Genomic DNA, 72,089 nt, shown 5'->3' with positions numbered 1-72,089 from the left:
AGCCGGCGAGGACAGTTTCCTTTTCAGGTACTTGTCCAGGTCCGATTCTCCTTTAGCATGCTTAGGAGTAGTGTTGAGCGAACTTCTGTTTTAAGTTCGGCATCTAAAGTTTGGCTTCCGGTTAGCGGAGAATCCCGACATGGATTCCGAATACCGTTGTGGTCCGTGGTAGCAGAATCAATAATGGCCGATTATTGATTCCGCTACCACGGACCACAACGGAATTCGGAATCCATATCGGGATTCTCCGCTAACCGGAAGCCGAACTTTAGATGCCGAACTTAAAACAGAAGTTCGCTCAACACTACTTAGGAGTCATCTGGGTCTCCTTGGACTTCTCTTTGGTAGGTTTTCCTATGATATAGCGAGGTGGGAACCCGTATAATAGCTGTATACAAGTGCTTCTGTGAGGAGCTCACGGGTCAAGCGGCCATTTCCTGGTGCGGCTTAACAGGACAACGCTACAGTACACAATGCCCGCAGGACACGGGACTTCTTCCAGGAAAATAACATCACTCTTTTGGCCCATCCTGCTTGTTCCCCTGATCTAAATCCAATTGAGAACCTTTGGGGATGGATGGCAAGGGAAGTTTACAAAAATGGACAACAGTTCCAGACAGTAGAAGGCATTTGTAATATACCAACAAAGGCTGAGACCAGCCACTATATGCACTGCATGGCCACAAAACATGAAACTCTTACAAAGGCAAAACACACCAGCAGTAATGTTCATACAAATCTTTATTAAACAAATATGCATACAAACAAGCTAAATAATTATTTGAATGATTGAAACCCAGTAGGGAAATGCAGAGAAGTGTGGATGAAACCCCCCAGGCCAGTACATATATCAATACATCATTGTTGCATAAAGTTGCTGCTGCCTGTGTGGTACACCGGAAACTATATTAAAAGAAGATGGAACAATCAGTGTGCTCAGATATTAGTCTCATCAATAAATGCACAAATATACCACAGGTCTGAAAATACAAACCCTGGGTGGCTAGAAAAGACCAAAAAGCATAATACTGTACAGGATACCACTTGCCCACGGTATCAACACACAAGCAGCAACACTAGCATACTGAATACATAACAGATAACCAACCTGGTTGGAGGGACAGCCCGATGTCCGTTTCCCTCACTAGCTTTTTCACAGGGCACATTGAACCTGCCATATGACCCACCCTTTATACCCAGACTATCTACGTCAACCAATCAGGTACAACAATCCACTCCCTCCCATCCTGCACCTGAGAAGCGCTATCATCTATCCTATTGCACACCTACAGCGGACGTCATACGTGATGTCACTGCCGCGCATGCACATACGAACAGACCACCTGATACAGGAACTCCCCATCCCCGCGCCACACCAGCTCTGCACAGCGAACCGGATGTGACAACAAGACCGGAAGCGAGGATTACGCGCCCCCAATAACCACGTGATCCGGACACAGCGTCTTCGGCCGCCCAGCAACGGTACCCACCTGACCAAAAAGTGGGTGGAGACAGTCACGTATATCTGTATAGCTCCTATACTCTCTTAAATACACACAAATGAACAAATGGACATTTGTGTGTATTTGTTAATAAATACACCATGGTTATACCAATGATCATAATTAATGTGACAAAGAAAAATAGTAAATACTGATAGTGATAAATAATAATCATAATAATAGTAATAGTAAACCGTGCAATAAAGAAAAGTGCAAGTGAAAGTTCGCAGTGCGACAGTGCAAGTGCAACAACAAATAATGACCTCATGCAACAAAATTACTACACAATAAATTATTGTCATGTTTGGACATTGCATTTGTGGACACAAACAAGTTGTATGCAACAACGTACTGTATATTTAAGATGTGCAATAATGGGACTGGGTTACTATTACTGTAGTGGCATGGGTTATGCAATTATGCAATGGATGTTTATTGCCCATATTTTATATATTAGGTATTTTGGTCTATATTGCATAGATTTTACATTTTATGTATAGGATTGTGTAGTAACTTTGTTGCATGAGGTCATTATTTGTTGTTGCACTTGCACTGTCGCACTGCGCACTTTCACTTTCACTTGCACTTTTCTTTATTGCACGGTTTATTATTACTATTATTATGATTATTATTTATCACTATCAGTATTTACTATTTTTCTTTGTCACATTAATTATGATCATTGGTATAACCATGGTGTATTTATTAACAAGGTTATGAGGAGTGAGCACTTCTCCCGTAATATGTTTGGGTAGGTTATACTACTCTCCTAGTAAGGGGGTCAGACTGTTCATGTCCATTTGTCCATTTGTGTGTATTTAAGAGAGTATAGGAGCTATACAGATATACGTGACTGTCTTCACCCACTTTTTGGTCAGGTGGATATCGTTGCTGGGCGGCCGCAGACGCTGTGTCCGGATCACGTGGTTATCGGGGGTGCGTCATCCTCGCTTCCGGTCTTGTTGTCACATCCGGTTTGCTGTGCAGGGCTGGTGTGGCGCGGGCTGGGGGCGGGGATGGGGAGTTCCTGTATAAGGTGGTCTGTTCGTATGCGCATGCGCGGTGGTGACATCACGCATGACGTCCGCTGTAGGTGTGCAATAGGATAGATGATAGCGCTTCTCAGGTGCAGGATGGGAGGGAGTGGATTGTTGTACCTGATTAGTTGACGTAGATAGGCTGGGTATAAAGCGTGGGTCATATGGCAGGTTCAAGTGCCCTGTGAAAAAGCTAGTGAGCGAAACGGACGTCGGGCCGTCCCTCCAGCCAGGTTGGTTATCTGTTATGTATTCAGTATGCTAGTGTTGCTGCTTGTGTGTTGATACCGTGGGCAAGTGGTATCCTGTACAGTATTATGATTTTTGGTCTTTTCTAGCCACCCAGGGTTTGTATTTTCAGACCTGTGGTGTATTTGTGCATTTATTGATGAGACTAATATCTGAGCACACTGATTGTTCCATCTTCTTTTGATATAGTTTCCGGTGTACCACACAGGCAGCAGCAACTTTATGCAACAATGATGTATTGATATATGTACTGGCCTGGGGGGGTCTCATCCACACTTCTCTGCATTTCCCTACTGGGTTTTAATCATTCAAATAATTATTTATCTTGTTTGTATGCATATTTGTTTAATAAAGATTTGTATGAACATTACCGCTGGTGTGTTTTGCCTTTGTAGGAGTTTCATAGATGGCCTTTGTGTGGCCGTCTTCACCACTTGGAGAAATGTTCCCACTCACCTCATGGAAACGCTTGCATCAAGCATGCCGAAACAAATTTTGGAAGTGATAAACAATAACGGTGAAGCTTCTCATTACTGAGTTCATCTTTGGAAGTTGGATTTCTGTTTTGGGTGGGATTAGGTTTTTTTTGGAGGTGTGGTCCTAAACTTTTGATCAGCTGAAAAACAGCCTGTTTCAGTTTATTTGTTGTTTTCACTAAATTGAATGCTCAAAAAATGTTTTGTCTCACTCCCATTTCTTCTTGTTGCATGTTAAAGCTCTACTATATGATTTTTTGCCATTTTTCAAGTGGTCTTAAACTTTTGATCAGGACTGTATGTTCTGCATTAAACCTATCTGCTGCACCCAGCTTTTCCAGAGTCTAATATTGTCCACACCCCTCATCTTTCCTTCTCATTCCCTGGTATTTCTGTATAGAACTATTAATGTCTCTTTCCTTGCTGTATTTATTGAGTATTTGCTTACATTGACTTTTTTACCCCTGTATCTGGTCCTCCCTTGATTAGGCCAAATGTAGCCCCCTCCCCTCTTGGTCACACCTGATTGAACACTGAGTGGTATAAATCTAAGTTCCTAGGTATTCCAGACCATAATCTTTCAAAATGCAACATCTTTCAAGTGCAACTCTTTAAGTGCACATACAGAATTATACCAGAATGTAACCAGAAGGGGACCAAAGGTAATTACAGAAATAGTTAATGCAAACAATGTTTCAATATTTCATCTTACTCTTCCTACTTTTCCTAAACCTCCTGAAATACCCCCACATCCATTCACCCAGCAAGGAACTATTCATCTCTTCCTCCATCTTACCTTCTCATCTGACTGCTTGCACAAACCTGTTTGGCAATGTAAAATACTTTCTTACCAAACACACACAGATACCTCATGCCCTCTCTTATTCTCATCTATTAACACTTTCTCTGCTTCTCCTTATTGCTGGTGATATATCTCCAAATCCAGCCCCCCTCAGCAAACCCCCACTATCTTCTCTATGTCCCACTACAAATCTCCTTCTACAAATTTCTGCAACCCCTTAAACCTAATAACCGTGCCTCTGACCCCTGCTCCTTTGGTTGCTCTTGCAGGAGCATTATGGCATGCAGGCTATATCTGTAACAAACTGTCCTACATTCACGACAAACATGGTGGAGGAGTTGGTCTTCTCCTATCAGACACCTGCTCCTACAGCCCAACTCCACTGCCACCCTCCATTACGCTCACTTCATTTTAACACTTTAAAACTCCCTTCTCCGTCCCCCAGGGCGCCCACCCCCTCCTCTCATCTCAGCTGAGGACTTTGCCACGTATGGTACGTCAAACAAAAGATAGTCAACATCAGATAAAGCTTCAGTACACAGTCCCCAAAAACCCTCTACACAACTGCTCAGTCCTCTTCTCCCAAAACCCGCTTCTCCACATTACAAAAGAAAAACTCTCCACTTTACTCTCCAGATCACATCTCACCATCTGTGCACTTGACCCAATCCCATCCCACCTCATCCCACCTCACCAGTAACCTCACCAGAGTGTTTATCCCAGCCCAAACTCATCTTTTCAACCTATCACTAACCTCTGGAGTCTTCCCCCCTGGTTTTAAACATGCTACATTTACATCCATCCTCAAAAAGCCTTCACTTGACCCGTATTTTTTGTCCAGTTATCGCCCAATATAATTTCTTCTGTATGCCTCAAAGCTACTTGATCAAAGTCACCAATGACCTACTAACAGCCAAAACCAAGAAACATTATTCTGTCCTCCTTCTCCTTGACCTGTCCTCTGCCTTTGACACGGTCGGCCATTCCCTTCTGTTGCAAACTCTCTCATCTTCTGGCATCACTGACCTGGCCCTCTTCTGGATCACAGACCGGACGTTTAGCGTCTCCCACTCTCACACCACCTCCTCGTCTCAGTCCCTCTCCGTTGGTGTCCCCCAAGGCTCTGTCCAAGGATCCCTGCTCTTCTCTATTTACACTTTAGACCTGGGACAGCTCATAAAGTCCCATGGCTTTCAGTATCACTTTTATGCTGACGACTCACAAATCTACCTTTCTGGTCCAGACATCACTACCTTATTATCCAGAATCCCACGATGCCCATCTTCCATATTATCCTTCTTCTCCTCTTGCTTTCTAAAACTTAACATGGATAAAACAGGATTCATCATCTTTCCCCCATCTTGCTCAACCCCACCAACAGACCTATCTATCACGATTAATGGCTGCACACTCTCCCCGGTCAACCAAGTCCGCTGCCTTTGAGTGACCTTGGATTCTGCCCTCTCCTTCAAACCGCATAGCCAAGCCCTTTGTACATGCCCTCATCATTTCTCACCTAGACTACTGCAACATTCTCCTCTGTGGCCTTCCATCCAGCACTCTCACACCCCTCCAATCTATCCTCAACTCTGCTGCCCGACTAATCCCCCTCTCACCCTGTTACTCCTATGCCTCTCCCTTCTGCCAATCCCTTCACTGGCTCCCCATTGCCCAGCGAATTCAGTTCAAAATACTAACAAATACATACAAGGCCGTCCACAACCTGTCCCCTCCCTACACCTCTGAGCTACTTTCCTGATACATCCCCAAATGCAATCTCCGATCCTCACAAGACCTCCTTCTCTCCTCTCCTCTTATCACCTCTTCCCACAATCACCTCCAAGATTTCTCCCGTGCATCCCCCACACTCTGGAAATCGCTACCCAACATATCAGACTCTCACCTACAGTGGAATCCTTCAAAAGAAACCTAAAAACCCACCTCTTCAGACAAGCCTACAACGAGTGACCCTGCTGCCGTGACCAGCTTTACCCTCACCTACTGTGTCCTTCTCCCATACCATGTAGATTGTAAGCCCTCTCTCCTTCTATACCAATTTATAACTCGTCTTGTTAATTCTTAGTGCAATTGTCTGTGTTATGTATGTATACCCCTTATCATATGTATAGCGCTATAATAATAATAAATAATAATAACATCATAGTGACATATTTCAATATCTATTATATCTTTATTATAATATATAATATATATTATAATTTATTAATATTATATATTTTTTGGACATTCCCCCAATGAATTCCTTTATTTTTTTAAAATGTCTTTATTAAAGTAAACCAGATTTTTTTGCAATCTATTTTCTGTTAAAGTTTTCAGGAGCAGGAGCCTGTTAATACCTTTCAGAGATTTGCTTTACAGTAACTACGTGCACCACTGGAAATTGTAATCTGGAGATGTTTATTGACTTCTGTGGGAGAGTATTGTGGGCTTCCTCTGTACTGAGGTCATTTGGCAAGGAAGAAAGTAGATACACTGTTGACATTGCTTATAATGGTGGATCCTGTGTTATAGATAGATAGATAGATAAATATTCAAGCATGCAATATACCCAGAATTGAGTATGAGCACCATGCGCAGAAATGCACGCACTTACGCGCCTTGACATGTTATCAATGAGGTTATTAATGGTTGTCTGAGGAATGTTCTGCTGCGCTGAATGCACTTGGGACTCAAATCATCAAGATCTGCTGCTGGCAGCTCCCTTTGAAGTTGACCAATTATATCCCATATGTGCTTGAGGCAAGTACAGAGATGCTGCAGATCATGGTAGCACATTTAAAGGGAGCCTGTTACCTACTTTGATTGTTTCAACATAAAAATAGTACCTGTATTGTGTCTTTCACATGTCCACAAATGGAAAAAAAAACACTTCATAAAGATATGCAAATTACGGCCTTTTAAGTGCCCAAGGGCAGCATTATGGCTGCAAGTGCCCAGGCCCCTCTCTCATGTGCCAAGATAACTTCTCCCCTTAGATTCCATTGGCTCGCAGTCGCATGAGATCCAAACCAGAGGAGGAGGATGAATAAAGAGAGGAGAGTGGTCCAAAGGATCCAAAGGGAGCAGTTATCTGGGTGTCGGACCACCACCAATCTGATATTGATGACCTATCCTGAGGATATGTCATAAATATTAAAAGCCCAGGGCACCCCTTTAAGGTCCCTTTACATGGGACGATGTACAATCTGCTAATCGCTAGTGGAGGAGACTAGTGCATTTACAAGCACTGATCTACTCCTGCTCTTCCAGAGTACAGGGAGGTTGAGATTGCTAATGTCATCGTTCTTCCCTATACAAACTCATTGTTTACCGGCAGCAGATCGTGTTTACACATCACAATCTGCTGCCACCGGGAAACAAGGATTTTTGGGTTGCAATAACGATCCAATTACCCGATGAACAAACGTTTTGCTTGTCCATTGAGTAATCGGCAGTACATTTACATCGCCAGATCATCTCTTACAAGTGTTGGATGCTCGTTAGAGATGATCTTTTCAATTCTAGGCCCGTGTAAAGACTATTATCTGAGGTAATAAATCAGTGGAACTGCGGATAAGGTATCCAAGCTGTGCCAACATACTCTACACTGCCCGGACTGCTGTGCCATACTGACATAATGGAAAGGACTCCTGTAGACATGCATAGTATTTTGGACAATGTATTTCAGTGCAGCTTTAAATGTTGACAGCAGAGGAACTGGGAGCAGTGCGAATTTTTAAAATAGTGATCTGAACTCCTTATCTGCAGTACTTCTCCCGTATTGCTTCAGATAAAAGTCCAAGTTTCCGATGACAAGTTCCCTTTGACAAAAAAGCTTGATGTAAACAACAGGTCATTTTTTTCTGTGACACATCTGCTCTTGGCTTTAAGGGTACGGCCACACGTTCAGATTTCCTGATGCAGTTTTGGAATCCGAAATCAGGAATAGACCATAAAATAAGAGACAGTATAAAGGACAGATACAACTTCTATTTTTCGAATTTACTCCTGGTTTTGGCTTCCAAAACTGCATCAGGAAACCTGATTGTGTAGCCATAACCTAACCGAAAAACATATAAAAAACGGCACCAGTGCGGAGAAGGTTTCAATTAACCCAATTTTCAATTCAACTAATAGGTTGATTAAAGAGGCAATAACTTTTATTTTTACATATTGTAGGTGGAATAACTCTTTTACTTTGATAAATGAAATGATCCTTTAAAAATATAATTTTCAATTGTTATATTAAAGAACTATTCCCATCCTGAACCTTAATTGAAAATCCATACATGTCCCTCCTGTAGCTAAAGAAATGGTCAGCAAGTCTCTACAGTCTTTCTATGGGAGTTCCGAAAATGGCTAAGCAGGCTTAATCTAGAGCAATTAATTGCAACAAATAATGTATCCAAAAAATAAATAAATTTAATTAATTAATTAATGAAAAATAAAATTAATCAGGAGAGAGGTAAGTTACATAGAACCATGATGTACTGTACATAGACAGGTTATCCCTCCTGACAGCATAGCTTAGATTTCATAGTTATGGATCAGTGCACCCTGGAAATATTTTACGTAAAATAAATAGTGCTTTGTATTTATTCATTTATTTGGGAACCACAGTCAAATCTCTTTGGCAGAAGAGCATGTGGACATAAGCATCTGACTGGAATTGCCAACTTTTTGTTACACAGTTGCCATGGTAAATTTAGGAGAGAAACGGACTAATAAATTCAATAACGTTTGCAGCAAGACAAACAATTAGTTACCTACTCAATTGGGTGTGTCTACAGATGAGCAAAGGTTTCAAAAATGTTATTTGATCAGTTCGCTAAATTTTACTATACCAGCCTGGCACACATATGTTGAGCAGAAGGGAGGCCAGTCCTTGAGCCTGTCCATGTCTCGTACAGTTCATGCCAGTGCTTATGTGTGGAGCTATAACTATGGTCAAAGACAATATGCCCATTTAAGCCCACTGATTAAATGAGGTTCTGGCCCAGGCACGCCAACAGCTTGGCCAGGTGATGGTAATGCCGCCTCAGCGCTGTAATAGTGGGATTTCCATGTCCTTCTCTGCTTCCCCATCCTCCACCTTGTCCTCAGCCTCCACTGTAGGCACAGTTCAGAGTGGTCCTCCAACATACCACCTATGCCAAGCATGGTAATGTGGCATCAGAGCATGTGTTAAGTGCTGCGGGTTGCATAGTTATCCCAAAGAGAACTCACCATTCAACACAAAATGTTGAGAGACTGATTTTTCTAAAGATGAATCAGGCCTGCATCAACCAGGATTTCCAGACACCTGTGCCTAATGCAACAGACTAGAAGATCCTAGCAGTAATAATCTGACTGTAGTGTGCTTCCACACCAAAACATTGTAATAAATGGTCCATTACTTCTGCCCTCGTGCTGCTGCTACTATTCTTATGCTCCCACCTGCCTGATGCCACAGACCTGCTGCCTCTACTGTCATCTGCTCCTACTGTGATCTTCCACCATCTTGTGCTGTTACTGCCACTGCTGTTTACCCTCCCCACTCTGTTCTGGGCAACTATAGTGACTCTTTATGCTGTTGCCACCCTCCCTACTCTGTTCCGGGGCCACCATTGTGACTCATCATGCTGTTGCCATCCTCACCTCTCTGTTCAGGGGCCACTATTTTGACTCTTCATGCTGTTGCCATCCTCACCAGTCTGTAACAAAGATACTAGTGCCCCTGTTTGACCATGTTGACATCACAGTTTATTTTTCCGTTCTGATCTGTCACAAGAACAGAAAAATAACAAAAAATAATTCCATAAGGCCTCTTCCACATTGTCAGTATTTTGCATCGGGATTTGATCAGGATTTGGAAGCCAAAAGCAGGAGTGGGTGCAAAGCACAGAAGATATTTTCATAAACCCAAGAAAAATACGGTCCATGGTATAATTCAACAAATTAATCAACTAAATGGCCATTGGCCACAATGACCCTGTTTTTGACAAATCATTGGTCTTACCATTGGTCAAAAACAGGGTCATTGTGGCCTTTGGCCATTTAGTTGATTAAAACACAGAAGAAATGCAAATATTTCCATCACATGTTATCTCTCTTTCGAACCCACTCCTATTTTTGCCTTACCAATACTTATGAAATACTGATGGAAAGAAATGACCAAATACTGAACATGTAATAGAATCCATTAAAGTCCTGCATGCAGGACTTCTTTTCCATCTGGAAAAAAAACGATTTCAGACCCAAATGGCCAAAACACATGCAAATTGAGCATGAGGCCTCCATTACGAGGTCAGTATTTTGCATCAAGATTTGATCATGATTTGAAAGCCAAAAGCAAAAGTGAGTCCAAAACACAGGACATATATACAAATATTTCCATTACATTGTATCTCATTTTTTGACCTATTCCTGTTTTTACCTTACAAATACTGATCAAATTAGGTATTAGGTATCATGAATAGATCTACACCTCTTCTTTGGTTTTGACCTGTACCTGCTTTGTGCTGACAATAACTGATTAGAATAACTGACCAAATAACTGAAATGTGTGAACTGAGCCTAATAGTGACACACAGTCATTCTACAGCTAAGGCTACTTTCGCATACGTTTTTTTATGCTGCCTAGTTTTGAGATCCAGCAGAGGATGTCAAAACCACAACAAAATGCTTCAGTTTAATACAACTGGTTGCATCCATTTAGAACAGACCCGGTTGTACTATATCAAAAATGAATAAACCGGATCAGGCACTAAAACCACTGTAAGTCAATGGGCGCCGGATACATTATTATTATTTTTTTGTGGTTTTGGTGTCATATCCAGCATGTTCAGTTTCCTATGCCGGACATAAAACCGCTGCTTGCACAGAACGCAACAAACCAGAATGAAAGGTATTTTGATGCACTTTGTTCCAGTTTGTTCCTTTTTTTACCCAATTGACATTGAATGGGGACAAAACGAAAGTGTTTTTTTTCCGGTTTTGATATCCTCTGCCTTTGTCTCTAAAGTGGAAAGAAAATCACATATTTGAAAGTAGCCTAACAGAAGGGATTCAAAAGCATATGTTTTATGTTGCCTCACTGTGGATTAATAGAACCTTTTTTTTCCACTACTTTGTTGGCGCTGCCTCCATGTCTTTATTTTGTTCCACTAAAGAGTAATTTAGACACAGCTCCTGCAGGGGTGCAAATATTTTTTTTTTCTTTACTGAAGGCTGCTGTATGTTTCTCTTTTGGTTTAACAGAAGAGATTATCCAGGAATGTTGGCGGCCTGCACGATGATCCTCACGTCTGTATATGTGACCTGCCTGTCATTCTGACACACAGTAACTGTTTCCCTACAAGGAAGGATTAGCTATGCATGTTGGTGCAATGCACACTGATGTACAGTCGTGGCCAAAAGTTTTGAGAATGACACAAATATTAGTTTTCACAAAGTTTGCTGTTAAACTGCTTTTAGATCTTTGTTTCAGTTGTTTCTGTGATGTAGGGAGATATAATTACACGCACTTCATACGTTTCAAAGGCTTTTATCGACAATTACATGACATTTATGCAAAGAGTCAGTATTTGCAGTGTTGGCCCTTCTTTTTCAGGACCTCTGCAATTCGACTGGACATGCTCTCAATCAACTTCTGGGCCAATTCCTGACTGATAGCAACCCATTCTTTCATAATCACTTCTGGGAGTTTGTCAGAATTAGTGGGTTTTTGTTTGTCCACCCGCCTCTTGAGGATTGACCACAAGTTTTCAATGGAATTAAGATCTGGGGAGTTTCCAGGCCATGGACCCAAAATGTCAAAGTTTTGGTCCCCGAGCCACTTAGTTATCACTTTTGCCTTATGGCACGGTGCTCCATCGTGCTGGAAAATGCATTGTTCTTCACTAAACTGTTGTTGGATTGTTGGAAGAAGTTGCTGTTGGAGGGTGTTTTGGTACCATTTTTTATTCATGGCTGTGTTTTGGGGCAAAATTGTGAGTGAGCCCACTCCCTTGGATGAGAAGCAACCCCACACATGAATAATGCTTTACTGTTGGCATGACACAGGACTGATGGTAGTGCTCACCTTTTCTTCTCCGGACAAGCCTTTTTCCTGATGCCCCAAACAATCGGAAAGAGGCTTCATCGGAGAATATGACTTTGCCCCAGTCCTCAGCAGTCCATTCACCATATTTTCTGCAGAAGATCAATCTGTCCCTGATGTTTTTTTCGGAGAGAAGTGGCTTCTTTGCTGCCCTTCTTGACACCAGGCCATCTTCCAAAAGTCTTCACCTCACTGTGCGTGCAGATGCACTCACACCTGCCTGCTGCCATTCCTGAGCAAGCTCTGCACTGGGGGCACTCCGATCCTGCAGCTGAACCCTCTTTAGGTGACGATCCTGGTGCTTGCTGGACTTTCTTGGATGACCTGAAGCCTTCTTAACAAGAATTGAACCTCTTTCCTTGAAGTTCTTGATGATCCTATAAATTGTTGATTGAGGTGCAATCTTAGTAGCCACAATATCCTTGCCTGTGAAGCCATTTTTATGCAACGCAATGATGGCTGCACGCGTTTCTTTGCAGGTCACCATGGTTAACAATGGAAGAACAATGATTTCAAGCATCACCCTCCTTTTAACAGGTCAAGTCTGCCATTTTAACCCAATCAGCCTGACATAATGATCTCCAGCCTTGTGCTCGTCAACATTCTCACCTGAGTTAACAAGACAATTACTGAAATGATCTCAGCAGGTCCTTTAATGACAGCAATGAAATGAAGTGTAAAGGTTATTTTTTGAGATTAAGTTCATTTTCATGGCAAAGAAGGACTATGCAATTCATCTGATCACTCTTCATAACATTCTGGAGTATATGAAAATTGCTATTATAAAAACTTAAGCAGCAACTTTTCCAATTTCTAATATTTATGTAATTCTCAAAACTTTTGGCCACCACTGTACACTTAGATGCACCTTTCCAAAAGTTTAACTGCAGGCCATGATAGACCTGATTTAAAGCACTTTGTGATAAATAAATTTTTAACAAACCAAATTTCTTGGTGAAATTCGACAAAGCGTCCAAAAAAACTTTTGAAAACTTCACTCAACTCTAGCTGAGGGAAGTAAGACTACCAGGCTTTCCCTATGAGTGGGTAGGGGAAGCAGGACTCACAGGCTTTCTTTGTAAATCCTGATAGCACATAAACATCTTTTGTGCAAGTAAATAATAAATTACTGCCAAACATTAGGATTTTTTGCTAGGATACTATGTCACATTAGTTTCAAGAAGAATTTCATGGTGCAAAGAACGTGACTTTTAAAAATACCTTTATTTATAATCAAACAGGTATAGGTAAATATATACCAACAATTGTGTACTACAGTTACCAGAATTTCTTTACAAGGGAGTCGTGATCCCCAAAAAAAAACATTCATGGTGACAGGATAGAACAATAGGTTCCGGTGAAGGGACCAAGGTCTATTAGACAGGGCAGAGCAAAAATCACTTACCCTAGTTGCCCTACAGACTGCTTAGCCCAGGACGACCCCCTGATGGTGGCGGCTCCCTGTCCCCAAACATAATGCTATCCGGTCCCTAATAAGCCCTAATAAATCATTAATATTCCATTCTTCTTAGAAACGTGCCATGCTTCTTGGTTACAACATCATGAGTTGATATATTATTTTAAGCCAAACTATTAATTTTTTATTTTTTTTTGCAATATCAAAGTACTGTGAGAATCCCCCCCCCCCCAAACTTGAAAGGATGACCCAAGGTAGGTACACACCTTAAAAGGGAGAAAAACTGATTGATGGAATCAAAATAATAGAAAATGTTATAGTTAATTAGCAAGGAAGCAATTTTTTTGTTAAACGAAACAGAAACATAATGTAGGGTGTTTTAATTTTAAAATTCTGATTGAGCTTTGTTGATAAAATAACCATGACTGAATGCAACCAATGCTACCTACAGGAATTATTTCATGTAGACAACTCATTTTCTCAATGAGGAACCCCTGATAATCAGCTGGTCTACGTAAGTCTGGCAAAGTGATATGTGATCAGATGTGATCAAGGAGATCTGCATGCAACTAAAAGGTTTTCCTGCAGTAGGCACTTTGGTAGAAATATGACACAACATGTTGACGACTAAATTGACCAGGCAGCCATTTCGGGCACTCTTGAGTCCTCCAGATTTTTCTGTGGCCGCGGAAAGGACATACAAATTTGCTGTGTGCTGTCTGCATATTTCGAAGCCCAATACAAATATGGTTGTGTGCATGGGGCCCAAAGTGGGCACAGCTTGGTTGCAAAAAGGAAAATCCATTATGTTGTTCTGTAAAGTCTGAGGAAATTAATAGCTTACTAAGAATCAATGTGACAATTTGCTGCTTGACTGAACTAATACCAACTTTTTGGATCATGAAGCATCTACAGCATTAATCTGCATAAAGATTAAAATGCAAGGGGCACCACAAGAGCTGGGGCAAATTTTTTAGGATACTTTCTTCATCTTCTTTTCTGATTATACAACTGAAATGAAGTAAAACAAGATAAAGATTTAGGTTGCATATAGAAGTACAAGTAAATGCAGGTAGACGAAGCCACAGATCGGTGAACACTTTATTCCTGTACCACTCACTCGCTGTAATAGTCGCCGTCTTTCTCTACTATGTTACATTACAAGCACACTTAACCTAATGAATGATAACTTTTAAGCTACACTGTTGGTCAATTTACAGCTTCCCTTTTTGGCTCTGAGAGGTGGGGATTAGGGAAGATGGCAAGGATTAGTGCTCTTTGAAAATTAATGCAGAAGTAGCAGAAAGGAAGGGCTTCTGCTGCAGCCAGTTGCCTTACAGCCAGGAAGATATTAGGGATAAGGAAGGCTCTACTGACAGAATCATTTTAAAATAATCTTGTAACATTTAAAGGCACGGTTCCATCAACATTTTTTCATAATATATTAACAATCTATGGGGGTCATTTATTAAATGCAAATACATTTTTATTAGGTGTATTTCTGGCACAGGCCCATCTCATTTACCCTTTTATGAGTCTGTTTTAGGTGTAGAAAATGGTCTAAATGGATCTGCCGAAGATATGTAGAGGCCGGCGCCTCTTCATAACTACTGCGGATCCACCACCAACCAGTACAGGGCTTTATTAAGAAAGGCATCTAAAACGATGGTTTTTAATAAATGTGCCCCTATGTGTTTTCATTTTTTTTTTACAAAGAACTGTTGGACTGTTTGGATGTATATATAACATTCTACTGCCTGTCCTGGCTCTTTAATATCCTCATTTATTTTGACTTTTGCATAGTAAACAGTAGGGATAAGCGAACCCATAGAAGTTTGGGTTTGCCATGTTCAGCCAAACTTCAGTTAGGACCCCGAACTTGACCCCAGACCCCATTGAAGTCAATGGTGACCTAAACTTCAGACACTTCTGTCTTAAGACAGAATGCAAAACAATATGGCCATCTAGGGGTTAAAACTCACCTCATCCACTTAATCGCACTGCAGCAGCTTCTTTTATTTTCACTCAACAGGACCTGCCAAAACACCTGCCATATGCGTGATTACATCACCACGGGGGAGAGCGCGTTGAGGTCATCGCGCACATCCCAGGTCTTTTGGCATGTCCTGTTCGGTGAAGATGATAGAAGAAGCTGCTGCAGTGCGCTCAAGTGGATGAGGTGAGTTGTTGTTTTTTTCACCCCTAAATGGCCATATTGTAATGGCCATAACCATGAAATAACGGAAAATAATACAATCACTTATACCCAAACCCTGACTTCATTGAAAAAGTCTGGATTTGGGTCCGGATACCCAAACTCGCAAAGTTCGGTTCGAACCCGAACTGCAAAGGTCGCTAATCCCTAGTAAGCAGCCTTCATAAACACCTTCTATCCAGTTTTCCATAGTATAGTACTGCTGAAATGAAGAGAAAAAGCCAAACGATCGCAAAACACATTTTCTATTTATATTAAAAGGAACCTGTGAGGGCAGCATAAATTAGTGATAAAAATGAGGATTTCATCGGTGTGTCAATCATGAGTTAAAAGTAAGTGGTTTCTGAGAACCAGCATCATAATTATTGCAGCCCAGACCTTGGAAATAGTCAAATCTACCTGAGAAGAGTCCTGGTTATTCATAATCCCCTGCTCTCCCTGTCCAACTGCTGATGGTTGGCAGTTCTCTCCTAGAGACATATGGAGACAACTAGGTAGAAGACTGTCAGACATCAGCAGGTGGGCGGGAGAGTGGGAATTCGTGAATAACCAGGACTCTTCTCAAGTGGATGTGACTCTTTTCCAGGCCCAGTCTGCAATTATTGTGATGTTGGTTCTTGACAACCACTTACTTTTAACTTATAAATGACAGACCGCTGAAATCAACTCACCTGTCTCTACTTTATTCTGCCGTTAGTATGGGCAGCATAAAGTTAATAATAGGTTCCCTTTCAGCTGAGAAAAACCTTTTCTAAAAAAAATGTAAAACCAAGCACCTACCACATAATTTTTTTTCACAATCTCCTGTGCATTTTGAGCACCATGGACCTGATTCGTATGGTGTATAAAGAGTGTATGGATCATTACCTCTAAAAAAGAAATGCAAAAACAAAAAGTTATAATTTACATTTGCTCCATCAAAGTTAATTAAATGTTAAAGTTAAAAAATAAATAATCAAAAGCCAGCTTTAACAAATAAAGATTAGCAATGAGCGATCCTGTATGTTGGGGGTATAGAAAATATCTCCTGAGTGGTGTAAAATAGAGAATCTGTCAATTTCCCTGTGTGGTGTAGTATAGAGGATCTGTCAGCAATCCTGTGTAGTATAGAGGATCTGTCGGCTCTCCTGTGTGGTGTAGTATAGAGGATCTGTCAGCTCTCCTGTGTGGTGTAGTATAGAGGATCTGTCAGCTCTCCTGTGTGGTGTAGTATAGAGGATCTGTCAGCAATCCTGTGTAGTATAGAGGATCTGTTGGCTCTCCTGTGTGGTGTAGTATAGAGGATCTGTCAGCTCTCCTGTGTGGTGTAGTATAGAGGATCTGTCGGCTCTCCTGTGTGGTGTAGTATAGAAGATCTGTCAGCTCTCCTGTGTGGTGTAGTATAGAGGTTCTGTCAGCTCTCCGATGTGGTGTAGTATAGAGGATCTGTCAGCTCTCCTGTGTGGTGTAGTATAGAGGATCTGTCAGCTCTCCTGTGTGGTGGAGTATAGAGGATCTGCCAGCTCTCCTGTGTGGTGTAGTATAGAGGATCTGTCAGCTCTCCTGTGTGGTGTAGTATAGAGGATCTGTCAGCTCTCCTGTGTGGTGTAGTAGAGAGGATCTGTCAGCAATCCTGTGTAGTATAGAGGATCTGTCGGCTCTCCTGTGTGGTGTAGTATAGAGGATCTGTCGGTTCTCCTGTGTGGTGTAGTATAGAGGATCTGTCAGCTCTCCTGTGTGGTGTAGTATAGAGGATCTGTCAGCTCTCCTGTGTGGTGTAGTATAGAGGATCTGTCGGCTCTCCTGTGTGGTGTAGTATAGAGGATCTGTCAGCTCTCCTGTGCGGTGTAGTATAGAGGATCTGTCAGCTCTGCTGTGTGGTGTAGTATAGAGGATCTGTCAGCTCTGCTGTGTGGTGTAGTATAGAGGATCTGTCACCTCTCCTGTGTGGTGTAGTATAGGATCTGTCAGCTCTCCTGTGCAGTGTAGTATACAGGTTCTGTCAGCTCTCCTGTGTGGTGTAGTATAGACGATATGTCGGCTCTCCTGTGTAGTGTAGTATAGAGGATCTGTTGGCTCTTCTGTGTGGTGTAGTATAGAGGATCTGTCAGCTCTCCTGTGTGGTGTAGTATAGAGGATCTGTCAGCTCTTCTGTGTGGTGTAGTATAGAGGTTCTGTCAGCTCTCCTGTGTGGTGTAGTATAGAGGATATGTCGGCTCTCCTGTGTGGTGTAGAATAGAGGATCTGTCAGCTCTCCTGTGTGGTGTAGTATAGAGGATCTCTCAGCTCTCCTGTGTGGTGTAGTATAGAGGATCTGTCAGCTCTCCTGTGTGGTGTAGTATAGAGGATCTGTTGGATCTCCTGTGTGGTGTAGGATAGAGGATCTGTCAGCTGTCCTGTGCGGTGTAGTATAGAGGATCTGTCAGCTCTGCTGTGTGGTGTAGTATAGAGGATCTGTCAGCTCTGCTGTGTGGTGTAGTATAGAGGATCTGTCAGCTCTCCTGTGTGGTGTAGTGTAAGATCTGTCAGCTCTCCTGTGCAGTGTAGTATACAGGTTCTGTCAGCTTTCCTGTGTGGTGTAATATAGAGGATATGTTGGCTCTCCTGTGTGGTGTAGTATAGAGGATCTGTCGGCTCTTCTGTGTGGTGTAGTATAGAGGATCTGTCAGCTCTCCTGTGTGGTGTAGTATAGAGGATCTGTCAGCTCTCCTGTGTGGTGTAGTATAGAGGATCTGTCAGCTCTCCTGTGTGGTGTAGTATAGGATCTGTCAGCTCTCCTGTGTGGTGTAGTATAGAGGATCTGTCAGCTCTCCTGTGTGGTGTAGTATAGAGTATGTGTTGGCTCTACTGTGTGGTGTAGTATAGAGGATCTGTCAGCTCTCCTGTGTGGTGTAGTAGAGAGGATCTGTCAGCAATCCTGTGTAGTATAGAGGATCTGTCGGCTCTCCTGTGTGGTGTAGTATAGAGGATCTGTCAGCTCTCCTGTGTGGTGTAGTATAGAGGATCTGTCAGCTCTCCTGTGTGGTGTAGCATAGAGGATCTGTCGGCTCTCCTGTGTGGTGTAGTATAGAGGATCTGTCAGCTCTCCTGTGTGGTGTAGTATAGAGGATCTGTTGGATCCCCTGTGTTGTGTAGGATAGAGGATCTGTCAGCTGTCCTGTGCGGTGTAGTATAGAGGATCTGTCAGCTCTGCTGTGTGATGTAGTATAGAGGATCTGTCAGCTCTGCTGTGTGGTGTAGTATAGAGGATCTGTCAGCTCTCCTGTGTGGTGTAGTGTAATATCTGTCAGCTCTCCTGTGCAGTGTAGTATACAGGTTCTGTCAGCTCTCCTGTGTGGTGTAATATAGAGGATATGTTGGCTCTCCTGTGTGGTGTAGTATAGAGGATCTGTCGGCTCTTCTGTGTGGTGTAGTATAGAGGATCTGTCAGCTCTCCTGTGTGGTGTAGTATAGAGGATCTGTCAGCTCTCCTGTGTGGTGTAGTATACAGGTTCTGTCAGCTCTCCTGTGTGGTGTAATATAGAGGATATGTTTGCTCTCCTGTGTGGTGTAGTATAGAGGATCTGTCGGCTCTTCTGTGTGGTGTAGTATAGAGGATCTGTCAGCTCTCCTGTGTGGTGTAGTATAGAGGATCTGTCAGCTCTCCTGTGTGGTGTAGTATAGAGGATCTGTCAGCTCTCCTGTGTGGTGTAGTATAGGATCTGTCAGCTCTCCTGTGTGGTGTAGTATAGAGGATCTGTCAGCTCTCCTGTGTGGTGTAGTATAGAGTATGCGTTGGCTCTACTGTGTGGTGTAGTATAGAGGATCTGTCAGCTCTCCTGTGTGGTGTAGTAGAGAGGATCTGTCAGCAATCCTGTGTAGTATAGAGGATCTGTCAGCTCTCCTGTGTGGTGTAGTATAGAGGATCTGTCAGCTCTCCTGTGTGGTGTAGTATAGAGGATCTGTCGGCTCTCCTGTGTGGTGTAGTATAGAGGATCTGTCAGCTCTCCTGTGTGGTGTAGTATAGAGGATCTGTCGGCTCTCCTGTGTGGTGTAGTATAGAGGATCTGTCAGCTCTGCTGTGTGGTGTAGTATAGAGGATCTGTCAGCTCTCCTGTGTGGTGTAGTATAGAGAATCTGTCAGCTCTCCTGTGCAGTGTAGTATAGAGGATCTGTCAGCTCTCCTGTGTGGTGTAGTATAGAGGATCTGTCAGCTCTGCTGTGTAGTGTAGTATAGAGGATCTGTCAGCTCTCCTGTGCAGTGTTGTATACAGGATCTGTCAGCTCTCCTGTATGGTGTAGTATAGAGGATATGTCGGCTCTCCTGTGTGGTGTAGTATAGAGGATCTGTCGGCTCTTCTGTGTGGTGTAGTATAGAGGATCTGTCAGCTCTCCTGTGTGGTGTAGTATAGAGGATCTGTCAGCTCTCCTGTGTGGTGTAGTATAGAGGTTCTGTCAGCTCTCCTGTGTGGTGTAGTATAGAGTATATGTTGGCTCTCCTGTGTGGTGTAGTATGGAGGATATGTCAGCTCTCCTGTGTGGTGTAGTATAGAGGATCTGTCAGCTCTCCTGTGTGGTATAGTATAGAGGATCTGTCAGCTCTCCTGTGTGGTGTAGTATAGAGGATCTGTTGGATCTCCTGTGTGGTGTAGTATAGAGGATCTGTCAGCTGTCGTGCGTGGTGTAGTATAGAGGATCTGTCAGCTCTCCTGTGTGGTGTAGTATAGAGGATCTGTCAGCTCTTCTGTGTGGTGTAGTATAGGATCTGTCAGCTCTCCTGTGTGGTGTAGTATAGAGGATCTGTCAGCTCTCCTGTGTGGTGTAGTATAGAGGATCTGTCAGCTCTCCTGTGTGGTGTAGTATAGAGGATATGTCGGCTCTCCTGTGTGGTGTAGTATAGAGGATCTGTCAGCTCTCCTGTGTGGTGTAGTACAGAGGATCTGTCAGCTCTCCTGTGTGGTTTAGTATAGAGGATCTGTCAGCTCTCCTGTGTGGTGTAGTATAGAGGATGTGTTGGCTCTACTGTGTGGTGTAGTATAGAGGATCTGTCAGCTCTCCTGTGTGGTGTAGTATAGAGGATCTGTCAGCTCTCCTGTGTGGTGTAGTATAGAGGATATGTCGGCTCTCCTGTGTGGTGTAGTATAGAGGATCTGTTGGCTCTCCTGTGTGGTGTAGTATAGAGTATCTGTCAGCTCTCCTGTGTGGTGTAGTATAGAGGATCTGTCGGCTCTCCTGTGTGGTGTAGTATAGAGGATCTGTCGGCTCTCTAGTGTGGTGTAGTATAGAGGATATGTCAGCTCTCCTGTGTGGTGTAGTATAGAGGATCTGTCGGCTCTCCTAGTGTGGTGTAGTATAGAGGATCTGTCAGCTCTCCTGTGTGGTGTAGTATAGAGGATCTGTCGGCTCTCCTGTGTGGTGTAGTATAGAGGATCTGTCAGCTCTCCTGTGTGGTGTAGTATAGAGGATCTGTCGGCTCTCCTGTGTGGTGTAGTATAGAGGATCTGTCAGCTCTCCTGTGTGGTGTAGTATAGAGGATGCTGTCGGCTCTACTGTGTGGTGTAGTATAGAGGATCTGTCAGCTCTCCTGTGTGGTGTAGTATAGAGGATCTGTCAGCTCTCCTGTGTGGTGTAGTATAGAGGATCTGTCAGCTCTCCTGTGTGGTGTAGTATAGAGGATCTGTCAGCTCTCCTGTGTGGTGTAGTATAGAGGAATCTGTCAGCTCTCCTGTGTGGTGTAGTATAGAGGATCTGTCAGCTCTGCCTGTGTGGTGTAGTATAGAGGATCTGTCAGCTCTCCTGTGTGGTGTAGTATAGAGGATCTGTCAGCTCTCCTGTGTGGTGTAGTACAGAGGATCTGTCAGCTCTCCTGTGTGGTTTAGTATAGAGGATCTGTCAGCTCTCCTGTGTGGTGTAGTATAGAGGATCTGTCAGCTCTCCTGTGTGGTGTAGCATAGAGGATCTGTCGGCTCTCCTGTGTGGTGTAGTATAGAGGATCTGTCAGCTCTCCTGTGTGGTGTAGTATAGAGGATCTGTTGGATCCCCTGTGTTGTGTAGGATAGAGGATCTGTCAGCTGTCCTGTGCGGTGTAGTATAGAGGATCTGTCAGCTCTGCTGTGTGGTGTAGTATAGAGGATCTGTCAGCTCTGCTGTGTGGTGTAGTATAGAGGATCTGTCAGCTCTCCTGTGTGGTGTATTGTAAGATCTGTCAGCTCTCCTGTGCAGTGTAGTATACAGGTTCTGTCAGCTCTCCTGTGTGGTGTAATATAGAGGATATGTTGGCTCTCCTGTGTGGTGTAGTATAGAGGATCTGTCGGCTCTTCTGTGTGGTGTAGTATAGAGGATCTGTCAGCTCTCCTGTGTGGTGTAGTATAGAGGATCTGTCAGCTCTCCTGTGTGGTGTAGTATAGAGGATCTGTCAGCTCTGCTGTGTAGTGTAGTATAGAGGATCTGTCAGCTCTTCTGTGTGGTGTAGTATAGGATCTGTCAGCTCTCCTGTGTGGTGTAGTATAGAGGATATGTCGGCTCTCCTGTGTTGTGTAGTATAGAGGATCTGTCGGCTCTTCTGTGTGGTGTAGTATAGAGGATCTGTCAGCTCTCCTGTGTGGTGTAGTATAGAGGATCTGTCAGCTCTTTTGTGTGGTGTAGTATAGAGGTTCTGTCAGCTCTCCTGTGTGGTGTAGTATAGAGTATATGTTGGCTCTCCTGTGTGGTGTAGTATGGAGGATATGTCAGCTCTCCTGTGTGGTGTAGTATAGAGGATATGTCAGCTCTCCTGTGTGGTGTAGTATAGAGGATCTGTCAGCTCTCCTGTGTGGTGTAGTATAGAGGATCTGTTGGATCTCCTGTGTGGTGTAGTATAGAGGATCTGTCATTTGTCCTGCGTGGTGTAGTATAGAGGATCTGTCAGCTCTCCTGTGTGGTGTAGTATAGAGGATCTCTCAGCTCTCCTGTGTGGTGTAGTATAGAGGATTTGTCAGCTCTCCTGTGCGGTGTAGTATAGAGGATCTGTCAGCTCTCCTGTGTGGTGTAGTATAGGATATGTCAGCTCTCCTGTGTGGTGTAGTATAGAGGATCTGTCAGCTCTCCTGTGTGGTGTAGTATAGAGGATCTGTCAGCTCTCCTGTGTGGTGTAGTATAGAGGATATGTCGGCTCTCCTGTGTGGTGTAGTATAGAGGATCTGTTGGCTCTCCTGTGTGGTGTAGTATAGAGGATCTGTCAGCTCTCCTGTGTGGTGTAGTATAGAGGATCTGTCGGCTCTCCTGTGTGGTGTAGTAAAGAGGATCTGTCGGCTCTCCTGTGTGGTGTAGTATAGAGGATATGTCAGCTCTCCTGTGTGGTGTAGTATAGAGGATCTGTCGGCTCTCCTGTGTGGTGTAGTATAGAGGATCTGTCATCTCTCCTGTGTTGTGTAGTATAGAGGATCTGTCAGCTCTCCAGTGTGGTGTAGTATAGAGGATCTGTCAGCTCTCCTGTGTGGTGTAGTATAGAGGATATGTCAGCTCTCCTGTGTGGTGTAGTATAGAGGATCTGTCGGCTCTCCTGTGTGGTGTAGTATAGAGGATCTGTCAGCTCTCCTGTGTGGTGTAGTATAGAGGATGTGTTGGCTCTACTGAGTGGTGTAGTATAGAGGATCTGTCAGCTCTCCTGTGTGGTGTAGTATAGAGGATCTGTCAGCTCTCCTGTGTGGTGTAGTATAGAGGATCTGTCATCTCTCCTGTGTTGTGTAGTATAGAGGATCTGTCAGCAATCCTGTGTAGTATAGAGGATCTGTTGGCTCTTCTGTGTGGTGTAGTATAGAGGATCTGTCGGCTCTCCTGTGTGGTGTAGTATAGAGGATCTGTCATCTCTCCTGTGTTGTGTAGTATAGAGGATCTGTCAGCTCTCCAGTGTGGTGTAGTATAGAGGATCTGTCAGCTCCCCTGTGTGGTGTAGTATAGAGGATATGTCAGCTCTCCTGTGTGGTGTAGTATAGAGGATCTGTCGGCTCTCCTGTGTGGTGTAGTATAGAGGATCTGTCAGCTCTCCTGTGTGGTGTAGTATAGAGGATGTGTTGGCTCTACTGAGTGGTGTAGTATAGAGGATCTGTCAGCTCTCCTGTGTGGTGTAGTATAGAGGATCTGTCAGCTCTCCTGTGTGGTGTAGTATAGAGGATGTGTTGGCTCTACTGTGTGGTGTAGTATAGAGGATCTGTCAGTTTTCCTGTGTGGTGTAGTATAGAGGATCTGTCAGCTCTCCTGTGTGGTGTAGTATAGAGGATCTGTCAGCTCTGCTGTGTGGTGTAGTATAGAGGATCTGTCAGCTCTCCTGTGTGGTGTAGTACAGAGGATCTGTCAGCTCTCCTGTGTGGTATAGTATAGAGGATCTGTCAGCTCTCCTGTGTGGTGTAGTATAGAGGATCTGTCAGCTCTCCTGTGTGGTGTAGCATAGAGGATCTGTCGGCTCTCCTGTGTGGTGTAGTATAGAGGATGTGTCGGCTCTCCTGTGTGGTGTAGTATAGAGGATCTGTCAGCTCTCCTGTGTGGTGTAGTATAGAGCAGTTGTAGGCAAACTGCGGCTCTCCAGCTGTTGCAAAACTACAACTCCCACCATGCCCTGCTGTAGGCTGAAAGCTGTAGGTAGCCTTTCCATGCTGGGAGTTGTAGTTCTGCAACAGCTGGAGAGCCGTAGTTTGCCTATCACTGGTATAGAGGATCCGTCAGCTCTCCTGTGTGGTGTAGTATAGAGGATCCGTCAGCTCTCCTGTGTGGTGTAGTATAGAGGATCTGTCAGCCTTTATGTGTTGTATATTATGCAGGATTTCTTAGCTCTCTTGCTTAGTTCTGCAAATAAGACTGTTTCCCCCAAAAGACCTTTTAACAGTTATGGATTTATTGTATCTACTTACCATCTTTATGTAGTTACAGTTACATGACTGCTGAATTGCAGAGTATTTTCTTTGTCAAAGTTATGTACAAAAAGTACAGTTAATTCTATTTGTATTGATGATGTGGAATGGATCCAGGTCATTGCCACAGTGTAGAACTGCATCGGAGTTGAGCTGACATTTAAAATGAGATAGCACATTGAATCTGCAACCCCAGGTCATACGTGTGTGCTTTTCTACAGTACTGGAGTTGCCTATGAATCCGCGGTCATACACGGTCAAATACAGACCATATGTATACGGTATGTATAGCAAAATAGATCTATCTCTAGATACATGGCGGTTTTCTAACTGCTTTCCTGAAGAGTGTAAGTATTTTTTATTTATTTTTTTATAATATTTTATCTCCATATAATCTTATTGTATGAGCTCCAACAAGATCTATCATGACAATCAGTCTGGTTTAAAAAAAGTATTTTCAGATACTTTGAAAGACTACTACTACATCTCAATAAATTTGAATATCATCAAAAAGTTATTTTATTTCAGCAATTCAATTCAAGTGAAATTCATATATTATTTACATTAATTATCCAAACTTTCATATAGTTTGGATTCAGAATAAGCCATATTTGTAAGAGAGACCCTGGTATGCCAAGTTTGTGTGTGCATTATTGTAGGCCAGGCTATGCCCCTCTGTGTTACTGGAAAAGATATTCAAATTAGCTTTCCTAAACCAATCTGATCCCATCAGATATTATACAAGATAATTTGCATATATTTTAGACAGAAATCAAGAGGAGCATTGTATATTCTACAATAGTCATTATGTATATCAACTGCTCTCCATATTTGAAAGAGTACCCACCCAGAGGTTCCCTCTAAGGCCTTTCAACTAGAAACATTGTTTTCGTCTGCTTTTTTCTGGCAAAGGGTTATTGCCCTTATATAAGCGTGTTTAAAAGACAGGCACGCATCTTTGTCAATACATTATGTGAAAATAATGAAATGCTCATATTGCTGCTGTGTTTTCTTTACTGTTTATCTACTTGCTGTGCAGCAGCAAGTAGGTATGATTATAGCTCCGGCTGTCTCACTTCATTGGAACTTTCCCTTCTTATTCACCTGAGAATACACCATCATTATGGCAAAACTGCAACTTCAGATATACCAGAGAGATCCCCAAAATAACATTCAACTAAAAAAGAGACAAAGAAATACAACATCCCACAAAACATATAGTTCTCTTTTTAGAAGAACAAGAGAACCAGAATGTCTCAAGATAAACTTATCTTACCTGGTTGACTGGCTGGGGTTCTCTTTGGGGGTGCTCTTTATCATTAGGGAGATCAAAAAATATGCATGAGTATTATATGCCAGGCGGCACTACTTTTGGTTTCTAGGAAGTGTCTATGCAAATTGAATATTTTAATTCTTCTAACATTGGATAGGATATCCCCTCTTTCGTTAGGCAAGCTTTTTTGCATACCTCTGGCTTTCTGTGAAAGATATTCAAATTTGCTTTTCTTCCAAAACAGAAACATTTCTCTCTCTCTCTCCATAGCCCTTTATGCAGGTCATGCTTCCCTTTGCTGACAAGCTTTAAGCAGATGCTGATTTCAGTTTCCAGCAGGACTTTTCACCTGCCCACAATTACCAGTACCTGGTTTAATAACCACAGTATCATTGTGCTTGCTTTACCACAAAACTCGCCTGACCTAAGCCCTCATAAAGAATCTATGGGGTATTGTAAAGAGGGAGATGAGAAACACCAAACCAATCCATAATCATCAACATTAAAAGAAATGAACAATTGAAATAGATCACTGAACTACTGAAGTAAATTAACATTTCAATGATATTCTAATTTATTAAGATGTACTAGTGTAAACCCTGAAGGTCCCTGTATATCTGTCAAGGGCGGATTGGCCATAGACCCTACAGGGAAATTTCCCGGTGGGCCAATGCCCAAGGAGGCCACCCAAGCCCTCCTCTATGTTGCTGATTGTGTATATTAATACTGTGAAAATCAAGTACTCATATACCCAGTCAGTGACCACACATGCCCTTCTTAATTTTACTGATATGGCGCGCACCTCACCTCGTAAGACCTCTGCTCCATAGACAACTGGAGGAGGAGGACAGATCAGAAAATGTTATCTATAGATGGTCACCACAGAAGGGCCGCTTTTGGGGCAGTATATTGTGCTACACTGTGTTATTTGGTTCAGCTGGGATGGTATTTTGCACTATAGTATTGTTGACCTCGCCTACTTGCGTTTCCCCGCCTTCTGTTAATTTAGACCTGCTACAACATCTTAGTTGGTTTTTTTTTGCGGGGCACTTTAAGTTCTCAGTCCGCCCCTGATATCTGTGCATCACACAGAAAACCTATTGATTTCAGTCAACATCATGCAATGTTCAATTTCACCTGTGGTGTCACTGTAGGAAAACTGAACAGTTTCCTTCAGATTAAAGCTGAGTTGCAGCAAAGATGGACTGTCATCCCACACCTCTTCTCCCTTTCCAAAGATTTTATGGGTAACATGTGCTTTTATCCTTTAGTGAGCTGATAGTTCTTCTCTGTCTCAGATAATGTTAATTTAGGAGGGAAAGTAAAAGAGCTGATAACTGGAGAAAAGAGACAGTGTCTCAAATAAGCTATATTACAAAGTTTCCCCATTTAGGAGAGCAACATTCCTTATTGATCAAATATTATTAACTATTTCTGTGTATCTGTATGGTTCTAACTTTATATAGTTTTTTTTCCCTTTGTTTGGCTACTTTTGCATTACTATTGAAAAACACTCATTTGTAGGGATGAGCGTACCCGAACTGTATAGTTCGGGTTCGTACCGAATTTTGGGGTGTCCGTGACACGGACCTGAACCCGAACATTTTCGTAAAAGTCCGGGTTCGGTGTTCGTCGCTTTCTTGGCGCTTTTTGAAAGGCTGCAAAGCAGCCAATCAACAAGCGTCATACTACTTGCCCCAAGAGGCCACCACAGCCATGCCTACTATTGGCATGGCTGTGATTGGCCAGTGCAGCATGTGACCCAGCCTCTATTTAAGCTGGAGTCACGTAGCGCCGCACGTCACTCTGCTCTGAACAGTGTAGGGAGAGGTTGCAGCTGCGACTGTTAGGGCGAGATTAGGCAGTGATTAACTCCTCCAAAACACTTAAGTCAGTGATCCATCTACAGCTGTGGATCATTGAACTGCTGCTATTCAATTGCTCACTGTTTTTAGGCTGCCCAGAGCGTTTTTCATTCATTTTTTTCTGGGGTGATCCCAGCCATTTTGTGTCTTGTGGTGCGCCAGCACAAGCTGCCACCAAGTACATTTAACCATCAATAGTGTGGTTATTTTTTTGGCTATATCCTACATCAGGGGCAAGCTGTCATCAAGTGCATTTAACCATCAATAGTGTGGTTATTTTTTGGCTATATCCTACATCAGGGGCAAGCTGTCACCAAGTGCATTTAACCATCAATAGTGTGGTTATTTTTTGGCTATATCCTACATCAGGGGCAAGCTGTCACCAAGTGCATTTAACCATCAATAGTGTGGTTACTTTTTGGCTATATCCTACATCAGGGGCAAGCTGTCACCAAGTGCATTTAACCATCAATAGTGTGTTTATTTTTTGGCTATATCCTACATCAGGGGCTTGGCTGTGCTTGCTATTTTATTGAGGGGTGAAATACAATTGCCAAAATAGCAGTACCCTAAATCTGGTGTTTCAGCTGTGGCCAGCCTATTGTAATACTGTCTTCGGTCTGGCAAAGGATATATTTTTGTTCAGGGTTGAAATACAATTCCCAACTTAGCAATTTCCTAAATTAGTGGTTTCTGCTGTATCAGGGCTACTTTAAATCTATTCATTAAAAGGGTATATTAGATTCAAGGTGCTGATAGGGTCATTCTCAATAAATTCACACAAACGCTACTGTGCAATTCCAAGTCTAATTCTGTCTGTAAACGTATACCTGTCACCCAGCGCCTAAATAATAGGCCTCAAATTTATATTCATCTAAATCTGTGGTTATTGCTGAGGTTGGTCAAGTTATTTTGGGTCCGTCAAAGCACAGTTTTTGTTCTGGGTTGAAATACAATTCCCAACTTAGCAATTCTCTAAATTAGTGGTTTCTGCTGTATGAGGCCTACTTTAAATCTATCCCTAAAAGGGTATATTAGATTCAAGGTGCTGATAGGGCCATTCTCAATAACTTCACACACACGCTACTGTGCAATTCCAAGTCTAATTCTGTCTGTAAACGTATACCTGTCACCCAGCGCCTAAATAATAGGCCTCAAATTTATATTCATCTAAATCTGTGGTTATTGCTGAGGTTGGTCAAGTTATTTTGGGTCCGTCAAAGCACAGTTTTTGTTCTGGGTTGAAATACAATTCCCAACTTAGCAATTCTCTAAATTAGAGGTTTCTGCTGTATGAGGCCTAGTTTAAATCTATCCCTAAAAGGGTATATTAGATTCAAGGTGCTGATAGGGCCATTCTCAATAACTTCACACACACGCTACTGTGCAATTCCAAGTCTAATTCTGTGTGTAAACGTATACCTGTCACCCAGCGCCTAAATAATAGGCCTCAAATTTATATTCATCTAAATCTGTGGTTATTGCCGAGGCTAGTCAAGTTATTTTGGGTCCGTCAAAGCACAGTTTTTGTTCTGGGTTGAAATACAATTCACAACTTAGCAATTCTCTAAATTAGTGGTTTCTGCTGTATCAGGCCTACTTTAAATCTATCCCTAAAAAGGTATATTAGATTCAAGGTGCTGATAGGGTCATTCTCAATAACTTCACACACACGCTACTGTGCAATTCCAAGTCTAATTAGGCTGTAAACGTATATACCTGTCGCCCAGTGCCTAAATAATAGGCCTCAAATTTATATTCAGCTAAATATGTTGTTACTGCTGTGCCTTTATTAGTGTAATACGGTACCTAAATAGATAGCCAGATGGTGTTAGGTGTCTGTAAAAAAAGGCCTGAATTAGAATTCAATACATTGTGCCAAATAATATTTTTCTTATTGCTGTGAACGGTAACAATGAGGAAAACATCTAGTAAGGGACGCGGACGCGGACATGGTCGTGGTGGTGTTAGTGGACTCTCTGGTGCTGGGAGAGGACGTGGCCGTTCTGCCACAGCCACACGTCCTAGTAATTTACAGCGATATTTGGTGGGGCCCAATGCCGTTCTAAGGATGGTAAGGCCTGAGCAGGTACAGGCATTAGTCAATTGGGTGGCCGACAGTGGATCCAGCACGTTCACATTATCTCCCACCCAGTCTTCTGCAGAAAGCGCACAGATGGCGCCTGAAAACCAAGCCCATCAGTCTGTCACATCACCCCCATGCATACCAGGAAAATTGTCTGAGCCTCAAGTTATGCAGCAGTCTCTTATGCTGTTTGAAGACTCTGCTTGCAGGGTTTCCCAAGGGCATCCACCTAGCCCTTCCCCAGCTGCACTGACGCACAACCACTTATGTTTCCTGATGATGAGGACATGGGAATACCACCTCAGCACGTCTCTGATGATGACGAAACACAGGTGCCAACTGCTGCGTCTTTATGCAGTGTGCAGACTGAACAGGAGGTCAGGGATCAAGACTGAGTGGAAGACGATGCATCGGACGATGAGGTCCTAGACCCCACATGGAATGAAGGTCGTGCCACTGACTTTCACAGTTCGGAGGAAGAGGCAGTGGTGAGACCGAGCCAACAGCGTAGCAAAAGAGGGAGCAGTGGGCAAAAGCAGAACACCCGCCGCCAAGAGACTCCGCCTGCTACTGACCGCCGCCATCTGGGACCGAGCACCCCAAAGGCAGCTTCAAGGAGTTCCCTGGCATGGCACTGCTTCAAACAATGTGCTGACGACAAGACCCGAGTGGTTTGCACGCTGTGCCATCAGAGCCTGAAGCGAGGCATTAACGTTCTGAACCTGAGCACAACCTGCATGACCAGGCACCTGCATGCAAAGCATGAACTGCAGTGGAGTAAACACCTTAAAACCAAGGAAGTCACTCAGGCTCCCCCTGCTACCTCTTCTGCTGCTGCCGCCTCGGCCTATTCTGCTGCTGCCGCCTCGGCCTCTTCCTCCGCCTCTGGAGGAACGTTGCACCTGCCGCCCAGCAAACAGGGGATGTACCACCAACACCACCACCTCCGTCACCAAGCATCTCAACCATGTCACAAGTCAGCGTTCAGCTCTCCATGTCACAAACATTTGAGACAAAGCGTAAATTCCCACCAAGCCACCCTCGATCAATGGCCCTGAATGCCAGCATTTCTAAACTACTGGCCTATGAAATGCTGTCATTTAGGTTGGTGGACACAGACAGCTTCAAACAGCTCATGTCGCTTGCTGTTCCACAGTATGTTGTTCCAAGCTGGCACTACTTCTCCAAAAGAGCCGTGCCTTCCCTGCACAAACAAGTATCCGATAAAATCAAGTGTGCACTGCGCAACGCCATCTGTGGCAAGGTCCACCTAACCACAGATACGTGGACCAGTAAGCACGGACAGGGACGCTATATCTCCCTAACTGCACACTGGGTAAATGTAGTGGCGGCTGGGCCCCAGGCGGAGAGCTGTTTGGCGCACGTCCTTCCGCCGCCAAGGATCACAGGGCAACATTCTTTGCCTCCTGTTGCCTCCTTTTCCTACTCGGCTTCCTCCTCCTCTTCTTCCACCTGCTCATCCAGTCAGCCACACACCTTCAACACCAACTTCAGCACAGCCCGGGGTAAACGTCAGCAGGCCATTCTGAAACTCATATGTTTGGGGGACAGGCCCCACACCGCACAGGATTTGTGGCGGGGTATAGAACAACAGACCGACGAGTGGTTGCTGCCGGTGAGCCTCAAGCCCGACCTGGTGGTGTGCGATAATGGGCAAAATCTCATTGCAGCTCTGGGACTAGCCGGTTTGACGCACATCCCTTGCCTGGCGCATGTGCTGAATTTGGTGGTGCAGAAGTTCATTCACAACTACCCCGACATGTCAGAGCTGCTGCATAAAGTGCTGGCCGTCTGTTCGCGCTTCCGGCGTTCACATCCTGCTGCTGCTCGCCTGTCTGCGCTACAGCGTAACTTCGGCCTTCCCACTCACCGCCTGATATGCGATGTGCCCACCAGGTGGAACTCCACCTTGCACATGCTGGACAGACTGTGCGAGCAGCAGCAGGCCATAGTGGAGTTTCAGCTGCAGCACGCACGGGTCAGTCACACTGCGGAACAGCACCACTTCACCACCAATGACTGGGCCTCCATGCGAGACCTATGTGCCCTGTTGCGCTGTTTCGAGTACTCCACCTACATGGCCAGTGGCGATGACGCCGTTATCAGCGTTACAATACCACTTCTATGTCTCCTTGAGAAAACACTTAGGGCGATGATGGAAGAGGAGGTGGCCCAGGATGAGGAGGAAGAGGGGTCATTTTTAGCACTTTCAGGCCAGTCTCTTCGAAGTGTCTCAGAGGGAGGTTTTTTGCAACAGCAGAGGCCAGGTACAAATGTGGCCAGCCAGGGCCCACTACTGGAAGACGAGGAGGACGAGGATGAGGAGGAGGTGGAGGAGGATGAGGATTAAGCATGGTCACAGCGGGGTGGCACCCAACGCAGATCGGGCCCATCACTGGTGCGTGGCTGGGGGGAAAGGCAGGACGATGACGATACGCCTCCCACAGAGGACAGCTTGTCCTTACCTCTGGGCAGCCTGGCACACATGAGCGACTACATGCTGCAGTGCCTGCACAACGACAGCAGAGTTGCCCACATTTTAACGTGTGCGGACTACTGGGTTGCCACCCTGCTGGATCCACGGTACAAAGACAATGTGCCCACCTTACTTCCTGCACTGAAGTGTGATAGGAATATGCGCAAGTACAAGTGCACGTTGGCTACTGAGAGCATTCCCAAATGTCACAGGGGAACAAGTGGAAGCCCAAGGCGAAGGCAGAGGAGGAGCAAGAGGTCGCCAAGGCAGCTGTGTCACGGCCAGCTCCTCTGAGGGCAGGGTTAGCATGGCAGAGATGTGGAAAAGTTTTGTCAACACGCCACAGCTAACTGCACCACCACCTGATACGCAACGTGTTAGCAGGAGGCAACATTTCACTAACATGGTGGAACAGTACGTGTGCACACCCCTCCACGTACTGACTGATGGTTCGGCCCCATTCAACTTCTGGGTCTCTAAATTGTCCACGTGGCCAGAGCTAGCCTTTTATGCCTTGGAGGTGCTGGCCTGCCCGGTGGCCAGCGTTTTGTCTGAACGTGTATTCAGCACGGCAGGGGGCGTCATTACAGACAAACGCAGCCGCCTTTCTACAGCCAATGTGGACAAGCTGACGTTCATAAAAATGAACCAGGCATGAATTCCACAGGACCTGTCCATCCCTTGTGCAGATTAGACATTAACTACCTCCCCTTAACCATATATTATTGTACTCATAGAATGTGTCGGCAGATAAGAACCATTTGGCCCATCTAGTCTGCCCAATATATCTGAATCCTATGAATAGTCCCTGGCCCTATCTTATATGAAGGATAGCCTTATGCCTATCCCATGCATGCTTAAACTCCTTCACTGTATTTGCAGCTACCACTTCTGCAGGAAGGCTATTCCATGCATACACTACTCTCTCAGTAAAGTAATACTTCCTTATATTACTTTTAAACCTTTGCCCCTCTAATTTAAAACTGTGTCCTCTTGTGGTAGTTTTTCTTCTTTTAAATATGCTCTCCTCCTTTACCGAGTTGATTCCCTTTATGTATTTAAAAGTTTCTATCATATCCCCTCTCTCCAGGGCACTTCCTCATTTAATCCTATTTTTATTTTCATTTTACCATTATATTGCGGGGCAACCCAAAGTTGAATGAACCTCTCCTCTGTCTGGGTGCCGGGGCCTAAATATATGACAATGGACTGTTCCAATGTTGGGTGACGTGAAGCCTGATTCTCTGCTATGACACGAAGACTGATTCTCTGCTGACATGAAGCCAGATTCTCTGTTACGGGACCTCTCTCCTCTGCCTGGGTGCCTGGGCCTAAATATCTGACAATGGACTGTTCCAATGTTGGGTGACGTAAAGCATGATTCTCTTCTATGACATGAAGACTGATTCTCTGCTGACATAAAGCCAGATTCTCTGTTACGGGACCTCTCTCCTCTGCCCGGGTGCCTGGGCCTAAATATCTGACAATGGACTGTTCCAGTGTTGGGTGACGTGAAGCATGATTCTCTACTATGACATGAAGACTGATTCTCTGCTGACATGAAGCCATATTCTCTGTTATGGGACCTCTCTCCTCTGCCTGGGTGTCGGGGCCTAAATATCTGACAATGGACTGTTCCAGTGTTGGGTGACGTAAAGCATGATTCTCTGCTATGACATGAAGACTGATTCTCTGCTGACATGAAGCTAGATTCTCTGTTATGGGACCACTCTCCTCTGCCCGGGTGCCGGGGCCTAAATATATGACAATGGACTGTTCCAGTGGTGGGTGAAGTGAAGCCAGATTCTCTGTTATGAGACCTCTCTCTTCTGCCTGGGTGCCGGGGCCTAAATATATGACAATGGACTGTTCCAGTGGTGGGTGATGTGAAGCCAGATTCTCTGCTATGGGACCTCTCTCCAATTGATATTGGTTAATTTTTATTTATTCTATTTTTATTTGTATTCATTTCCCTATCCACATTTGTTTGCAGGGGATTTACCTACATGTTGCTGCCTTTTGCAGCCCTCTATTCCTTTCCAAGGGTGTTTTACAGCCTTTTTAGTGCCGAAAAGTTTGGGTCCCCATTGACTTCAATGGGGTTCGGGTTCGGGACGAAGTTCTCGAACCCGAACATCCAGGTGTTCGCTCAACTCTACTCATTTGCTTTTGTGTCATCCACAATTTTTAACTACCCATTGATGGGGCGGTAAGAGGATTTTTTTTTTCTCAGTATAGATCTGTAGTTTTTACTAGCATTACTAGAGATACATACATTTTGATCATTTGATATGCCGAAATTTTTACAGGACTTACGCTGGGCAGTAGTGGCAAACAACTAGGAACATGCCTAAGTTTTCACAATAAGCAGCTGCACATCCTACTTGGTACGAGTTCGCCCAAATCACCTTAACAAAGACAAATGGAACATAAGCAGAAGGTGAAAGTAGCATCTTATGGGTTTCTTTATGGTATACATAATCTGTCTCAGAAAATACATCACTATCAGAAGAATTAACTATGATACATAGAATCTATTTATGGTACAGTATAATATACAGTATAGAACAAATCCACAATATTTTAGAAATGGGCATCAAAACTGAAGGACAATTTCAGGTGACTACCTCTTGAAGCTCATCAAGAGACTGCCAAGAGTGTGCAAAGCAGTAATCAAAGCAAAAGGTGGCTACTTTGAAGAACCTAGAATATGACATATTTTCAGTTGTTTCACACTTTTTTGTTATGTATATAATTCCACATGTGTTAATTCATAGTTCTGATGCCTTCAGTGTGAATCTACAATTTTCATAGTCATGAAAATAAAGAAAACTCTTTGAATCAGAAGGTGTGTCCAAACTTTTGGTCTGTACTGTATGTGTGAAATTGTTGTGAAATGTGTATATTTGTGTAATGTGAATCTGTGCTACAGTGAACAGTTTAGAGGTAATTTTTACATTCAGGTCCATAAATATTGGGACATCAACACAATTGTGACATTTCTGGCTCTATACACCACCACAATGGATTTGAAATGAAACGAACAAGATGTGCTTTAACTGCAGACTATCAGCTTTAATTTGAGGGTATTTAGAAATTACAACAGTTTGGATATGTGCCTCCCACTTGTTAAGGGACCAAAAGTAATGAGACAATTGGCTTCTCGGCTGTTCCATGGCCAGGTGTGTGTTATTCCCTCTTTATCCCAATTACAATGAGCAGATAAAAGGTCCAGAGTTCATTTCCAGTCTGCTGTCTGCTATTTGCATTTTGAATCTGTTGCTGTCAACTCTCAAGATGAGATCCAAAGAGCTGTCACTATCAGTGAAGCAAGCCATCATTAGGCTGAAAAAACAAAACAAACCCATCAGAGAGATAGCAAAAACATTAGGCATGGCCAAAACAACTGTTTGGAACATTCTTAAAAATAAGGAACGCACCGGTGAGCTGAGTAACACCAAAAGACCTGGAAGACCACGGAAAACAACTGCGGTGGATGACCGAAGAATTCTTTCTCTGGTGAAGAAAAAACCCTTCACAAAAGTTGGCCAGATCAAGAAAACACTCCAGGAGGTCGGTGCATGCGTGTCAAAGTCAACAATCAAGAGAAGACTTGACCAGAGTGAATACAGATTGTTCACCACAAGATGTAAATCATTGATGAGCCTCAAAAACAGGAAGGCCAGATTAGAGTTTGCCAAACGACATCTAAAAAAGCCTTCACAGTTCTGGAACATCATCCTATGGACAGATGAGACCAAGATCAACTTGTAGCAGAGTGATGGGAAGAGAAGATTATGGAGAAGGAAAGGAACTGCTCATGATCCAAAGCATACCACCTCATCAGTGAGGCATGGTGGTGGTATTGTCATGGTGTGGGCATGTATGGCTGCCAATGGAACTAGTTCTCTTGCATTTATTGATGTGACTGCTGACAAAAGCAGCAGGATGAATTCTGAAGTGTTTCGGACAATATTGTCTGCTCATATTCAGCCAAATGCTTCAGAACTCATTGGACGGCACTTCACAGTGCAGATGGACAATGACCCAAAGCATACTGCAAAAGCAACCAAAGAGTTTTTTAAGGGAAAGAAGTGGAATGTTATGCAATGGCCAAGTCAATCACCTGACCTGAATCCGATTGAGCATGCATTTCACTTGCTGAAGACAAAACTGAAGGGAAAAGGCCTCAAGAACAAGCAGGAACTGAAGACAGTTGCAGTAGAGGCCTGGCAGAGCATCACCAGGGATGAAACCCAGCGTCTGGTGATGTTTATGCATTCCAGACTTCAGGCAGTAATTGACTGCAAAGGATTTGCAACCAAGTATTAAAAAGTGAAAGTTTGATTTACGATTATTATTCTGTCCCATTACTTTTGGTCCCTTAACAGTGGGAGGCACATATGCAAACAGTTGTAATTCCTACACTGTTTACCTGATTTGGATGTAAATAACCTCAAATTAAAGCTGACTGTCTGCAGTTAAAGCACATCTTGTTTGTTTCATTTCAAATCCATTGTGGTGGTGTATAGAGCCAGAAATGTTAGAATTGTGTCGATGTCAAAATATTTATGGACCTGACTGTATATGTGTGTATCAGTGTGCAATTATTGTACATACTATTTATATAAATGGTATGCTAATTCTATTTATATGCATGGCATAACAGTGTTATAAACATTTATTATATAGTGGTAATGCTTATTTGTACTATATACTACACAAATATGGGGAGGAAGTATAAATAATTTAGTTAAAGGCTATATAGACACCTTCAAGTGAAAATTATTCTTATGATTGCATTTTACTTATTTTAAAATAAGAATCTTTTGTCCATTGGTCTTTATTAAAAAATAAAAAAACAAAAAAAAATTTGTTTTGTGATACATTAGTTTATTTTCAGACTGTCCCTCCTGAGTTCCATCAGCTGAGGGATTATGTGAAGCCTATGTGAAGCCTCATCTCTAATGCCCTGACCTCATGAACACTCATTATGGCTAAACTTAAACTAAAGTTTCACATGAGCAGTCAGCTGACAGAACTCAAAGAGGGACTGATTTTATACCCCATCTATCACAAGAACTTCCCCAAAAAAATTATTAAGACCAATTGAAAAATTATTTTTAACCCAAAATTAGTGAAATGCAATCTAAAAAAAAATGCTCTAAAGTGTCCATTCATAACCTTTAACAAAGTTGTCCCAGTTGGCTTTACAGGACAGGAAAATGCTGGACCGTCCTTCATCTGGACCGTCCGTCATCTTGGTGTTGAAGAAGGAAAAAGAGGTAAGCGATATGGGGGCATATAGGCCCATATCGCTTCTAAATACAGATTACAAAATTTTTGCAAAAATTCTTGCCAATTGCCTCAGGATGGTCATTGCCTCTCTGGTCCACCCTAACTAGAAGGGATTCATCCCAGGGAGGCAAATACAGATGAGCCTCTACATGGTTTACTTGAATCTCTTGGTTGGAGAAGGTGTAGACCGCTCCATCCTGTCTTTAGATGCCACAAAGGCGTTTGACAGGATCGAGTGGTCTTTTTTGTGGTCCACCATGTCTCACTTCGGATTGGGGAAGGTATTTATAGAAATTACCCAAATGCTCTGTGAGCAGCCCACTGCTCGTATAAATATTAATGATATTAACTGAACCCCGGTTATGATGCGGCGAGGGATGAGACAGTCTCCCCTCCTCTTTGCCCTATTTATTGAACCGCTAGCCTCCAAGATCCGATCAGACTACCACATAGACTGCTTTGGGGTTGCAGGAGTGAGCGATAAAATAAGCCTCTATGCTGATGATGTTATTTTGTTTTTGGATCAGGGATGGAAAATCCTCCCTTACGTGATGAAAGCTATAGAGGAATTCGGCAAGTTATCAGGTTACCTGATTAACTGGGCTAAGTCATCACTCCTCCCGCTGAACTGCAGGGCCATAGATGAGGGTAGTGGTGTCCGGGTTCTTTCCCCTAATGAAACATTGGACTATTTAGGGGTTAAGATTGGTATCCCTATAAATAGGTTTTACGACCTTAACTTGGCCCCGGTCCTGGACAAAGTTAAATCCAAAATTTGCGCTTGGCAGAAGCTGATATTAGCACAGACTGATCGAATAGCACTGGTTAAAATGATTATCTTGCCTATTGTGATGTACCCGATGTGTGCTTCCCCTATTTGGATTGATGATATCTTTTTCCATAGACTGGAGACTCTTATCGACAATTTAATATGGGGAAGGAAGAGGGTTCATATAAAACAAAGATATCTATGGTTGTCGGAATCAGAGGGTGGACTATCACTCCCTTTTTTTAAGGATACTTTTTATGTGCACAAATTCAACAATGCTGTAATTTTAAAGAGAGCCCACTAGCACAATATTTGTCACATGTTATTGATAAACCAATAGATAATATTTTCACTTGTTTGGAATCTGGTTATTTGGGTTTGAGGAAGTCCCTATTGATTCCTTGGACCCTACAGAGGGTTTGGAATAAGCTCAAGATAATACTCAAAGTTTCCAATAGAAACATAGAAACATAGAATGTGTCGGCAGATAAGAACCATTTGGCCCATCTAGTCTGCCCAATATATCTGAATCCTATGAATAGTCCCTGGCCCTATCTTATATGAAGGATAGCCTTATGCCTATCCCATGCATGCTTAAACTCCTTCACTGTATTTTCAGCTACCACTTCTGCAGGAAGGCTATTCCATGCATCCACTACTCTCTCAGTAAAGTAATACTTCCTGATATTACTTTTAAACCTTTGCCCCTCTAATTTAAAACTGTGTCCTCTTGTGGTAGTTTTTCTTCTTTTAAATATGCTCTCCTCCGTTACCGAGTTGATTCCCTTTATGTATTTAAAAGTTTCTATCATATCCCCTCTGTCTCTTCTTTCTTCCAAGCTATACATATTAAGGTCTTTTAACCTTTCCTGGTAAGTTTTATCCTGCAATCCATGTACTAGTTTAGTAGCTCTTCTCTGAACTCTCTCTAGAGTATCTATATCCTTCTGGAGATATGGCCTCCAGTACTGCGCACAATACTCCAAGTGAGGTCTCACCAGTGATCTGTAAAGCGGCATAAGCACTTCACTCTTTCTACTGCTTATACCTCTCCCTATACATCCAAGCATTCTGCTGCCATTTCGTGCTGCTCTATTACATTGTCTTCCCACCTTTAAGTCTTCTGAAATAATTACTCTTAAATCCCTTTCCTCAGATACTGAGGTCAGGACTGTGTCAAATATTCTATATTCTGCCCTTTGGTTTTTACACCCCAGGTGCATTATCTTGCACTTATCCACATTAAATTTCAGTTGCCAGAGTTCTGACCATTCTTCTAGTTTTCCTAAATCCTTTTCCATTTGGCGTTTCCCTCCAGGAACATCAACCCTGTTACATATCTTTGTGTCATCAGCAAAAAGACAAACCTTACCATCGATGCCTTTTGCAATATCACTTATGAAGATATTAAACAAAATTGGTCCCAGTACAGGTCCCTGTGGAACCCCACTGGTAACATGACCTTGTTTTGAATGTTCTCCATTGACTACAACCCTCTGTTGTCTGTCACTCAGCCACTGCCTTATCCACTCAACAATATGGGAGTCCATGCTCAATGACTGCAGTTTATTGATAAGTCTTCTATGTGGGACAGTGTCAAAAGCCTTACTAAAATCTAGATATGCGATGTCTACTGCACCTCCACCGTCTATTATTTTAGTCACCCAGTCAAAAAAATCTATAAGATTTGTTTGACATGATCTCCCTGAAGTAAACCCATGTTGTTTTTCATCTTGCAATCCATGGGATTTTGGATGTTCCACAATCCTATCCTTTAATAGGGTTTCCATTAATTTGCCTACTATTGATGTCAGACTCACTGGTCTATAGTTGCTCGATTCCTCCCTACTACCTTTCTTGTGAATGGGCACGACATTTGCCAATTTCCAATCTTCTGGGACGACTCCTGTTACTAATGATTGGTTAAATAAATCTGTTAACGGTTTTGCCAGCTCACCACTAAGCTCTTTTAATAATTTTGGGTGTATCTCATCAGGCCCCTGTGACTTATTTGTCTTCACTTTAGACAGCAAACTTAGAACATCTTCCTCTGTAAAGACACATGCATCAAACGATTTATTAGTCATCCTTTCTAGTGGAGGTCCTTCTCCTTCTTTTTCTTTTGTAAAAACTGAACTGAAGTATTCATTAAGGCAGTCGGCTAGCCCTTTATTCTCTTCTACATACCTTCCATCCTTAGTTTTTAATTTAGTTATTCCTTGTTTTAATTTCAATACTTTTGCCTTTACCCCTCTGTGGGAGAATAGGAATCTGGTGGAATTCTTTAAAATCACAAATTTCACTTACTGGCTCTGTAAAGAAGTTGTTAACGTGTGTCACCTATTTTCTTTGGGGCACTTCAAATTATTTTCGGAATATCATTTCACGGAGAGTTCACCATTAGATTTGTTAATGTATTTAAGTTTAAAACACGCATACGAGGCCACTATTAACAAAACTTATATTTTGCCACGGGAGAACTTATTTTTTGATTATTGTTTTGCTTTAGAAGAGAGGGTTAAGATAGCCAGATTGTATTCTAAACTTCAAACGACATTGGCAACTGTATTTAAGAGCCCGGGCAAATGGGAGCAGGAGTTGCACTGCCCACCATTGCACTGGGATAGTATCTATATAAATGGTAGGAAGGCCACAATATCTAATGCCCATAGATTAACTCAATTTAAGATCTTACATCGATTGTATTATACCCCTAAATTCCCGCAAAATAAAGGCCGCGACTGCAGCTGTCCGAAATGTGGATCTCCGACCGTGGATTTTGTTCATCTACTTTGGGACTGTAGCAAATTAAAAAGGTTTTGGGACCAGGTCTTTGTAACCTTAAAAAAGGAGTCCTCTTCTTATTATTATCCTGGGGCTTTGACGGTAATGCTGGGATACTTTGCTTCGGATACTTTAATTTTGGCTCAGGAAAGACAGATCTGGATGAGGGGTTTGATGGTGGCTAAAGTTATCTTAATTAAAAACTGGGGGGCTGCCTCCCCCCCTTCACTAAATGAATGGATACAGTATTCTCGACAAATTAAAATATATGAGGATATGGAAAAGAAACGGAGAGCAGCACGTGAGACCAGTTAGATACAATGACGACAGCCAATAGGGGGTGAAGGGAGGAGGATATAGATTGTTTTGTTTAGTAATTTGGAGCATATTTTGATATGTATAGTTATGCAGGATATTATTTTCTTTTTTTCTTTTTCGTTATGTCATTGATTATTTGTTATAATGTATATCCTGTATTAGCTGCCTTTTTTACTTGAATGTACTCTTTTTATTGTGAATTCAAAAAAGGAAAATAAAAGTTAAAAAAAAAAAAAAAAAAAAAAGTTGCCCAAAAGAATCATTTAAACCGTCCTGGACACATAGTGCAGCACACTCCTCATCACAACTTATCAGCGCTATATCCGGAAACGGTGCTGTTTGAGGGATCCTGTCTCTATTCATGGGATGCGCAAGTATCATTGGCTGTTTATCATGATAGCAGGAGTCTGATTTTCATACCTGTGTGTGTTATGAAAGAGGGGGCCAGATGACCTATTGGCCATAGTGATGAGTGACTTTTTTTTATTGGTATATCTGTGCTTATTGCATAATAGGGGGTCAGATGATGTACTGGCCAGTACAAATGGTGAGTGGTTTCTTGCAGTATTGGCTCACTATATTTGTGTTACCACTGCTTGAGGGTAGCACTATTGACAGTGACTTTTTCATGGTCCCCTGATGAGCCCTTAAATTATACAGGGCGAAACACATTGGGACCACAGGACTATAATATTGGAACATTGAGTGAGACTAATATGCAATGAGTTGCTAATTATTGGCGACTGAGTACATTTTGCTTTATTATGAGTGGAAACAGTATCCAACATTTTATTAGTGACTAATTTGTATATCTATGACTGTGGTTTTTGTTTTTGGTATTTAAGTTAGGTCATCCAATAAACTTGCTCTATGCCACACCACCACGGTGCCCCCCCCCCCCCTCTTGTTAGGGTCATCCAGGGGCATTCAGGAGGTTCCTGAATACGGGATCGCCCTTGTCGGGGCGGCCATTCTGTTTGCAGGAAGGGCCTACAGCATAGGGGCAGGATTAGGGTAAGTCTCCATTTAGGGACTCTGTCTATATCTACATATTAGCCCTAATCTTCACAGCCCATTTGTTATTTTGTCTATGTTTATTACCTTCTTTACATTGATGGGGGGGGTTACCTTTTAATGCATATTTATTAAAGGCTATGTTTTATTTAGGTGGTAGTCTGTGAATTGCCCAAGTATACGTACTGCCTGCAGTAACTGTACCCTCTGACGAGTTATAGTCTTAGCTGTGATTTCCCAAAGAATCAATGATAAGTCCCCCAATTGGCTTAGAGGAGTTATACTCACCTCTTTTTCCAGTGCCTGGAATGTCTGCAATGCTGATCTTGTCCGCCTGCCACTGATTATTTAATAATTGCAGGTACGTATGTGACAAGTGAAAGCCAATTACTGTCCTTGGTGGTCCACAGCCGAGGACACTGATTGGCTGCAGCATCACATGCCATATACTTGCATGTGTACTGTGTATGCCCTCTGGGTGGTATTGGTAAGCTAGATAGACAATGTTTGTCGCATTTTTGTATGGTTACTACAGTAGAAGCTCTTACTGCCTAAACTTCTGTTGATTACTGAGAGGTAGAGTATAGGGTACTGTTTGTGTTAATAAAAAGTTCTAGAAATAAATAATGAACACATTATAAAGCTTTCCTGAATGTAAAAAGTGGTATTTAATTGGAAAACAGAGTCTGCTTTTTTCCACCATGAGCTGTGTATGATATTAAATCTCATTCAAAGAAATAACACTGTACAAAAATGGTAATGTTTCCCCAAAAACAGTCATTTCTAACTCAAAGAGAATAAAAAGTAACTATTAAAATATTTTTTTTTTTACCTGGGTAATATGGCCAACAATTTTACCTGGATCCCTTTTACCTCCTCCGTAAATAAAGTATTTATATTCTGTATTCCATTCTCCAATAATTTTTTCCCAGGAATCTTTACTAGTTGAGAGGTATAAATTTTCTCCACAAGAAAAAAGTTCTGGATCTAAAAAGAAAGGTTATGAGTGTTTTGGAAACCTTTGAATATTTCGACTTGGAGCTTCAATTTAAAGGGTTTGTCTCAACATGGACAATGGGCAAATATCACTAGGATATACCCTCATTGTCTTATAGATGCAGGTCTCACCGATGGGACCCGCACAGATATCGAGAACGGAGCCCCGCAAGGTGGTGGCTGGAGGACTCTGGTCTGGCTACCACGAAATCGGCTTCCCATAGAAGTGAATGGGAGCGTACCCTGCATGCCTGGCCCTCGCTCCTATTCATTTCTATGGGGCTGACAGAAATAGCCGAGCTAGCGCTCGGCTATTTTTTGCTGGCCCCATAGAAAATGAATGGAGGATGGCTGCACATGCGCAGTGTGCCCTCCTTTACTTGCGGGGCTCCGTTCTCGATATGGGTGCGGGTCCCAGCTGTGGAACCCACACCTATAAGACAAAGGGGGCATATCCTAGCGATATGCCCCCATTGTCCATGATGAGACAACCCCTTTAACATGGAGTGTATATTCAGAGCTTCAACAAGCAGAAGCAAAATTTTATGACAAGTCTCTTCCATTATGTACCATTAGTAACACTTTTTATGTTATGTGGTAGAGGGGCTTTACTACTCTTTATACCCCAGGACCAAGTGCAAACTGCTACTTTTCCACTCTCTGCATCAGGTTGAGAAGAGCAAATTGATTGTAAATTTTTTTTTTTTTAACTTTATGCACCTATATAGCGCTACTATATTCTGCAGCGCTTTACAGACATTAGCATCCAACTGTCCCCAATGAAGCTCACAATCTAAGTTCCCTATCAGTATGTCTTTGGAGTGTGGGCGGAAACCAGAGTACCAGGAGAAAACCCACGCAAACACCTACAGAGGGAGTAGCAAGCTAGATCAGCCTATTGCTCATACAGAGAATTAGACTAACAGCATGGCATATATAGCAGAAGCTGATTAAAACAGCCTAGCAACTGCACACAGGTCAAAGGGAGGGTTTAACCCTTTCAATACTGCAGAATAAGGTGAAGTTCAGTTATAAATATCACCAGGCCCACTTCTGGAGCTAAAGTAGTGGGCTGCGGTGGGAATGGGCTGTCGATGTAACCCATCACTAGATCTGTAGCTACTTTAAATGTAAGTCGAATAGATGTATCCACCCTTATCTTATCTGGAATTAGATTAAGATTAATTAGATTAACTGCAATTTCTGATTAAATTAATTTAATACCACAATCTGCTAGCCAAACCCTTGTCAGGCTGCAATTTACAACACAATAACTGGGTGGCTGGACATAGGCGCACACAAAATTGACATCTCTTCTTGACAAAGTATAACAAAATCATGTTGTTTTGTAAAGTTTACTATGTTAAGACACATATATCTACGTCACAGTTATAGACAAACACAACATAACTAACCTAATAAGGCACAAATATTTTTTACCAGTTAAGTTTCTTTCATTATGTTAGTAAATGTTTTAATTAGAAAGTTTTAAAGAATTACAAAACAGACACAAGACAAAAAGAACATATAAGAAGCAAATGTTTGTCCATAGAGGACAGGGCATGGTGTGCTTCATAATATAAATATAAGAAGACAAAATGTTATAATGGAAACAAATGGCTAATTGTATTAATGCGGTCAACCATGACCGTGGTACAATTCAGAGGTGTGGAAGTGAAAAATAAAAAGAAGAAAGCTAGGAATTCGAAAGGGCAGGATGTCGTCGTGATTAGCTGCCCCGACAAATTTATCTTCATTTACGACAGTTTCTGGCACAAATGAAGCCAGAAATCTATGGCAGCTCTGAGCTGTCATAGATGTCTGTTTAGGCGCACAGACTGCAGGAATATGTGCCAAATTTTTTAATGAGGCATGGGCCTCCCTCCTCTGGCAGTGCAGGGGATAACAAGAACAGTGCAGAACATGCCAGTGTTGATAAATCTCCCACTTAGTGTAAAGCAGAGGGGTTCCTTCAGGGGCGCAGCTATAGTGGAAGCTGAGGAAGCGGCTGCTACAGGGCCCAAACTCAAAAAGGGGGCACCCAGAAGGAGGACTAAGATTTTACTGTCAGTGCCCCCCCCAACAGTATTATACAATGGCATTATACACATTGACAGTAAATACAGTGACATGACATACAGTATATATGGCCTTGTCTGAGAGAGCTATCACAAGTGGGGGGTTGCACGGTAGGAGGGGGTTGTAAAGAAGTTGCTAGGGTTATAACATTCCAAAATTTGCTGTGCGAGTGAGTGCCATGTTTGCCTATAGCTCCAGCGGCGTACATGTATGGCACTGGTAGCGAAAGGGTTAAACAAGCGGGGAGTCGGACCCCTGCAGATCTGTTATTGATTACCTACCCTGAGGATTGGTCATCAATAGAAAAAGCATACAACCCCTTTGTTCTGCCATACACATTGATGATCTATCGTCAGGATAGGTTATCAAGATCAGATCTTCAAGGTCCGAAACTTGGCACCCCCGTCAATCTGCTGTATGAAGAGGAGGCAATGCTCAATGTGAGCGCTTCTTCCTCTTCATTAGACCGCACGTCGTCTCGGAAGTGCAGTGTAAGGACAAGTACTTGTCCCATTCACTTGAATGGAGGGAGTACTTGTAATTACATTATGCCGCATCTCCACAAGAGCTGTTTGAAGAGGAGACAGCGCCCCATGTGAGCACTGCTTTCTGGTCGTTACACTGTATTCAGCTGATTGACAGGAGTACCTGGTGGCGGAGCCCCGTTGATCTGATATTTATTAGTGATGAGTGGCAGGGGCAATATTCGAATTAGCAATATTTCACAAATATTTTGTAGAATATTCATCATATATTCATAAATTCGAGAATTAGCTATTATTTTCTTGATTGCGAAAATCGGCAATGTAATATTCGCATAAAGCGTGCCCAATACAGACGTGGGTCACTTTTGCTACATTTTCCAAGCTGCTAGAAGTTTTCTGTGACCGGAGAAAATGGTTGGCACGGCAGAACATTAAAAATGGCTTTATATGCAGAGTGCTCCAATATATTCGCGGTTGCACTAATCAGCAATTAATGATGCACATATTTTGGTGCAATACGTGAAACTTCACATTTTAGCAGGTCTGACTACATATTACTGATTGGTGCACTAAGTGTTGTTGTGACATCACAGCACTATGTATGTAGCATGTATGTATGGACAGCAGAGAAACAGTAATCCCTATCACACTACCTAACACCCTGCACTGGAACCTATCAGATCCACTATATCAGGATATAACCTGCACTGACTATCTCCTACTGACTATCTGTATTATATATACAAGAGCTATATAACTATCTTTACACACACAGTCTGTAGATTAGAGTTTGTGTCCTGTTGGTCAGGAGAAGGGTGCACAGCATACCGTACCGTCACTTCACTAGACAGGTATATCTCTGTTCAGCTTGCCAATATCCGATTGCTCAGACCTCACACACATACAATTGCAGTACAATCTGATCATATAACGGTAACATTAAATCTAATATTTCCCCATCAAAGACTTAAATACTTTCTGCTGTGTTGTTGAGGACATTATTTTAAATACTTATAGTTAAAAAATTTGGGATTACATGCTTGCATCTTTATCCTGCAGGACATGTTGGAGCGGGGATATGATAGGATTCGGGTCCAGGAGGAAAAACCGAATATTGCGCGGGGGATACGGAAGGAGCTAAGGAGGGAGTTCAAGGGGAAGCACACTGGTCGGATCTAAAGAGGAGGCCTAGTACCTGGTGTGACACATAGCAAATTAGCCAGTTACATCATACCTCTCTACCTCGCTGTGAGTGTACTGTATATATATATTTATACACATGGCTATGTAGAGATGTATGATGTAACTGTCTGATTTCGTATGTTTCACACACACATAAATATATATATATATATATATATATATATATATATATACAGGTCCTTCTCAAAAAATTTGCATATTGTGATAAAGTTCATTATTTTCTGTAATGTACTGATAAACATTAGACTTTCATATATGTTAGATGCATTACACACCAACTGAAGTAGTTCAAGCCTTTTATTGTTTTAATATTGATGATTTTGGCATACAGCTCATGAAAACCCCAAATTCCTATCTCAAAAAATTAGCATATCATGAAAATGTTCTCTAAACGAGCTATTAACCTAATCATCTGAATCAACTAATTAACTCTAAACACCTGCAAAAGATTCCTGAGGCTTTTAAAAACTCCCAGCCTGGTTCATTACTCAAAACCGCAATCATGGGTAAGACTGCCGACCTGACTGCTGTCCAGAAGGCCATCATTGACACCCTCAAGCAAGAGGGTAAGACACAGAAATAAATTTCTGAAGGAATAGGCTGTTCCCAGAGTGCTGTATCAAGGCACCTCAGTGGGAAGTCTGTGGGAAGGAAAAAGTGTGGCAGAAAATGCTGCACAACGAGAAGAGGTGACCGGACCCTGAGGAAGATTGTGGAGAAGGACCGATTCCAGACCTTGGGGGACCTGCGGAAGCAGTGGACTGAGTCTGGAGTAGAAACATCCAGAGCCACCGTGTACAGGCGTGTGCAAGAAATTGGCTACAGGTGCCGCATTCCCCAGGTCAAGCCACTTTTGAACCAGAAACAGCGGCAGAAGCGCCTGACCTGGGCTACAGAGAAGCAGCACTGGACTGTTGCTCAGTGGTCCAAAGTACTTTTTTCGGATGAAAGCAAATTTTGCATGTCATTCGGAAATCAAGGTGCCAGAGTCTGGAGGAAGACTGGGGAGAGGGAAATGCCAAAATGCCTAAAGTCCAGTGTCAAGTACCCACAGTCAGTGATGGTCTGGGGTGCCATGTCAGCTGCTGGTGTTGGTCCACTGTGTTTTATCAAGGGCAGGGTCAATGCAGCTAGCTATCAGAAGATTTTGGAGCACTTCATGCTTCCATCTGCGGAAAAGCTTTATGGAGATGAAGATTTCATTTTTCAGCACGACCTGGCACCTGCTCACAGTGCCAAAACCACTGGTAAATGGTTTACTGACCATGGTATTACTGTGCTCAATTGGCCTGCCAACTCTCCTGACCTGAACCCCATAGAGAATCTGTGGGATATTGGGAAGAGAAAGTTGAGAGACGCAAGACCCAACACTCTGGATGAGCTTAAGGCCGCTATCGCATCCTGGGCCTCCATAACACCTCAGCAGTGCCACAGGCTGATTGCCTCCATGCCACGCCGCATTGAAGGGTCATTTCTGCAAAAGGATTCCCGACCAAGTATTGAGTGCATAACTGAACATAATTATTTGAAGGTTGACTTTTTTTGTATTAAAAACACTTTTCTTTTATTGGTCGGATGAAATATGCTAATTTTTTTAGATAGGAAATTTGGGTTTTCATGAGCTGTATGCCAAAATCATCAATATTAAAACAATAAAAGGCTTGAACTACTTCAGTTGGTGTGTAATGAATCTAAAATATATGAAAGTCTAATGTTTATCAGTACATTACAGAAAATAATGAACTTTATCACAATATGCAAATTTTTTGAGAAGGACCTGTATATATATATGTGTATATATACATAAACTGCATTTATCATTCTGTATTCCAGTAAAAAACACTGTCCATCATTACATTAGATACATTAACACTAAATGACGTACATGTACATCAGATCTGGACATGACTTAAAGCCCAGTGACATACATGTACTGCATGGTGATCGGGGGCGGGTACAGGAGCTGAGCCCGCCCATTCAGCGGCAGGGGTCGGGCAGTCACCGATAGCCAGATCCCTGCTATATGCGCCGGCGTGAAGTCACTGATGCCGGCGCATTAACCCCTGCACGGCCGAGGTCAGTGCTGACCGCGGCACGTGCAAGCTTCAGACAGGTGTCCATCCGGTCCCTGTGCTGCTATTACGAGGACCCAATGGCAGGGAAGGCAGCCCGATGCCATCCTTAGGCATCGTAGCTGCCTTCCGGGAGGGCCTTTGAGATCCAGCCCCCTTGATCTCACAGGCAAGCAGACTGTAAGTGAATTATATTGAGTAATACACTTACAGCCAATGCATTATAATACAGAAGTATTGCAAAGGGGATCAGACCCCAAAAGTTGAAGTCCCAGAGTAGGACAAAAAAGAAAGTGAAAAAAGTAAAAAAAAAAGAAAGGTTTCCCAAAAATTCAATAAAAATTTTCAAGTAAAAAAAAAAGCATCCTTTTCCCAAAATAAAGTAAAAAAATAGGAAAAAAAATAGGTTATATTTGGAATTGTCACATCCGTAGCAACCTGCTCTATAAAAATACCACATGATCTAACCTGTCAGATGAACATTGTAAATAGCAAAAAATAAAAACGGTGCCAAAAAATATATTTTTTGTTGCCTTGCCTCACAAAAAGTGTAATATAGAGCCTCAAGCTCCTGGCCAAAATGTTAGCCAATAGGCTGGCAAATCTTCTCCCCCATCTTGTTCACAGGGACCAGGTTGGCTTCATCTGCAACAGAGAGGGAAAAGATAACACTTCTAGAGTGATCAATACTCTATGTCATGCAAAGCGTATTTCTTCCCCACTGCTCCTCCTTAGCACTGATGCTGAGAAAGCATTCGATATGGTCAACTGGACGTATCTAAAACATGTGCTGGTGAGGTTTGGCCTTCCTGGTCCCTTTGTCCAAGCTACCTTTGCCATGTATGAGCAGGCAACAGCCCTAGTTCTGGTTAATGGAAATCTCTCCTCTACATCTGCTATAAGTAATGGGACTCGCCAGGGCTGTCCCCTCTCCCCACTTTTATTCATCCTGGCATTGGAGACACTTTTATCCATTATAAGGTTGGATCGGGAGATTAGAGGTCTATGTTTGGGAGGCAGGGAACAAAAAATTGCAGCATTTGCAGATGATGTTCTTATGATGACAGTGAACCCGTCAGTCTCTTTACCTCGCATTCAGACTCACCTCAACCTTTACAGCACAGTTTCAGACTACAAGATCAATGCCAACAAATCCCTAGTTCTTTGCTCTGTATTTCCCCCTCAACCAAACGACAATTAATGGAGAATTCTCCCTTCAACTGGTCCTCTCCCACCATCACATACTTAGGAATCCAAATTAGCCCTAAAATAACAGACCTCTTCTCGCTTAACTACATTCCTTTGAGATCCAAAATTTTTAACGCCATAGACAATCTGGCCCAATCAAATCACACATTGTCTTGGTTTGGTCGCAAAAATTTGCTCTCATCCCTAACCCTCCCCTGCCTCACTTACTTACACCCTATCCCCATCCCTAAACATTACTATACTTCACTACAAAAAAAGTTTAGAACCTTCATCTGGAATGGGAGGAAAGCGAGACTCCCATTCTTCCTTCTCACAAAACCTAGGCAAGCCAGAGGTATAGGTCTTCCAAACCCAGAACTTTATGGCAAAGCTATTCTCCTCTCCCGAGCAGTAGCCTGGCTACGCCCCTCCCCGCAATCTGCAGCAGTAGAAATCGAAATTGACATATTAAATAGTCCAGCCAGAGAACTTTTGCTTGGGCATAAAACTGTCCTTCCTGGTCCGTTGACCCACTACCCAATTGTAAAAGCAATTCTAGAGGCTTGGAAATGGCTTTCCACATCTCATTGCTCCATCCCCTTTCCCTCTCTACTCCTAACGATAAAAGACGTATTAGGTACGGCCCCTCCTGCCTTAAGAGCGTCAGCTTCCCAAGGGATAAAATCCTCATTAACTTCTCTAATCTTGTTGGTGTGCCCCACTGGTGATCTGATAGATTTAGAAGCCACAAATACTCTACTTAACACACATCCATGTGATCTCTTCTCAGTCTTATACCTCAGAGCTTATATAAAACAGCATGTCCAATTGGGTGACTTACAACGACCCTTGGTCTGGCTCGAGTCAGTAATCTGCCAACCCACAACCCCTAAAAGACTTATTTCCCAAATCTACAGCAGGTTGCGTCTCTCACCTATCCTAGTCAAACCATCTTTCATAAAACATTGGGAACTGGACTTAAATACTACAATCCCGTTCGCTTCTCTTCATAGACTCTTTGAATTCCCCCATAGTGCCTCCCGCTGTGTCCGAACCCAAGAGAACGGAATAAAAATTCTCACCCGGTGGTACAATACGCCAGATAAGACGTCATTGTTCTCTAAGACTGCTTCGGACACCTGTTGGAGGTGCCTCCGGGAGAAGGGGACCTTCCTCCTCATTTGGTGGACTTGCCCCCCTATCTTTAAATGGTGGTCTGAGATATTTTCTTTGGCCAACAAGATTTGCCACACTTCCATCCAACCTTCCCCACAGCTGGCCCTGCTGTCTCTCTCTCAGGAAAAGGGTCATATCCAACCACCCTTTATCTTCTCACAAATTCTGATAGCTGCTCGCCTCTTGCTTCCTAAATTTTGGTTGCAGACCCTAACCCCCCCCCCCCCCAATGGAACAATGGTACCAGAAAATGGACCGACTCCATAGGTTTGAGGAATTGTCCTCTTGGGACGCACGTCACATTCCTAAAAAAATGGCTCCCTTGGTCAACACATAGAGCTCCCAAGAACACACTTAACCCTCATTTATCATGAGATAGATATTGGATAACAGCAGTCCAGTTTAGCTCCGTTATCAGCACATTACACTCAGGCCTCCCATAGCCATGGCCAGCCAACAGAGTAAAAGATTCCCACCCTACATCTTCATTTGCTAGTAGCTAGCTATACAACATAAACCTAGCCTGTACTACAACATTATTACGTACCATTTTTACTACATTCTCTCAATGCCACCACCTCTGGATGCCTTACCCACTTACTCACTCACTTATTTAAATACTTAGTTTCATCATGTCTGACATGTATCAACCTTGTAACTGATGTATACTTGCAATGTGCTTACTAGTATATAATTGAGGCCTGTGTGCCTGTACCTTGGTATCCTGTTACCCCCCTGTTTGTTTTTTTATTGAAAATTACAATAAAAATATAATTTTTTTTAAAAAAGTGTAATATAGAGCAACCAAAAATCATATGTGCCCTAAAATAGTACCAACAAAATTGCCACCTTATCCCGTAGTTTTCAAAATAGGGTCACTTTTTTGGTGTGCATCAGGGGGGCTTCAAATGTAACATGGCAGCTTAAAATTATCCCAGTGAAATCTGCCCTCCAAAATCCATATGTAGCTCCTTTCCTTCTGCGCCCAACTGTGTGCCCGTACAGCAGTTTACGACCACATATGGGGTGTTTCTGTAGACTACGGAATCACGGCAATAATTGTTAGCGGAATTCTTTTTATTAAAATGGAAAATCTGCCAAAAAAGTGAAATTCTGAAATATTATCTCCATTTTCCATTAATTCTTGTGGAACACCTAAAGGGTTAACAAAGTTTGTAAAATCAGTTTTGAATACCTTTAGGGATCTAATTTCTAAAATGGGGTTATTTTTGGGTGGTTTCTATTATGTAAGCCTCACAAAAGGACTTCAGACCTGAACTGGTCCTTAAAAAGTGGGTTTTGGAAATTTTCTGAAAAATTTCAAGATTGGCTTCTAAACTTCTAAGCCTTCTAACGTCCCCAAAAAATAAAATGACATTCACAAAATGATCCAAACATAAAGCAGACATATTGGAAATATGAAGTAATAACTATTTTTAAAGGTATTACTAGCTATTATAAAAGTAGAGAAGTAGAAATTTGGTATTTTTTTTATAAATAAAAATGAAATTGTTTGACTTAATTTTACCACTGTCATGAAATACAATATGTGACGAGAAAGCAATCTCAGAATTGCCTTGATAAGTATGGTAAAATGCTTTTAAAGTGACACATGTCAGATTTGCTAAAATGGACTCAGCAGAAAGGTGAAAAATGGCCGGGTCCTTAAGGGGTGAATTCTGAATATCCTAACAGTACTCATTAAATTAAAAAACAATATAAAACAGCTGCAGCAAGAGGACAAAAAGGAGCTGCACCGTAATGTGATCCAGAAGTTGCTGGCCCTCCATAAGCAACTAAAACAGTTGCCTTAGAGGCATATTTGTTCCTCAAAATTTTAAATAAATATTTTTTTTATCTTCTAACATGTGCATTCGTTTTTTTTATATTATGTTTTTGATTAATTTTAACCTATAAGGTTGCAGTAAGGGCCCTTTAGTCCCGGGTAAACTTATCAGGATCAGGACAGACAGCAGCAGGTAAAGGAAACAGTGTAGTATAAGGCCTACACATAGCTTGGCCAAACTTATCTGGAGAGACAGCATCGGGTAAATGGTAATGGTGTAGTAAAAGGCCTACACATAGCTGGGCCAAACTCAGCCAGAACAGACAGGAGTAGGTTCTTTGTTTGTAGCAGGAATATGTTCCCAGGAATGGGCCCCTGCCAGACCGGGGCAACACCAAAAATAAACTTATACATCTCTGACAGCAGCAGGTTTTTTGTCTACAGCAGGAATGTGTTCCCATGCATACAAATCACAATATATTCCTTTTATTTTAAAGAATTTTTAAGATTGTAAAGCCCACAAGAAATTTGTAAGAAAAAAAATAAAATAAAAATAAATAAATAAATAAAATATATAAACATGACACGGCGCAGCCTCCACAAAATGTGAGTTTATTCACCCAAAAGTGATGTTTCAGTCCACACGATGGGACCTTTCTCAAGCAGTGACAAAAGTGAAAGGTGCCAAGTACAAATACAAACTCAGGTGATTATTTAATGAAAACTATTAATAATTTAATTGCAATTAATGTGTTTTATTAGTATTGCGTAAAAAAAAAATACTGTTTAGAAAAAATACTTAATATACAAGTATCCATACTGTGAAGAGATTAATAACTTCAATTAAACTATGTGAATTAATATTATCTGCTTAATTCATCAAAATTACATATTAATAATAATATGTCTAAAAACCAATAGTGTCATTAAAATATCAGGTGTACCGATTAAAAACATAATGGAGGGGGCCAAGAACTAACCAGCATGGTTCCGATATAGCGTCCCATTTTGTCTAGCTGCGCATGTCAGCGCATTGCTTCCGCATTACATAAAAAAAACATGTAATGAAATCGTGATCACATTGAAGGAGAAACACACAGGAAGTGAGTGTCCATGGACGTGGCGTTCACATGATAACAGATCACGTGTTCGCACCAGAAATTGAACGCAAGCTGATCCACAAATGCATCCTGTCTATGCGGTCACATGATAGCAACCATGGAAATGACTAAAATAACTCCAAAAATGGTGACATGGCTTCAAGAATATTATATATACCACAGTTTATATTGCAAAGTGAAAAGCTTTGATAATATAAAAATCACATGTGCAAATTATCATTACATAGTTGTCAAGAAGTAACATAAAATATAAATATATATAGATATATACATGTGGCAATAACGCTCCATTCCCAAAACCGGATTACCACACGGATGAGTATAACGCCAGTCACACCCAACCATGTAGAGAAGTCAACATGGAAGTCAGGCATCCTGTTCAGGATGACAGACAACACCATGTTCGAACCTAAATCCTGAATAAAACAAACAATAAAATATTAAAAAGTAATTGGATTCCTCAATCACTCCTGTGCAATGGTAACTGCACAAGACCTTTTGACAAGGGAAGCCCACATGCGGTCCCCATCTAGTTTTAGTAAGAACCACACAAGGCCGCATAAAACCCAAGTAAAGCAAAATTCTAACATATAAAATGAAATAAAGTAAAAAAAAAGTTTTTGGGTGAATGAAGCGTAACACCGCATGATTGTATTTTATTCAAACAATTCTTTTCATATATATATATATATATATATATATATATATATATAGTAAAAAAGGGCAGCACTCCAGAGAGTAAAAATGCAAAAAATTACTTTATTTACCCAAATGGGACATGCGACGTTTCGGCTCTGTGCAGGAGCCTTCCAGACGTCGCATGTCCCATTTGGGTAAATAAAGTAATTTTTTGCATTTTTACTCTCTGGAGTGCTGCCCTTTTTTTAAAATTTTTATCAATTTGGATTGGCTTATATCCATATTGGGCCAGCTGCACCCTTTTGTCTACACCAGTGACGGTGCTGCTACTTTGTTTTTTGTTTCTTCATATATATATATATATATATATATATATATATAGATTGACAATATATGATGAACAGAGTACATGCACACCAGTTTAAGAGAATTCTAATACTCAATAGTTGATAAAGTCCTTAGGCGAATAAGTGGTCCATGCTGGTTGTTCTCAGCAGGGTCAGGATAGACAGCAGCAGGTAATTGTTAATGGTATAGCATAAGGCCTGCACATAGCTCGACCAAACTCAGGAGGAGCAAGACAAAACAGCAGCAGGTAAATGGTAACGCTATAGTATAATGCCTACACATAGCTCGACTAAACTCAGGAGAAGCATGACAGACAGCCACGGGTAAATGGTAACGCTGTACTATAAGTTTATTTACAAATGCAATAGAACCTATCTTGACCCAGGTGAAAGTTAATACTTCACTTTTATTATGATATATATTAAAAACTAAACACTAAGTGTGTGCGTGGTGCACTTTTTAATTGTTCTTAAACAGAACCAAAAAAAAGGGATGTTAAAAACACAATCGCCACTCCACTGATGGAGGCGTTTGTTGGTCAATTACAGGAGGCGAAGAGATGTGCACTATCTCTCACCCTTATCACTATAGAAGCAGGATACTGCTGTAACACCATTTGCAGTGTTATTGCCAGCTAAGCGGGGTTGTCAAACCAACCATGTGATATAGCGGGAGAATTGATGTATCAACCCACTATGAAATTAACTCTTTAAACGTCTCATATACTCTCACACTGACAAATATGTTAGTGGCGGTTAGCACTGCAAACGGACATTGAACACAGTAATAGATACCGTGTCTAACTTATTATTGAACCGAACATAGCAATGTGGGCCAGCTGGACTACTATTTGCTAATTAACAGTGGAGTGGTGCGCAGCATTTAAAAACTAAAACTGCCCCCTGACATGTTTTGCCAGTATTCTGGCTTCTTCAGGGGTAAATGGGCAGCTGTAGTATAAGGCCTACATATAGCTCGACCAAACTCAGGAGGAGCAGGACAGACAGCAGCAGGTAAGTGGTAACGCTGTAGTATAAGGCCTACACATAGCTTGAACAAACTCAGCAGGATCAGAACAGACAGCAGCAGGTTAATGGTAACGCTGTAGTATAAGGCATACACATAGCTGGGCCTAACTCAGCAGGATCAGGACAGACAGCAACATCAGGTAAAGGTAACGGTGGCGTATAAGGCCTACACATAACTTAGCATGATCAGGACAGACAGCAGCAGGTACATGGTAATGGTCAAGTCTAAGGCCTACTCATAGCTTGGCCTAACTCAGCAGGAACAGACAGCAGCAGGTTCTTTGTTTACAGTAGGAATATGTTCCCAGGAACGGGCCCCCATCAGACCGGGGCAACCCCCAAAATAGACTTCGACACCCCTGATAGCAGAAGGTTCTTTGTTTGTAACAGGAATGTGTTCCCAGGAATGGGCCCCCACCAGACCAGGGGAACATCAAAAATAATCTTAGACACCTCTGACAGCAGTAGGTTCTTTGTCTAGAGCAGGAATGCGTTCCCATGCATACAAATAAATACAATGCAGATGTCTGGAGGGAGGAAGATATCAGGGCTTCCAGAGAGAGATGGGGTAGATAGATATATACATGTGGTCCATCCTGCTATAATCTATCTACCCCATCTCTCCCTGGAAGTTCTGCATTCTTCTCCCCCTCCAGACATCTGCATTGTATAGGACTGGATTACTGTACGCTTTTTATGAACCGAAAGAATATGATTTTCTATGTCAAGTCCACAAAGATGAAGTAGAGCTACATTCATTTTGTGGGGTAAGTTTACCGGCAGTTCTATGTAACACGAGAACAATGTTGCCTTCAAAACAGACTACAAACTCTGCTCTGCTGGATGACAGTGTAGGTGCTCCCCGGTGCATGTCAGCCCCTTCCTGGTGAAGTCTGGCCAGCGCTATGTGACACTACCCCTTTGTGTAGCCAAGCCTCGCAGCTAAACGCTTATTCAGCAGCCTGACCTGCGATGGATGATCCAGGCTGCGCAGTGGAGGCAGCCACCGAGGACCCTGCCAGCAGCCTGGGACCATAACTGAGTCATCAATGAGGGGAGGGGAACTGACACTGGCGGCATTGCCGGTGACACTCCCAGACCCGGGCCAAGGCAAGCTGGTTCCTCACTGGCTTCTGTGCTCAGACGGGAAGAGGATGGCTGGGTGCTGCCAATGGCCAGAGCCCAGCGTGTGTGCGGCACCGATCATGTATGGGTGGGGCGAGCGACGGTACCCATGCCTCCTCACAGACAAAAGGAGGTTGAGAGAGCCACTTCTAAACCCCTCCAGTCCTGCTGGCCTCTGGCTTGGAGGAATCATCAGAAGGCACGGCAGGCTGCATTACCGCAGTTTTCAGACTCAATATGGAAACTGAGAGCAGACCGATGCGGGCGGCGTGTGGAGCAATGTGTGACGATTGGTATCTGAGCAGTCTATTTTCCAGTATGGTTTATATGGAGGGCAGTGTCCAGAGATCACACATATGACTATGGGGTACACTATAGTAGGGCTAAAATGAATTGAATCAAGTAGTTTGAAACAAAAAGCCAATGTGATCAAGTTCCCTTGCCAGTTATTCTAACTAGCTTAATGTGTAGTATATACACAATTCGACACAATTCTAACATTTTTGGCTCTATACACCAGGATTTGAAATGAAGCAAACAAGATGTGGTTTAACTTCAGACTGTCAGCTTTAATTTGAGGGTTTTAACATCCAAATCAGGTAAACGGTGTAGGAATTACAACAGTTTGCATATGTGCCTCCCACTTGTTAAGGGACCAAAAGTAATGGGACAATTGGCTTCTCAGCTGTTCCATGGCCAGGTGTGTGTTATTCCCTCATTATCCCAATTACAATGAGCAGATAAAAAGTCCAGAGTTCATTTCCAGTGTGTTATTTGCATTTGGAATATGTTGCTGTCAACTCTCAAGATGAGATCCAAACAGCGCTCACTATCAGTGAAGCAAGCTATCATTAGGCTGATAAAAGAAAACAAACTCATCAGAGAAATAGCAAAAACATTAGGCGTGGGCAAAACAACTGTTTGGAACATTCTTAAAAACAAGGAACGCACCAGTGAGCTCAGCAACACCAAAAGACCCGGAAGACCACCAAAACAACTGTGGTGGATGACCGAATAATTATTTCCCTGGTGAAGAAAACACCCTTCACAACAGTTGGCCAGATCAAAAACACTCTCCAGGTGGTAGGTGTATGTGTGTCAAAGTCAACAATCAAGAGAAGACTTCACCAGAGTGAATACAGAGGGTTCACCACAAGATGTAAACCATTGGTGAGCCTCAAAAACAGGAAGGCCAGATTAGAGTTTGCCAAACAACATATAAAAAAGCCTTCACAGTTCTGGAACAACATCCTATGGACAGATGAGACCAAGATCAACTTGTACCAGAGTGATGAGAAGAAAAGAGTATGGAGAAGGAAAGGAACTGCTCATGATCCTAAGCAAACCACCTTATCAGTGAAGCATGGTGGTGATAGTGTCATGGTGTGGGCATGTATGGCTGCCAATGGAACTGGTTCTCTTGTATTTATTGATGATGTGACTGCTGACAAAAGCAGCAGGATGAATTCTGAAGTGTTTCAGGCAATATTATCTGCTCATATTCAGCTAAATGCTTCAGAACTCTTTGGACGGCGCTTCACAGTACAGATGGACAATGACCCAAAGCATACGGCAAAAGCAAAAAAAGAGTTTTTTAAGGGAAAGAAGTGGAATGTTATGCAATGGCCAAGTCAATCACCTGACCTGAATCAGATTGAGCATGCATTTCACTTGCTGCATACAAAACTGAAGGGAAAATGCCCCAAGAAGAAGCAGGAACTGAAGACAGTTGCAGTAGAGGCCTGGCAGACAAATCCATTGTGGTGGTGTATATTGGGACATCGACACAAAAATGTTAGAATTGTGTCGATGTCCCAATATTTATGGACCTGACTATATATATATATATATATAGAGAGAGAGAGAGAGAGAGAGAGAATTGGATAGCACTCCAAAACTTGAAAAAACGGGATGTAATTATTCACCCATGTGGAACAATTGCAACGTTTCAGCTCACAACTGGGCCTTTCTCAAGCAAAGGTATACAAGCTTGTGCCAACCTTAAATAGCACTCAAATAATCTAGTGACCAATGAACATTCAAAGACAATCAGGTAATGGGGACCCCACATGTCAGTGCGGTGTACCCCCAGCCATCTCACCATTGCGGTCCATGAATAGTCCAATAGGGGATCTTCCATATATGTATGTTGATGAAAACTGAGGTTGATTTGACACCAAGTGGAAATATTTAAACAACTAAATAAAGCCATTTGTTTCTAAACGCATGGAACACCGCGCTATGTAGCATATATCTCTCTCTTTTTTTAGATACCATGTAGATTGACGCTAAGAGGGTGAATAAAGAAGCTTGAACATATGCTACAGTGCGCGGTGTTCCATGCGTTTAGAAACAAATGGTTTTATTTAGTTGTTCAAATGTTTCCACTTGGTGTCAAATCAACCTCAGTTTTCATCAACATACATATATGGGAGATCCCCTATTGGACTATTCATGGACCGTAATGGTGAGATGGCTGGGGGTACACCGCACTGACGTGTGGGGTCCTCATAACTTGATCGCAACTCTGGAGGGGTTGGTCCACCCATGAGGATGGATCCCTCTCCGATTGGTCATGATAGCTATATGGGTATTTTGTGAATAATGGCATGCCTCCAGAAACAATGATGGCACCCATGAGAGGATGCCGGATTATGCGCATGCGTTGATTTCCATGCGCAATCCTGGTTGTGAGGTTTGTTATTTGACACTTTGTGGCGCTTGTGCCTGCTAGTAAATAGAAACGCCAGCTTTGGCCATTATTCACATGAACGCGTGTTACTGATTGGCAATGTCATGTCTCTTGGTAACGCCCTCTTTTGCCTCCTATCTACATGGATGTATATTTTAACGATTCACATATTATCCATTATCACTATAAGGGTAAAGTTCACTGTTGCGATGGATATACCATTATCACTTTGGAAACACATTATCAGATGTAAAGTGGTTGGATACATTTTAACATTTTAATCTTATGCACAATGTAGACTGGTATTTATATATGTAATTGATCACATGATGTGGATATGCTAATCAGTCACATGTTTTGGATATGCTAATTTGTCACATGATTTTGTATTTGAATGTTCATTGGTCACTAGATTATTTGAGTGCTATTTAAGGTTGGCACAAGCTTGTATATCTTTGCTTGAGAAAGGCTCAGTTGTGAGCAGAAACATTGCAATTGTTCCACATGGGTGAATAATTACATCACGTTTTTTCAAGTCTTGGAGTGCTGTCCGATTTCCTACATATATTAAGGGTGAGAAGCCAATCCCCTTGGACCTTGCACCTGAGCCCGTTCACTGGTGCCGCCAAATTTATTTATTTTCTCTTTCTCTATATATATATACTGTGTGTATATATATATATATATATATATATATATTAGAGAGGGCAGTATACTGTATATATACTACAGAAGGCAGTATACTGTATGTATATATACTACAGAGGACAGTTTAACACATATATACACACATATACACTACAGAGGACAGCATACTACTACAGAGGGATCTGGATAGACTGGAGGCTTGGGCAGATAAGTGGCAGATGAGGTTGAACACTGACAAATGTAAAGTTATGCACATGGGAAGGAATAATGCAAGTCACCCGTACATACTAAATAGTAAAACACTGGGTAACACTGACATGGAAAAGGACCTAGGAATTTTAATGAACAGCAAACTAAGCTGTAGAAACCAGTGTCAGGCAGCTGCTGCCAAGGCCAATAAGATAATAGGTTGCATCAAAAGGGGTATAGATGCCCGTGATAAGAACATAGTCCTGCCACTTTACAAATCACTAGACCACACATGGAGTACTATGTACAGTTCTGGGCTCTTGTGAACAAGGCAGAAATAGCAGAGCTGGAGAAGGTCCAGAGGAGGGCAACTAAAGTAATTACTGGAATGGGTGGACTACACAGTGGAGCTGCCAGAGAGCCATATGAGGTACATCTCACCCAGAGGAAGCTGAATAAGAATAAGAGCAATAAATATATGATAAATATATGTTTGACATGGCCTGGGAACTGGATCGGGGTGCTGACGAGGAGGAGACATCAGAGGAAGAAGGTGGTGAACGCAGTGGCAATAAAGAGCAAGATAGGCAACATATAGTCCTGGTGTAGTTGGCAGCTAAACCATGGGGTTTATATACACTTGTGCTAAGCACCAAGGGAACAGGCAATACTCGTAGTCAAGAAACTGATCCAAGGGCAGTAAGCAATAGTTCAATACTGTAGTCAGGCTATTGTCAGGGCAGGCAATAAATGATCAGAGTGGATAAACAGGCATAGGTATGGTACATGGGCAGAAAAACAGATAAGCACACTTTCAGTAGAACATTAGCAAGCTAGGAAACTAAATCTATGGCCAATGGGTTGAAAAAGCAGTCTAGAATAAACAAGACTATTAATGAGAACCTGAAAAGAAAGCAAAAGAGAAAATTAACCTTTGCAGTACTGCAGTGAAGTTTCACTGAATACTAGACCCAATACACACAGTATGAGTGGAGCGAAACCTGTTCCTGACCAGGATAGCGGGCGGCAGCAGACAGAGGTCACCAGCCTAACATTACGATTGCTGAGTGGCTATATATTACTGACCTAATGATGCCACTGTCCATCCTATTCCATATGCCTTTTAGAGGCATTCTGTTATTCATTCCGTCATAATAGAAGTCTATGGCCTGCATAACGGATCTGTCCCGTTTCCATTATGCAGGAGAGGACTCCCCTGGGGACATCCTAAAACATTTAATGTGAAAATGGCTTAATGTAGCTTAATGTACCATAATGTGCCTAAACCTCAATCAATTGCCTTGAAACTTTGCACAACCTAAGATCTCAGCTTCCCTATCCTGGAAGTTTCATGGATTTTGGCTACCCACAAGGCAAATGAGTGACATTAAGCTTGTTTTTTGGGGAGCTTAATGTGGCTTAACGTACAAAAAAACAACTCCGATGTTAACCAATTTCCCCCAATGCTACGAGATTCTCTCTATGCCAACATATTCTGAAGATTTTGGGTCGTTTGATAAAACATAGCAAAAGTTATTCAGAGACGTATTGGAATAGGCGGCTCTACCTGTAGCCCAATGGATGGATTGGTGCTCACCTCCTGATACCCCCAATACCGTGGATCATAAATAGCAGCAAAATATAATAAAGATGAGGGGCACTCTATACCCAAAAATGCATGGAATGTGATAGATAAAAAATACACCTTTATTCAGCGGATAGCGATATCAAAATACTATATCATGGACCATAAAAATACAAAAAAACAAAAACCCCAAAAAATGAATAAAAATTTAAATGAAAATATACACACAATTTAAAACAACGGCAGCTGTCATGCAGTATGGATGCCCCCCTCTACTAGGATATTTGGTCCTAGCTATATGTGATGAATTATTACAATATGTAATTTCGGTCGTCCACTCCTGCACTTTGAGCTTTTTTGTTGTAGAGACACCTATTCAAAAGACCAGATGCAATGATCCAAAATGATCTGATATGTCCTAAATCAATCATGTATATCCTATGACACCAGAAGCCTCGCCTGGCTATTATTTACTCAGTGCTCCATAGACTTTAGATGGCTGTAACAATCAGCAAATCGTGTGATTTATATGCTGAATACATCAGTGCGCTGAATACAAAGAGATGCTGAGTACATAAACGTGCTGGGTACAAGCTGGATACATAAAAGTCAATGGTTCAATGCTTTGCCACTCCACATGTCAGACTGTGACATTCTCCTACTCGTACTATTGTAGCGCGCAGTCAATCATGCGGTGCTGAGTACATAAATCAATGTGCTGGGTGCATAAAATCAAACTGTGTCACCACTGGACATTCGGTACTTTACCACTCCACGTTGTATGCTGCTCCTCTAACCTGTAGGGATCTACTTGACGGAGGCTGAGCGGTTCGTCACATACAGGGAGGATCGTAACCAGTCCTGAGTTCCAGGCTGGGAATGCGGCAACTTTGTGCATAAATCAATCTCTGAAGGCATTCCGTTATGCATTCCGTCATAGAATTGCATTACGGTCCGTGGTAACGGAATCGATAACACAATTCTGCTTTTACCACCAAACGAAGCGCAAATGAATTTCAAAATAGGACATTTGCTCATCTCTAGCGCTAACTAACTGCTATTTGCATTTTTAAGGCATAACTTGTGTCAGAAATGTGTAACAGCACCAAGTTGGTTTGGTATTAAAAATAAATTCATAGTAAAGATCTAATTCAAAAAAATTTGTTTTCAGTACTAAATTCATTTTTACACTAATGTAAAGTAAAAAATAATAATCTAAGGGGACAAAACCAATAACAATAACTAGTCGTGAGATAATAAATCTTAGCACTCAACATGCAAGAATCAGTGGTGGTATCAAATGACAGTCAGTGACAAGTTGATCAGTTGCCTAGGATCTCCGTGGGCATTTTCATTCGAGAAAATCATTAAATGGCCCTAATTTCAACTACAGTTCTATTATTTATTACTCACTCAATATAAATCTCCATGAAACAGTGCTATGTTGTCCTGTACATTGTACAACATAATTTCCTGCATTAGTTTCTGCTTCTTCGCTCCAAACCTTAAGAAAATGAAAGAAAACAGAATTATAGAAGTCCAATTGCTTTATATTATAAAAATATTACAATGATATATGTCGACACCCATGTGTGGTGTAGTATAGAGGATCTGTCAGCTCTCCTGTGTGGTGTAGTATAGAGGATCTGTTGGCTCTCCTGTGTGGTGTAGTATAGAGGATCTGATGGCTCTCCTGTGTGGTGTAGTATAGAGGATCTGTCAGCTCTCCTGTGTGGTGTAGTATAGAGGATCTGTCAGCTCTCCTGTGTGGTATAGTATAGACGATCTGTCAGCTCTCCTGTGTGGTGTAGTATAGAGGATCTGTCAGCTCTCCTGTGTGGTGTAGTATAGAGGTTCTGTCAGCTCTCCTGTGTGGTGTAATATAGAGGATCTGTCAGCTCTCCTGTGTGGTGTAGTATAGAGGATCTGTCGGCTCTCCTGTGTGGTGTAGTATAGAGGATCTTTCAGCTCTCCTATGTGGTGTAATATAGAGGATCTGTCAGCTCTCCTGTGTGGTGTAGTATAGAGGATCTGTCAGCTCTCCTGTGTGGTATAGTATAGACGATCTGTCAGCTCTCCTGTGTGGTGTAGTATAGAGGATCTGTCAGCTCTCCTGTGTGGTGTAGTATAGAGGTTCTGTCAGCTCTCCTGTGTGGTGTAGTATAGAGGATCTGTCGGCTCTCCTGTGTGGTGTAGTATAGAGGATCTGTCGGCTCTCCTGTGTGGTGTAGTATAGAGGATCTGTCAGCTCTCCTGTGTGGTGTAATATAGAGGATCTGTCAGCTCTCCTGTGTGGTGTAGTATAGAGGATATGTCCGCTCTCCTGTGTGGTGTAATATAGAGGATCTGTCAGCTCTCCTGTGTGGTGTAGTATAGAGGATCTGTCAGCTCTCCTGTGTGGTGTAGTATAGAAGATCTGTCAGCCCTCCTGTGTGGTGTAATATAGAGGATCTGTCAGCTCTCCTGTGTGGTGTAGTATAGAGGATCTGTCAGCTCTCCTGTGTGGTGTCGTATAGAGAATCTGTCAGCTCTCCTGTGTGGTGTAGTATAGAGGATCTGTCAGCTCTCATGTGTGGTGTAATATAGAGGATCTGTCAGCTCTCCTGTGTGGTGTAGTATAGAGGATCTGTCAGCTCTCCTGTGTGGTGTAACATAGGATCTGTCAGCTCTCCTGTGTAGTATAGAGGATCTGTCGGCTCTCCTGTGCGGTGTAGTATAGAGGATCTGTCAGCTCTCCTGTGTGGTGTAGTATAGAGGATAGTTCGGCTCTCCTGTGCGGTTTAGTATAGAGGATTTGTCAGCTCTCCTGTGTGGTGTAGTATAGAGGATCTGTCAGCTTTCCTGTGTGGTGTAGTATAGAGGATCTGTCGGCTCTCCTGTGCGGTGTAGTATAGAGGATCTGTCGGCTCTCCTGTGTGGTGTAGTATAGTGGATCTGTCAGCTCTCCTGTGCGGTGTAGTATAGAGGATCTGTCAGCTCTCCTGTGTGGTGTAGTATAGAGGATCTGTCAGCTTTCCTGTGTGGTGTAGTATAGAGGATCTGTCGGCTCTCCTGTGCGGTGTAGTATAGAGGATCTGTCGGCTCTCCTGTGTGGTGTAGTATAGTAGGATCTGTCAGGCTCTCCTGTGCGGTGTAGTATAGAGGATCTGTCGGCTCTCCTGTGTGGTGTAGTATAGAGGATCTGTCAGCTCTCCTTGTGGTGTAGTATAGAGGATCTGTCGCTCTCCTGTGCGGTGTAGTATAGAGAATCTGTCAGCTCTCCTGTGTGGTGTAGTATAGAGGATCTGTCAGCTCTCCTGTGTGGTGTAGTATAGAGGATCTGTCAGGCTCTCCTGTGTGGTGTAGTATAGAGATCTTTCAGCTCTCCTGTGTGGTGTAGTATAGAGGATCTGTTAGGCTCTCCTGTGTGGTGTAGTATAGCAGGATCTGTCAGCTCTCCTGTGTGGTGTAGTATAGAGGATCTGTCAGCTCTCCTGTGTGGTGTAGTATAGAGGATCTGTCAGCTCTCCTGTGTGGTGTAGTTAGAGGATGCTGTCGCTCTCCTGTGTGGTGTAGTATAGAGGATCTGTCAGCTCTCCTGTGTGGTGTAGTATAGAGGGATCTGTCAGCTCTCCTGAGTGGTGTAGTATAGAGGATCTGTCGGCTCTCCTGTGTGGTGTAGTATAGAGGATTATGTCAGGCTCTCCTGTGTGGTGTAGTATAGAGGATCTGTCAGCTCTCCTGTGTGGTGTAGTATAGAGGATCTGTCAGCTCTCCTGTGTGGTGTAGTATAGAGGATCTGTCAGCTCTCCTGTGTGGTGTAGTATAGAGGATCTGTCAGCTCTCCTGTGTGGTGTAAGTATAGAGGATCTGTCAGCTCTCCTGTGTGGTGTATATAGAGGATTGTCAGCTCTCCTGTGTGGTGTAAGTATAGAGGATCTGTCAGCTCTCCTGTGTGGTGTAGTATAGAGGATCTGTCAGCTCTCCTGTGTGGTGTAGTAATAGAGGATCTGTCAGCTCTCCTGTGTGGTGTAGTATAGAGGATCTGTCAGGCTCTCCTGTGTGGTGTAGTATAGAGGATCTGTCAGCTCTCCTGTGTGGTGTAGTATAGAGGATCTGTCATCTCTCCTGTGTTGTGTAGTATAGAGGATCTGTCGACTCTCCTGTGTTGTGTAGTATAGAGGTTCTGTTGGCTCTCCTGTGTTGTGTAGTATAGAGGATCTGTTGGCTCTCCTGTGTGGTGTAGTATAGAGGATCTGTCAGCTCTCCTGTGTGTGTAAGTATAGAGGATCTGTCAGCTCTCCTGTGTGGTGTAGTATAGAGGATCTGGTCAGCTCTCCTGTGTGGTGTAGTATAGAGGATCTGTCGCTCTCCTGTGTGGTGTAAGTATAGAGGATCTGTCAGCTCTCCTGTGTGGTGTAGTATAGAGGATCTGTCGCTCTCCTGTGTGGTGTAGTATAGAGGATCTGTCAGCTCTCCTGTGTGGTGTAGTATAGAGGATCTGTCAGCTCTCCTGTGTGGTGTAGTATAGAGGATCTGTCAGCTCTCCTGTGTGGTGTAGTATAGAGGATCTGTCAGCTCTCCTGTGGGTGTAGTATAGAGGATCTGTCAGCTCTCCTGTGTGGTGTAGTATAGAGGATCTGTCAGCTCTCCTGTGTGGTGTAGTATAGAGGATCTGTCAGCTCTCCTGTGTGGTGTAGTATAGAGGATCTGTCAGCTCTCCTGTGTGGTGTAGTATAGAGGATCTGTCAGCTCTCCGTGTGGTGTAGTATAGAGGATCTGTCAGCTCTCCTGTGGGTGTAGTATAGAGGATCTGTCAGCTCTCCTGTGTGGTGTAGTATAGAGGATCTGTCAGCTCTCCTGTGTGGTGTAGTATAGAGGATCTGTCAGCTCTCCTGTGTGGTGTAGTATAGAGGATCTGTCAGCTCTCCTGTGTGGTGTAGTATAGAGGATCTGTCAGCTCTCCTGTGTGGTGTTAGTATAGAGGATCTGTCGGCTCTCCTGTGTGGTGTAGTATAGAGGATCTGTCAGCTCTCCTGTGCGGTGTAGTATAGAGGATCTGTCAGCTCTCCTGTGTGGTGTAGTATAGAGGATCTGTCAGCTCTCCTGTGTGGTGTAGTATAGAGGATCTGTCAGCTCTCCTGTGCGTGTAGAAGAAGAGAATTGTAGCCTTATAGTAGAGATCTGTCAGCTCTCCTGTGTGGTGTAGTATAGAGGATCTGTCAGCTCTCCTGTGTGGTGTAGTATAGAGGATCTGTCAGCTCTCCTGTGTGGTGTAGTATAGAGGATCTGTCAGCTCTCCTGTGTGGTGTAGTATAGAGGATCTGTCAGCTCTCCTGTGTGGTGTAGTATAGAGGATCTGTCAGCTCTCCTGTGCGGTGTTAGTATAGAGGATCTGTCAGCTCTCCTGTGTGGTGTAGTATAGAGGATCTGTCAGGCTCTCCTGTGTGGTGTAGTATAGAGGATCTGTCAGCTCTCCTGTGTGTCTCCTGTGTGGGAGTATAGAGGATCTGTCAGCTCTCCTGTGTGGTGTAGTATAGAGGATCTGTCAGCTTCCTGTGTGGTGTAGTATAGAGGATCTGTCAGGCTCTCCTGTTTGGGTGTAGTATAGAGGATGCTGTCAGGCTCTCCTGTGTGGTGTAGTATAGAGGATCTGTCAGCTCTCCTGTGTGGTGTAGTATAGAGGATCTGTCAGCTCTCCTGTGTGGTGTAGTATAGAGGATCTGTCAGGCTCTCCTGTGTGGTGTAGTATAGAGGAGCTGTCGGCTCTCCTGTGTGGTGTAGTATAGAGGATCTGTCGGCTCTCCTGTGTGGTGTAGTATAGAGGATCTGTAGCTCTACTGTGTGGTGTAGTAGAGAGGATCTGTCAGCTCTCCTGTGTGGTGTAGTATAGAGGATCTGTCAGCTCTCCTGTGTGGTGTAGTATAGAGGATCTGTCGGCTCTCCCTGTGTGGTGTAGTATAGAGGATCTTCAGCTCTCCTGTGTGGGTAGTATAGAGGATCTGTCAGCTCTCCTGTGTGGTGTAGTATAGAGGATCTGTCAGCTCTCTGTGTGGTGTAGCTATAGAGGATCTGTCGCTCTCCTGTGTTGTGTAGTATAGAGGATCTGTCGGCTCTCCTGTGGTGTGTAGTATAGAGGATCTGTGGCTCTCCTGTGTGGTGTAGTACTAGAGGGATCTGTAGCTCTCCTGTTGGTGTAGTATAGAGGATCGGTCAGCTCTCCTGTGGGTGGGTTAATATAGAGGATCTGTCAGCTCTCCTGTGTGGTGTAGTATAGAGGATGTGTCCGGCTCGCCTGTGTGGTGTAGAGGGTCCAGCTTAATGGTGGTGTAGTTGAGGATCTGTCAGCTCTCCTGTGGGTGTAGTATAGAAGGTATCTGTCAGCTCTCCTGATGTGGTTTAATATAGAGGATCCTGTCATGCTCTCCTGTGTGGTGTAGTACTAGAGGATATGTCAGGCTCTTCCTGTGTGTGTAGTATAGAGGATCCGGTCAGCTCTCCTGTGTGGGTGTAGTATAGAGTATCTGTCAGCTCTCCTGTGTGGTGTAGTATAGAGGATCCTGTCAGCTATCATGTGGGTGTATGGCTCTCCTGTGTGGTGTAGTATAGAGGATCTGTCAGCTCTCCTGTGTGGTGTAGTATAGAGGATCTGTCAGGCTCTCCTGTGGTGGTGTAGTATAGAGATCTGTCGACTCTCCTGTGTGGTGTAGTATAGAGGATCTGTCAGCTCTCCTGTGTGGTGTAGTATAGAGGATCTGTCAGGCTCTCCTGTGTGGTGTAGTATAGAGGATCTGTCAGCTCTCCTGTGTGGTGTAGTATAGAGGATCTGTCAGCTCTCCTGTGTGGTGTAGTATAGAGGATCTGGTCAGCTCTCCTGTGTGGTGTAGTATAGAGGATCTGTCAGCTCTCCTGTGTGGTGTAGTATAGAGGATCTGTCGCTCTCCTGTGTGGTGTAGTATAGGGATCTGTCGCTCTCCGTGTGGTGTAGTATAGAGGATCTGTCAGCTCTCCTGTGTGGTGTAGTATAGAGGATCTGTCGGCTCTCCTGTGTGTGTAGTATAGAGGATCTGTCAGCCTCTCCTGTGTGGGGTGTAGTATAGAGGATCTGTCAGCTCTCCTGTGTGGTGTAGTATAGAGGATCTGTCAGCTCTCTGTGTGTAGTATAGAGGATCTGTCGGCTCTCCTGTGCTGGTGTAGTATAGAGGATCTGTCGGCTCTCCTGTGGTGGTAGTATAGAGGATCTGTCAGCTCTCCTGTGTGGTGTAGTATAGAGGATCTGTCAGGCTCTCCTGTGTGGTGTAGTATAGAGGATCTGTCAGCTCTCCTGTGTGGTGTAGTATAGAGGATCTGTCGGCTCTCCTGTGTGGTGTAGTATAGAGGATCTGTCAGCTCTCCTGTGTGGTGTAGTATAGAGGATCTGTCAGCTCTCCTGTGTGGTGTAGTATAGAGGATCTGTCAGCTCTCCTGTGTGGTGTAGTATAGAGGATCTGTCAGCTCTCCTGTGTGGTGTAGTATAGAGGATCTGTCAGCTCCTCCTGTGTGGTGTAGTATAGAGGATCTGTCGGCTCTCCTGTGTGGTGTAGTATAGAGGATCTGTCAGCTCTCCTGTGTGGTGTAGTATAGAGGATCTGTCAGCTCTCCTGTGTGGTGTAGTATAGAGGATCTGTCTGCTCTCCTGTGTGGTGTAGTATAGAGGATCTGTCGGCTCTCCTGTGTGTGTAGTATAGAGGATCTGTCAGCTCTCCTGTGTGGTGTAGTATAGAGGATCTGTCATCTCCTGGTGTGTAGTATAGAGGATCTGTCACTCTCCTGTGTGTGTAGTATAGAGGATCTGTGGCTCTCCTGTGTGGTGTAGTATAGAGGATCTGCTCTCCTTGTGGTGTAGTATAGAGGATCTGTCAGCTCTCCTGTGTGGTGTAGTATAGAGGATCTGTCAGCTCTCCTGTGTGGTGTAGTATAGAGGCTGTGCCTCCAGTGTTGTAATAGATGCAGCAGGCGTCGTGTGGGAGTTGTAGTTTACTGAGGCACTGTTGGGTGGTATAGAGGATCTGTCAGCTCTCCTGTGTGGTGTAGTATAGAGGATCTTGGCTCTCCGTGTGGTGTAGTATAGAGGATCTGTCAGCTCTCCTGTGTGGTGTAGTATAGAGGATCTGTCAGCTCTCCTGTGTGGTGTAGTATAGAGGATCTGTCAGCTCTCCTGTGTGGTGTAGTATAGAGGATCTGTCAGCTCTCCTGTGTGGTGTAGTATAGAGGATCTGTCGGCTCTCCTGTGTGGTGTAGTATAGAGGATCTGTCGGCTCTCCTGTGTGGTGTAGTATAGAGGATCTGTCAGCTCTCCTGTGCTGGTGTAGTATAGAGGATCTGTCGCTCTCCTGTGTGGTGTAGTATAGAGGATCTGTCAGCTCTCCTGTCGGTGTAGTATAGAGGATCTGTCGGCTCTCCTGTGTCGGTGGAGTATAGAGGATCTGTCGGCTCTCCTGTGTGGTGTAGTATAGAGGATCTGTCGGCTCTCCTGTGGGTGGAGTATATAGGATCTGTCAGCTCTCCTGTGTGGTGTAGTATAGAGGATCTGTCGGCTCTCCTGTGTGGTGGTAGTATAGAGGATCTGTCGCTCTCCTGTGTGGTGTAGTATAGAGGATCTGTCGGCTCTCCCTGTGTGGTGTAGTATAGAGGATCTGTCAGCTCTCCTGTGTGGTGTAGTATAGAGGATCTGTCCGATCTCCTGTGTGGTGTAGTATAGAGGATCTGTCAGCTCTCCTGTGTGGTGTAGTATAGAGGATCTGTCCGATCTCCTGTGTGGTGTAGTATGGAGGATCTGTCAGCTCTCCTGTGTGGTGTAGTATAGAGGATCTGTCAGTTCTCCTGTGTGGTGTAGTAGAGAGGATCTGCCGGCTCTCCTGTGTGGTGTAGTATAGAGGATCTGTCGGCTCTCCTGTGTGGTGTAGTATAGAGGATCTGTCAGCTCTCCTGTGTGGTGTAGTATAGAGGATCTGTCGGCTCTCCTGTGTGGTGGAGTATAGAGGATCTGTCAGCTCTCCTGTTTGGTGTAGTATAGAGGATCTGTCGGCTCCCCTGTGTGGTGGAGTATAGAGGATCTGTCAGCTCTCCTGTGTGGTGTAGTATGGAGGATCTGTCCGATCTCCTGTGTGGTATAGTATAGAGGATCTGTCAGCTCTCCTGTGTGGTGTAGTATAGAGGATCTGTCAGCTCTCCTGTGTGGTGTAG

At 43.0% G+C, this 72,089-nt stretch overlaps 1 protein-coding gene across 1 annotated transcript; it reads right to left on the bottom strand.

The window, feature by feature from the left end:
- Window positions 1-14,401: 14,401 nt before the first annotated feature.
- LOC122935166 (cysteine-rich venom protein DIS2-like) lies at window positions 14,402-49,477 on the bottom strand. The gene is made up of 5 exons (XM_044290931.1): window positions 49,432-49,477; window positions 43,358-43,512; window positions 34,659-34,750; window positions 16,559-16,647; window positions 14,402-14,574 (listed from the first exon to the last, which is right to left on the bottom strand). Exons 1-5 carry the CDS (start codon window positions 49,475-49,477, stop codon window positions 14,567-14,569), a joined length of 390 nt encoding a protein of 129 aa, XP_044146866.1. The 3' UTR covers window positions 14,402-14,566.
- Between the last annotated feature and the right edge of the window lie 22,612 nt (window positions 49,478-72,089).

Source organism: Bufo gargarizans, chromosome 4 (genome assembly GCF_014858855.1).
Source record: "Bufo gargarizans isolate SCDJY-AF-19 chromosome 4, ASM1485885v1, whole genome shotgun sequence".
Classification (NCBI taxonomy): Eukaryota; Metazoa; Chordata; class Amphibia; order Anura; family Bufonidae; genus Bufo; species Bufo gargarizans.
This window is presented reverse-complemented; position numbering and strand designations above follow the sequence as displayed.

What these genes read in the sequence shown, in the direction of transcription:
- LOC122935166 (XM_044290931.1), bottom strand. Translation starts at nt 49,477, where the DNA reads ATGCCTAAGGATGGCATCGGGCTGCCTTCCCTGCCATTGGGTCCTC. An exon ending in TTCCCTGCCATTGGGTCCTC is followed by an intron (nt 43,513 to 49,431) that starts GTAATAGCAGCA and finishes CTTTCTTTTTAG; the next exon opens with ATCCAGAACTTTTTTCTTGT. An exon ending in TTGTTGGCCATATTACCCAG is followed by an intron (nt 34,751 to 43,357) that starts GTAAAAAAAAAA and finishes GTCTTTGTTAAG; the next exon opens with GTGATTTGGGCGAACTCGTA.